The sequence below is a fragment of the Ornithodoros turicata genome, chromosome 1 (assembly GCF_037126465.1).
Source record: "Ornithodoros turicata isolate Travis chromosome 1, ASM3712646v1, whole genome shotgun sequence".
Lineage (NCBI taxonomy): Eukaryota > Metazoa > Arthropoda > Arachnida > Ixodida > Argasidae > Ornithodoros > Ornithodoros turicata.
Window position 1 is genome coordinate 88,475,673 of NC_088201.1, and position 69,786 is coordinate 88,545,458.

At 45.9% G+C, this 69,786-nt stretch overlaps 27 non-coding genes across 27 annotated transcripts; all 27 read right to left on the minus strand.

Annotated features, from left to right (window-relative positions):
* Positions 1-2,986: 2,986 nt before the first annotated feature.
* Trnat-cgu (transfer RNA threonine (anticodon CGU)) lies at positions 2,987-3,058 on the minus strand. The gene has a single exon. It is a non-coding gene; the product is annotated as a tRNA-Thr (tRNA).
* Positions 3,059-4,122: 1,064 nt separating this feature from the next.
* Trnat-cgu (transfer RNA threonine (anticodon CGU)) lies at positions 4,123-4,194 on the minus strand. Its single transcript has one exon. It is a non-coding gene; the product is annotated as a tRNA-Thr (tRNA).
* A 2,278-nt stretch (positions 4,195-6,472) lies between these two features.
* On the minus strand, positions 6,473-6,544 carry Trnat-cgu (transfer RNA threonine (anticodon CGU)). The gene has a single exon. It is a non-coding gene; the product is annotated as a tRNA-Thr (tRNA).
* Positions 6,545-6,713: 169 nt separating this feature from the next.
* On the minus strand, positions 6,714-6,785 carry Trnat-cgu (transfer RNA threonine (anticodon CGU)). The gene has a single exon. It is a non-coding gene; the product is annotated as a tRNA-Thr (tRNA).
* Positions 6,786-6,960: 175 nt separating this feature from the next.
* On the minus strand, positions 6,961-7,032 carry Trnat-cgu (transfer RNA threonine (anticodon CGU)). Its single transcript has one exon. It is a non-coding gene; the product is annotated as a tRNA-Thr (tRNA).
* Positions 7,033-21,077: 14,045 nt separating this feature from the next.
* On the minus strand, positions 21,078-21,149 carry Trnat-ugu (transfer RNA threonine (anticodon UGU)). The gene has a single exon. It is a non-coding gene; the product is annotated as a tRNA-Thr (tRNA).
* A 376-nt stretch (positions 21,150-21,525) lies between these two features.
* On the minus strand, positions 21,526-21,597 carry Trnat-ugu (transfer RNA threonine (anticodon UGU)). Its single transcript has one exon. It is a non-coding gene; the product is annotated as a tRNA-Thr (tRNA).
* Positions 21,598-23,067: 1,470 nt separating this feature from the next.
* Positions 23,068-23,139, minus strand: Trnat-ugu (transfer RNA threonine (anticodon UGU)). Its single transcript has one exon. It is a non-coding gene; the product is annotated as a tRNA-Thr (tRNA).
* Positions 23,140-29,424: 6,285 nt separating this feature from the next.
* Trnat-ugu (transfer RNA threonine (anticodon UGU)) lies at positions 29,425-29,496 on the minus strand. Its single transcript has one exon. It is a non-coding gene; the product is annotated as a tRNA-Thr (tRNA).
* A 2,913-nt stretch (positions 29,497-32,409) lies between these two features.
* Positions 32,410-32,481, minus strand: Trnat-ugu (transfer RNA threonine (anticodon UGU)). Its single transcript has one exon. It is a non-coding gene; the product is annotated as a tRNA-Thr (tRNA).
* Positions 32,482-32,633: 152 nt separating this feature from the next.
* Trnat-ugu (transfer RNA threonine (anticodon UGU)) lies at positions 32,634-32,705 on the minus strand. Its single transcript has one exon. It is a non-coding gene; the product is annotated as a tRNA-Thr (tRNA).
* A 152-nt stretch (positions 32,706-32,857) lies between these two features.
* Positions 32,858-32,929, minus strand: Trnat-ugu (transfer RNA threonine (anticodon UGU)). Its single transcript has one exon. It is a non-coding gene; the product is annotated as a tRNA-Thr (tRNA).
* A 152-nt stretch (positions 32,930-33,081) lies between these two features.
* On the minus strand, positions 33,082-33,153 carry Trnat-ugu (transfer RNA threonine (anticodon UGU)). The gene has a single exon. It is a non-coding gene; the product is annotated as a tRNA-Thr (tRNA).
* Positions 33,154-33,305: 152 nt separating this feature from the next.
* On the minus strand, positions 33,306-33,377 carry Trnat-ugu (transfer RNA threonine (anticodon UGU)). The gene has a single exon. It is a non-coding gene; the product is annotated as a tRNA-Thr (tRNA).
* A 152-nt stretch (positions 33,378-33,529) lies between these two features.
* Trnat-ugu (transfer RNA threonine (anticodon UGU)) lies at positions 33,530-33,601 on the minus strand. Its single transcript has one exon. It is a non-coding gene; the product is annotated as a tRNA-Thr (tRNA).
* A 152-nt stretch (positions 33,602-33,753) lies between these two features.
* Trnat-ugu (transfer RNA threonine (anticodon UGU)) lies at positions 33,754-33,825 on the minus strand. The gene has a single exon. It is a non-coding gene; the product is annotated as a tRNA-Thr (tRNA).
* A 152-nt stretch (positions 33,826-33,977) lies between these two features.
* On the minus strand, positions 33,978-34,049 carry Trnat-ugu (transfer RNA threonine (anticodon UGU)). The gene has a single exon. It is a non-coding gene; the product is annotated as a tRNA-Thr (tRNA).
* Positions 34,050-34,201: 152 nt separating this feature from the next.
* On the minus strand, positions 34,202-34,273 carry Trnat-ugu (transfer RNA threonine (anticodon UGU)). Its single transcript has one exon. It is a non-coding gene; the product is annotated as a tRNA-Thr (tRNA).
* Positions 34,274-34,425: 152 nt separating this feature from the next.
* Trnat-ugu (transfer RNA threonine (anticodon UGU)) lies at positions 34,426-34,497 on the minus strand. Its single transcript has one exon. It is a non-coding gene; the product is annotated as a tRNA-Thr (tRNA).
* Positions 34,498-39,541: 5,044 nt separating this feature from the next.
* Trnat-ugu (transfer RNA threonine (anticodon UGU)) lies at positions 39,542-39,613 on the minus strand. Its single transcript has one exon. It is a non-coding gene; the product is annotated as a tRNA-Thr (tRNA).
* A 152-nt stretch (positions 39,614-39,765) lies between these two features.
* Trnat-ugu (transfer RNA threonine (anticodon UGU)) lies at positions 39,766-39,837 on the minus strand. The gene has a single exon. It is a non-coding gene; the product is annotated as a tRNA-Thr (tRNA).
* A 152-nt stretch (positions 39,838-39,989) lies between these two features.
* On the minus strand, positions 39,990-40,061 carry Trnat-ugu (transfer RNA threonine (anticodon UGU)). The gene has a single exon. It is a non-coding gene; the product is annotated as a tRNA-Thr (tRNA).
* A 152-nt stretch (positions 40,062-40,213) lies between these two features.
* Trnat-ugu (transfer RNA threonine (anticodon UGU)) lies at positions 40,214-40,285 on the minus strand. Its single transcript has one exon. It is a non-coding gene; the product is annotated as a tRNA-Thr (tRNA).
* A 6,710-nt stretch (positions 40,286-46,995) lies between these two features.
* Positions 46,996-47,067, minus strand: Trnat-ugu (transfer RNA threonine (anticodon UGU)). The gene has a single exon. It is a non-coding gene; the product is annotated as a tRNA-Thr (tRNA).
* Positions 47,068-51,530: 4,463 nt separating this feature from the next.
* On the minus strand, positions 51,531-51,602 carry Trnat-ugu (transfer RNA threonine (anticodon UGU)). The gene has a single exon. It is a non-coding gene; the product is annotated as a tRNA-Thr (tRNA).
* A 152-nt stretch (positions 51,603-51,754) lies between these two features.
* Positions 51,755-51,826, minus strand: Trnat-ugu (transfer RNA threonine (anticodon UGU)). Its single transcript has one exon. It is a non-coding gene; the product is annotated as a tRNA-Thr (tRNA).
* Positions 51,827-52,732: 906 nt separating this feature from the next.
* Trnat-ugu (transfer RNA threonine (anticodon UGU)) lies at positions 52,733-52,804 on the minus strand. Its single transcript has one exon. It is a non-coding gene; the product is annotated as a tRNA-Thr (tRNA).
* Between the last annotated feature and the right edge of the window lie 16,982 nt (positions 52,805-69,786).

A 69,786-nucleotide genomic window follows, 5' to 3' on the forward strand; every position in this document is an offset into this window, starting at 1 on the left:
TACATGTAATTGTGCGTTATTACATGTCATTGCGTGTTATTAAATGTCATTAAACGTGCATCCAGGTGCCCATCAAACACTATCGACACGTGAGTTCCCATTGTTTACCTGAGTTAACCGTTACCTTATCCTGGCGGCGCATGTTATTGAAACCTGGGAACCCATTGTTCACACTATCGATACATGATTTCCATTGTTTTCTGATATATCTTATCGTGCGTGTGCGTGTCGCATGTAACCTGAGCGGCCCATTGTTATAAGATCTTATATATACCACTACTCAGGTTGTTACCTGATCTCTCGCCGAGTTATCGGTCTCGGCAAACAATGCCTTGTACTCGACGAAGACTCGACGAAGACATCCTCGATTTCTTTCGCACTGCGTTTGATCCCATCGCTGACTCGTACTTCGGTGATAGCTTTGTCCTCGTAGCGTTTCCTTTCGAGTGTGGCGAAGACTTTTGCAGGTTGTTCTTCCCGATCGATCACACGAGCCCTGCTGCGGATCATTGCTCCAGCGTATTCTCTATTCATTTGGGTAATGAGGTGGTCCTTGCAGTGACGTATGTCGTCGGTAAAGATTGGGGTCGGTAACAGAAACCCGGAGTTCTCTCATCTTGATTGATTAAACGCGTAAGAGCTCCAATAAGGCAGTTTTTCTCCTGTCTCATTCTTCTGCAATAAAGTTGTCCAGCTCTGATGGCTGCTACCTTCAGGCTACCCGTGAAAAGCTCCCACGAGCAAGTGTCGATGTTTTCTCCTATGACATAGTCGTTTAGCAGTTCGTTCACTTCACATCGGAATTCCTCGTTTTCTAGCAACGCCTCGTTGAATTTTCAGATGACACTTCTTTTAGGCAACTTCTTGCGACCCATCCCCACCGCAAACGTGAGAAGCACCAGTCCATGGTCCGAAAAGCTGGTAGGTTGCACTGCGTAACGCCCATTGGAGGTGTTAATCTCAGCGGACAGATACATGCGATCAAGCCTAGCATGCGAGCTACCTTGCCAGTGAGTAAACCGTAGAGAATTGTGCTGTATTCCTTCAGCAACATCACCTAGATTATTCTTATATAGTATGTTCCTGAGTTCTACTGTTCCCGCATCTTTACAGCCCGTGTGGGAAGACTTATCCCGGGACGACAACACACAGTTAAAGTCGCCTGCTAGTAACAGCTTCGCCGGAGTACGCAGAAATTCCCGTAAATAAATAAAGAATTATTTTCGATCCTCGGCTCCGTTTGGTGCATATATTGAAACAACACGCAGTGGCTCCCCTTCCACCAAACAGTCTGCAAAACAAATGCGACCGTGATTGTCATGGCCGATATCAGGAATAACCTTGATCTTGTTGCATCTCTTGATAAACAAAGCTGTACCGGCACTCCCTTGTATGGCACGTGAGTGAAAAACCTGATACAGATTCTTGAAAAACGAAATCAACTCCTCCTGCTGATCGGGATCCTCAATCTTCGTTTCCTGAGCAAATAAGATATCTATTCTGTTTTGTAGCAATATGTCCATCAGCCGCTTTTTCCTCTTCCTGGTGATCAGGCTCCTTACGTTCAGTGTGGCTACTGTAACTGTCATAATTATGTTGAACTAGGATCCTTGACCAGGTGACAGCCTTTGTCCCGCGCATCGTAGGGAACCTTGGGAATAGCCCATTTCTTGCGTTTGGTTCGGTGGACGACAAGCTGGAATTTTTCCGTGTCTGTCGGAGTAGCTGGCGGGCCATCGATCACCTCGGACATTTCTCGCTCCGATTTGTCGATGTTCCCCTCTAACGTGTCCTTATTTTCTGCACACTGCGAGACCATAGGGCAAGCCGCAGCCTCCACAGATCGTTGCTCAAATTCCGTTACCAGCGCAGGCACACTCGGCAAAGAAGCAGAATTCACTGGAACAACGACTTCCAAACTCTCCTTAGCAGCACTAAGGTCCGTTGGGCTTGTCATAGCGTCATCAGTTTCTTGCTGGTCCATGGTAATGTCCTCATTATCTTCGCGGGCTTGGCGAGTCATCTGAGCGTAGGACCGGATGCAATCTTGTGTGGTGTGGCCGAAGCGACGGCAAGTGTCACATCTTGGAGTTCTACACTGCTGCCTTATGTGGCCCACTTCCCGACAGCGGAGACACAATCGCGGTCTGCCGGGAATGGATATCAGAACTTGACTGCCGCTCACCTTCAAAATGTGAGGAATTCGATCTGTAGTCACATCTTCATGAAGCGTCAGCTTGATCGTTCTCGTAGTGGTTTCCACATTCCCGAAAAGGTCGTCGCGCCATTTTTCTCGATGCACTTCCGTCACCTTTCTAAAGCCGCCGAAAGCAAGTTGAACCTGTGTGTCGCTGACATGGTGCGGCAGCCAGAACACTTTTAGTGTCACCTCCTTCTGACACGTATCAATTAGAAGGCATTTCTTCCCCTTCACGATGCATGTCTTATGCTGAAGTAGCTTTTCCTTCGCTTCCTGTGTGCTTGTTGTAATCAGCCAAACGTGATTCATTTGATACGCCCAAAACTCTGCGATGTCGACCGGGTCGAGCATGTTCTTCAAAACAGCCTTAAAATCATGAATCTCGTACGGCCTACCGGTTATATCGGCGTGAAGAATTACGGCGTTACTGCCGAACGATTCCTTTGGCAGCGGAGGCAGAATAATCCTGTAATCAGGTATGTCGGTCGATACAGAAGAACTTTGAACATCCAGGCTAGGGTTAGCCTTTTGAGCCGCTCCGTCGGAGCTCATGATAAACACGACCGTTTGCTTTCGCAGCCGGAAGTAGAATTGCGTGCTCTTCCACTGAGCTATAGCGTCACGTTCTGCTGTTTCTCACCTCTCTCTACGAACGCCTAAGCCGTCCAATATTTGCATAGAGTAGTTATGCAATGAATACTGTTCAATATTGTTGTTTTTTGTTCGTTCAAGATGGCTAAATCATCACCAGGAATAATACGTTTCATAATGAAAACGCGGGACGGCTGCCGCCAGTGCGGTTTGAACTCACGACGCCTGGTTTACGAGACCCTTGCTCTACCACTGAGCTATAGCGGCTTTTTTTTTTTGAACAAAATTACTGTATTTCGCTCACTATGTAATTTACATCAGTGCTAGATGAATATTTAAATGATGAATATGCAACCGTGAGATTTACAGTGACTTGTGTCTTTTTGTAACAAGCTTCTCACATACGGATGTAAGCCAAGTTGGAGTCTCGTTTCTGTGTCGTGCCGTGGTCATCATACCTGAAAGCCCTTTTCGTAAGAAGAATATGGGAGGCATGAGAGGTTCCTCATTTCGATCCAGCATGCGTACCTTCCATAAGGAAAACATAGCAATAACACATATAACATCATATCTTGGACCATTCTTCTCAATTAAGGGGAGGAAGCGTATTGTATGAGGGTTTAGCCTGAGTCGTACATCAATAGCCCTACTTAAATCATCCCACAAGAAAGCCGCCTCCCTACACTCAATAAACACATGGTCTATAGTCTCTGGTACTTTACAATATCTGCAATTCGTACTCCATGGTACGAATATGCCTTTTTGTTCGAGCCACGTTTTTACGGGCAGCGTGCCAGTATGCAGCTTAAAAAAGAACGTTTTCAGATTGGGTCTGATTGGCATCCTTTTTACCCTGCACAGTATACCTTTTCCAGGCCACTCGTGTGGGATGCTCCTATACAGTGGCATTGGGAATTGAGCTATAGCGGCACGTTTAGACGCTTCTCACCTACCTCTACGAACGCCTAGGCCGTCCAATATTTTCATAGAGTAGTCATGGAATGAATACTGTTAAATGTTGTTTATTTTGTTCGTTCAAGATGGCTACATCATCACCAGGAATAATACGTTTCATAATGCAAGCGCGGGACAGCTGCCGCCAGTGACGTTTGAACTCATGACCCATGGTTTACGAGACCAGTGCTCTTCCACTGAGCTAATGCGGCACGCTCTGGCGTTTCTCACCTCCCTCTACGAACGCCTAAGCCGTCCAATATTTGCATACAGTAGTTATGCAATGAATACTGTTCAATATTGTTGTTTTTTGTTCGTTCAAGATGGCTACATCATCACCAGGAATGATACATTTCATAATGAAAACGCGGTACAGCTGCCGCCAGTGAGGTTTGAACTCACGACCCCTGGTTTACGAGACCAGTGCTCTACCACTGAGCTATAGCGGCTTTTTTTTTCCTTAACCTTTTTTATTTTGATACATTTTAACTTGACATCAGATTAAAAAGACACCTGCATTTAAAAGAGTGGACTCCGACTTGGAGCAACACAGCCACAGAATTGTTCAAGCCATTCCGGTACTTCTCCTCTGTATTCAGCATATTGTTTCATTTGTCTTAGTTCTTCTCTTAAATATACCATCGGTGGTCTCATGGGCTCCTCGTTTCTGCCAGCAATGATCACTTTCCATAATGAGTACAATGCGACTACACACAGGACGTCATATCGTGGCCCTTTCTTCTCTGCTAAGGGTAAGTAGCGCATCGTGTGGGGATAAAGTCACAAACTATTCCGAATTAATATACTTAGGTCTTGCCACAGGAACTGGGCCTCTGTACAATAAAGAAAAATGTGTTCAATAGTTTCAGGTTCTCTGCAGTAACGACAGTTATCTGACAATGGTACGAATATTCCTTTCGCTGCCAGCCACGATTTCACGGGCAACGTGTTTGTATGTATCTTGAAGAAAAATGTTTTTAGCGCTGGCTTAATCGGCATTTTCCTAACACGGCAAAGTACATCAGTACCTGGCCAGTCACTCGGAATTTATCTGTATATTGGAGTTTGAAAGAGGCATTCAATGAGATCCGCTCTTAGCTTGCTTCTTGACACACTGAACACATAGTCTCTTGTAAACCTAGTCAGTAGGAACCTTATACTTTCCACCACATCATTGTAGAAGCCAGACAACACAAACGTACGTTTCACAGTCCCTACCACGATCTGCGGTAGATATACCTGTCCAACACTCTGCAGCATTTCACACAAAACAGGGTGCCTGCATTTGCGAAAGAAAAGAGCCTCATAAGTAGTTTTTGGACAAACAGATGCTGTAGCCCTACTCCCCCATCACGTATTGCTTTGAACAAGTTGTTCCTTCGCATTGCCTCGAAGTTTGATTTCCATATCAGTGTTGCAAACACACGGTGAAGTTGTTGAATTTTGCTCCTCGAACACTGCATCACTTGTAACAGGTAGACAACTTCTGCAACAAGGAACACATTGCAGACACTTGCCCTTTGGAAGATGGACAGCTCTCTCCCTTTGCACATGTTTGCACGAATTTGCACATTTTTACACAGTTCTGTCCACATCCCATTAGTGTTTCTGGTTTCCTGCAGGGGGACACCTAAGTATACAGTCGGATTACACTGCCACCTTATACCCTCATACATCGCTGGTGTAGAGCCCCATTGTCCAGCCCATATACCAACTGATTTTTCCTTATTAAGCCTGGCACCCGACAACTTACAGAATTCTTCAATTTCCTTCAGCACTCCCGCAACACTCTTTTTGTCCGCAACCACAAACGTCAGGTCATCAGCGTAAGCCAATACCTTCACTATGCTGTCACCCAGGTGATAGCCTCTTATATTCATGTTGCTTAAAACACTTTGGCACAGTGGTTCTATATAGAGGTCGAAGAGTAGTGGGGATAATGGGCACCCCTGTCGTACCGATGATTTCAGGTGGATTGCACGTGTGCACTTATTATTAATTACTAGTTTCGTCGTCACCGCGTTGTAACAGAGACGAAGACGTTCCGTGAACACCTTTCCGACATTCATCTGCTGGAGAGCGGAAAATAAGAAATCATGACTCACACGATCAAAGGCGTTCGATAAGTCGGCCTCAATGACTGCCGCCTGATCACCTTCTTGCCTGCATACATCAATTACAGTACGGAGCACATGAATGTTCGTTTGGATGCTTCTACCCCTGATGGCACAGGTCTGATGATTTGCGACGAGGGTTCCCATGACTTTCTGCAGCCTAGCTGCGAGGACTTTGGCATACAGTTTATAATCTACATTGCTGAGTGTGATAGGCCTGTAGTCTGCGACACATGGTATTCTTCCTTCTGCCTTTTTCTTCAGTATTAGGACGGTGTGTGATCGTCGAAACGATCCAGGTAGCAATCCTTCTCTTTCGGCTTCCCGATATACTTCTAATAACACCGGTGATAAGAAATCGGCAAACTTTTGATAGAATTCGACCCCTAGTCCGTCAGGTCCCGGTGTCTTGTTCTTTCCCAATGATGTCATTGCCGCTCTTATCTCTTGTAGTTGTAATGGCTGGTCTAACATTTCTTGGTCTTCCATTGTTAGCTGCGTCAGCTTCCATTGGTTTTCACAGTCCGTCAGTTTCGCTTTTCTTTCTTTACCTATTAATTCTTCATAATATTCTTCGAAGCATCTGCGTTTCATAATGAAAACGCTGGACAGCTGCCGCCAGTGAGGTTTGAACTCACGACCCCTGGTTTACGAGACCAGTACTCTACCACTGAGCTATAGCGGCACGTTCTGACGTTCCTCACCGCCCCCTACGAACGCCTAAGCCGTCCATTATTTGCATAGAGTAGTCGTGAAATGAATACTGTTCAATGTTTTTTTTTTTGTTGTTGTTCGTTCAAGATCGCTACATCATCACCAGGAATAATAACGTCATAATGAAAACGCCAGACAGCTGCCGCCAGTTAGGTTTGAACTCACGACCCCTGGTTTACGAGACCCTTGCTCTACCACTGAGCTATTGCGGCACGTTCTGGTGTTTCTCACCTCCCTCTACGAACGCCTAAGCCGTCCAATATTTGCATAGCGTAGTCGTGAAATGAATACTGTTCAATGTTGTTGTTTTTTTGTTGTTGTTGTTCGTTCAAGATCGCTACATCATCACCAGGAATAATGAACGTCATAATGAAAACGCCGGACAGCTGCCGCCAGTTAGATTTGAACTCACGACCCCTGGTTTACGAGACCAGTACTCTACCACTGAGCTATAGCGGCATTTTTTTTTGTTGAACAAAATTACTTTATTTCGCTCACTATGTGATTTACATCAGTGCTAGATGAATATTTACATGATGAATATGCAACCGTGAGATTTACAGTGACTTGTGTCTTTTTGTAACAAGCTTCTCACATACGGATGTAAGCCAAGTTGGAGTCTCGTTTCTGTGTCGTGCCATGGTCATCATACCTGAAAGCCCTTTTCGTAAGAAGAATATGGGAGGCATGAGAGGTTCCTCATTTCGATCCAGCATGCGTACCTTCCATAAGGAAAACATAGCAATAACACATATAACATCACATCTTGGACCATTCTTCTCAATTAAGGGGAGGAAGCGTATTGTATGAGGGTTTAGCCTGAGTCGTACATCAATAGCCCTACTTAAATCGTCCCACAAGAAAGCCGCCTCCGTACACTCAATAAACACATGGTCTATAATCTCTGGTACTTTACAATATCTGCAATTCGTACTCCATGGTACGAATATGCCTTTTTGTTCGAGCCACGTTTTTACTGGCAGCGTGACCCTTGCTCTACCACTGAGCTATAGCGGCACATCATGACGTTCCTCACCGCCCCCCACAAACGCCTAAACCGTCCAATATTTGCATAGAGTAGTTATGCAATGAATACTGTTCAATATTGTTGTTTTTTGTTCGTTCAAGATGGCTACATCATCACCAGGAATAATACGTTTCATAATGAAAACGCGGGACAGCTGCCGCCAGTGAGGTTTGAACTCACGACCCCTGGCTTACGAGAGCCTTGCTCGACCACTGAGCTATAGCGGCACATTATGACGCTTCTCACCGCCCCCTACAAACGCCTAAGCCGTCCAATATTTGCATAGAGCAGTCATGGAATGAATACTCTTGAATGAATACTACTCGCCGGTGAAGCGAGCGGTACGCTGGCGGTAGGCTGCGCGGTATTTCGCCTCTGCGACCGGCGGCCTGTAGGACCGGGAGGCCGGTATTCCGCTCGCGCTGGCGCAGAGAAGGCATGACGTCAATACCGACCCCACCGGTAGCCTATGGCCGGTATACTAAAACTCTCTAATATCAGGAAGATAGACATGACCAATTTTCTGTAGCATGGTTCTAATCACCGGATGATTGCATTTTCGAAAAAAGTATACAACCCTGGCTACCAAGAACGTGTTGCATACTTCTGCTCTTTGGAAGATGGAAAGCTCCCGTGCTTTCCACATGTTCGCATGCGTTCTCAGTTTTCCGCAAAGCTTCGTCCATGTGCCACTGATGCTTCTGCCCTCTGTAGTGGGACACCTAAGTAGTCCCCTGGTGCGCACTGCCCCTTGATGCTTTGAAATACTTCGGGTTGTCCCCCATGGACCTACCGATATTCCCACAGATTTGTTTCTGTTGAGGCTAGCACCCGATAACTTGCAGTATTGTTCAATCTCATTTATGACACCAACAACACTTTTTTTATCGGAAACAATAAAAGTTAGATCATCTGGGTAGCCCGTCACTTTCATCTCGCAGGTGCCCAGATGAAACCCTTCTATGCTGGGGTTGTTTATAATCCTTCTACACAGTGGTTCTACATAAAGGTTGAATAAGAGAGGCGACAACGGTCATCCCTGCCTCACTGATGAACGGAGAATAATGCTCTCTGAACAGATTTTGTTGACAACAAGCTGAGTTGACGCGTCTCTATAGCACAAACGCACACGGTCTATGAAATCCTGGACCAGGTTCGTCAAGTTCAATATGGAAAATAAGAAGTCATGGCAAACCTTATCAAAAGCTTTCGAGAGGTCTGCTTGAAGCACTGCCGCCTGATCTCCTTGTTGAGCACACACGTCTACGACTGTTCGCAGCACATGAACGTTAGTATGAATGCTCCTGCCTCTGATTGCGCACGTTTGATGCTGACCTATCAGGATCGGAATCACCTTATGCAGACGAGCCGCGAGTACTTTAGCAAACAGCTTGTAATTCAGGTTGCATAGGGTGATTGGTCTAAAATCTGTCACTCGAGGGACAGTTCCCGCGGGTATCTCCTTAGGGATGAAAACTGTGTGAGAACGCCGAAAAGATGCAGGGAAAGTTCCTTGTCTTTCTGACTCCTTGTACACTTCTAACAAAACGGGAGCAATGAAGTCAGCAAACATCTGATAGAACTCCCTACTAAGTCATCAGGACCGGGCGTCTTGTTTTTCCCGAGTGATTGTATCGCATGTTTTATCTCAGCTAGCTCAAGCGGGGAACCCAGTGTTATTTTTTCCTCCTCTGTCAACTTGGCCACATCCGTCCACTGTGTTATCTCAGCAACGCTCGGTTGCGATTTCCTTCCTTTCCCAATCAAATTGTCGAAGTACGCGTAGAAACATTTTTGTATCATTTCTTCATCACTTATTATTGCCCCCTGTTGTTCAATCTCTTCTATAGTTTTCATCCGAACATGTTCCAGCTCATGTCGGACGTGTCTCTTACTGGGCAACTCGTCTGCTAAATATTGTCTGGATCTGGACCGAATTCTTGCCCCCTCATATCTCGTTTGGTTGATTAGTTCCAGCTCATATTTTGTGTCCTCCATTTCTTTATTTAATGATCCCGGGTTTTTGGACTCAGCCTTGATAATAGCGCTCAGGTTCTTTAGTTCCTCCTCTCGCCATTTTTCTTGGTATGCTAGCACACTGCTCCTCTCGATTGCAATAAAACGTACACGTTGTTTAAAGAGATCCCACGCTGAGCTCCACGTCCTGCCCGTTGTTATGAGTCCTACAATCTCATCCTTTACCAATCCAACGAAGCTCTCATCATCGGGCATCCTCACATTCATCTTCCACAACGACCATCCATCGCTTCTGGCCATCTTCTTTCTGTCCTGACCGAGGGTCGCCTTTACTAAACAGTGGTCACTAAAATATGCAGGGCGCACACCGTATCTCGTGACCTTCTTCTTGCTCAGTGTTGATATGTATACTCTATCTAACCTGGCGTGAGAATTCCCTTGAAAGTGTGTAAATACGGGAGGCGTTCCTTTCATGCACTCAAATGCATCCGTCATGCTGCAATTTGTTATTAAAGCTTGCAAGGCTTCTTCGCTTTTGTCGGCGGTGTTTTTGATTCTATTCCTATCGCTATCGCGTAACGTACAGTTGAAGTCGCCCAGCAGTACTGTGTTGTCCACTTCCTCTGCGAGGTCACCCACGGAGTGGAAATAAGCGACCCTTTCTAGCATGTCGTTGGGCGCATACACACCGATCTAGCGCCATATCTGGTTCTTTACAAGGACGTTTAATTTCGCTACTCGACCTTGATGGAGTACTGCAGCGGAAGCATGTTTTGTCTCTTTCTTAAACACAACAAAGTTCCCGCCGAACATCTAACCGCGTGGCTGACGACAACATCGAAGTCTGTTGCAAACACATAAGGTATCAATGCCGTCGTCTTTCTTCAGAGCAGATCTTAGTTTCCTGAACTGCTAGCACATCAATATCGTCGTGGTCTTGAAGATAACGTTTAAGTTGATCATGTTTCTTTCTTGAGTTGAGTCCCTTCACATTTATCGTCCCTACAGTCATTGATGTGCTTCTCATGGAACGGCAGCGTCAATTAAGAAAAGGCAAGGGCGGTTCATACTTATCTCCATTGCCGTAGCAGACGATCGGCTGAGTGTGTGGGGTTCTCGCTGGAGAATAAGGACAGACTAGAACCGTCGTTGTCGGTGGATGAAAGAAAGTTTTATTCCTGCGTGAGGCAAGAGCGCGTGGCGTGGATGATTATAGTGTCGTTGTTGTGTTCGCACTACATATGCCCCCCTTCCAAAGTTCCGGAGGAACGTGTTGGAGCGAGCGTAGTCGGAGCCCAAGTGACACGCCTTGGAGGCCTGGGAGGCGTGACTGTGTCCGGTGGTAGAGATGGGTCAGGATAGTGGGCCGGGGCTATGTTGTCGAGAAATGTGGGCTTCAACCGGTCAATCGACACACTTTCGGGCTGGCCGCGGACGTCAAGGAGGAAGGTCTTAGAAGCGCGTTGCAGTACCTTCTAAGGGCCGGAGTAAGGAGGTTCGAGGGCGCGACGAAGGCGATCGGTGCGCAAAAATACGTGTGTCGTGGAATGCAGTTCGGTGGGAATGAAAGGTGGCGCCGCGGATGAGGCACGAGCTTGAGTAAACTGGAGGGTTGCGAAGGCGTTCCGGAGTTGTGTGACGAAAGTTGAAGGGTGAATAGGCTGGGGAGGCGGTTTAAAAGCGTCTGCAGGCAACCGCAGCGGGGCTCCGTAGACGAGTTCCGCGGAAGAGCAACCCAAGTCGGACTTGAGGGCAGATAGGATACCCAAAAGGACCAACGGAAGGGTTTCGGTCCAGTGATCTCGGGAGTTTTGCGCCATGATAGCTTGTTTCATGTGGCGGTTAAAACGCTAGACTAGTCCATTGCAGGCGGGGTGATACGCAGAAGTTCGAAGCCGTTCAGTTCCGAGGGCGCGGGTAAAAGCGTGGAACAAGGCATTCTCAAACTGCGGGCCCCGATCCGTTACGACTTCCTCCGGAACGCCAAAACGGGCGACCCAAGTTGCCAAAAAGGCCGTAGGGACGGTGGCAGCAGTAACGTCTGGTATGGGCGTTGCCCCCGGCCACTGCGTAAACCGGTCGACGCAGGTGAGTATGTAACGGTTTCCTTTGGATGGTGGTAATGGACCGACCAGGTCAATGTGCACCTTGGTGAAACGGTCGGTAGGAGGCAGGAACGCTGCCAAAGGGGAAACCGTGTGCTGATGGCATTTGGAGAGCTGACACGGAACGCAAGAGCGTACCCAGCGGCGAATATCCTGGCGTGCTCCGGGCCACACGAAGTGTTGAAGTACGAGTTTGATGGAAGCACGCGTTCCTGAGTGGGCAAGCCCGTGAATACTGTCAAAGACGGATTTCCGTAAAGTCGCTGGTATGACAGGGCGGGGATCAGCGCAGGTTTTGTCGCAAAGAATGGGTGTGCTATGGCCCAGGAAAAGCACGTCCTGAAGCTTGAGGCTGGTGGAGCGCTGTGTTCGTAGGTGTGCGATTTCAGGGTCGCGTGACTGTTCAAGGGCAATGATATCTGCGGAGAGAACAGGAGGGCTGCCGATAGAGTGAACGCGACTTAGGGCGTCAGCAGCTGCGTTCTTGGCGCCTCTGATGTGCCGAACGTCCGTGGAGAATTCGGCGATGTAAGCCAAATGCCGAATTTCACGCGGAGTGTAGTTCCGACTTGCGGACGTGAAGGCGCCGACAAGAGGCTTATGGTCAGTCCAAATAGTAAAGGTCCGACCTTCCAAGAAATGCCTGAAGTGTCGGACGGCGGAGTAGGCGGCGAGTAGTTCTTTCCCGAAAGCGCTGTACTTTGACTCGGTCTCGGAAAGTTTCCATGAGAAAAAGGCGAGGGGAAAACGGATGCCGCCGATTTCCTGTTGAAAAGCCGCTCTGAATGCATTGTCGGAAGCGTCGACAAGAAGGGAAGTTGGTGCATCGTGTGTTGGATGGCTGAGCATGGTGGCGCTCGCGAGTGCTTCCTTGACAGAGTCGAAGGCTTCTGCCGCGTCTTCTGACCAGGACAAGAGCGCGGCTGGCGAGCGGGACGATTTCAGTAAATTCTCGAGTGGCCGCACAAGCGCCGCGCAGCCTGGCACGAAACGACGATAAAAATTCACAAGCCCGAGTAAACGGCGCAGTTGCTTGCTGGAGGCGGGGCGAGGGAACTCCCGGATGGCCTGGACCTTGCTGGGAAGAGGAACAATGCCGTCCGATGTGATTCTGTGGCCGAGGAACTCAAGAGACGAGTTGCCGAATTCTGATTTTTGGACGTTTATCACGATACCGTGCTCTTGCAGACGAGAGAGAACATGCCGAAGGTGGTCTAAGTGTTGCTGTTCTGTAGCGCTGGCGATAAGTATGTCGTCGATATACGCAAAAGCGAAAGGGAGCCCTCGTAGAATGGTGTCGATGAAGCGCTGAAAGGTTTGGGCCGCGTTCTTGAGGCCGAACGGCATGCGTAAAAATTCAAATAATCCGAATGGCGTCGTAATCGCTGTTATGTGCCATCGGAATCTGGTGGTACGCTTTCACCAGGTCTATTTTGCTGGAGTATCTGGTGCCGGCCAAATTGATGGTGAAGTCTTGAATGTTGGGCAGGGGGTATCTGTCTGGCTTCGTGATGGAGTTCAGTGCTCGAAAATCCCCACAAGGCCGCCAATCACCAGTTTATTTGGGACCATGTGAAGCGGAGTCGCCCAATCACTGTTTGACGGCCGCGCGATGCCGATGTCAAGCAAATGTTGAAATTCGCCTTGAGCGATCCGCAGTTTTTCAGGGGCGAGACGGCGGGGTCGAAAGTGAACTGGGGCACCCTTCGTCTCAATATGATGAACGACATCATGGCCCACCGGCTTCGTCCAGTCTGGTGGCTTCGTGAGCGATGGCAATTCATGCACCACTTCGGCGAAAGGGGACTGGAGTGAGGAGATGATGGGAGTGGGAACGGTCTCGGGTGCCTTCAAACGCAGGGCAGGCGTGCGCAATTGCGTCGTAGAGTCGACTAGTGTTCTGCGTTTCAGATCGACGAGCAAGCCGAAGTGGTGTAGGAAATCCGCTCCCAGAATGTTGTGGGTAATGGCGGCGGTGCGGAAAACCCAGTGACATGTACGGCGAAGTCCCAAGGAAAGTGTGAAGGAACGTTCGCCATAAACTGGAATCCCAGTAGCGTTGGCGGCAGCGAGGTGATAAGTGGCTTCTGGGTCGGCGCAAGTTGCAGGGATTAGACTAACTTCCGCTCCGGTGTCGACAAAATAGCGGCGGCGAGAAATGGGGTCTGTGATATACAGGAGGCGGCTGCCGTTGACAGGAGAAGGGGTGTCGCACGCCGCCGTTAGCGACCCCCTGGGCGGTTTCCCGACCACGCGCAAGGACCAGTGACACCAACAAAAGTCAGTTGGGTTCTCCGGGGAAGGGGAACGGGGTCGTCGAGCGGGGCGGGAAGAGGGTGATTGTGGTCCGCGCGGACGAGCTCTTCCGGGATCATCATCTCTGGAATTCTGTCGTCGCGGCAGCACAGCTGCGAGAAGCGAAGACATGTGTGCCGTACGTCGTCTGTAAGTTCTTCAAGACCGTCCTGGAGAGAACGGGACGGAGTGACAGGGATAGGTGAATCTGGAGGCTGAACGGTGGCAATCGTCGCTGGCGCAACCTCAGGTATCCTGTCAGCATGGTCGGCCAAGTCCGCGATCGGTAAGGTTGTTGATGTTGCCATTTTGCCATGTTGCATTTGTACGGTAGGAGGGAGACGCCGAAGAAAAAGCTCCTTCAGCAAAGACTCGTCCATCGTGGTAGCGCGGGATCCGAGAAGGGTCCGCATGTGCGTAAAAGTTGAGTCCGATCGCCAAGGTTCTCAGCGGACAACAGCTGCTGGAGTCGTTTTCGCTCGGAAAGTGTTGTCCTCGCGATGATCGCGGCCTTGAGGTCTTCGTACGGCGTTGCTGATAAAGGGGCGCAGAGATATGTCAGCCACGTCGCAGGCCACGTCCGAAGGTAAAGCCGAAGCGACATGGAAATAGCGGGTGGCTTGAGACGTAATATTAGCAACACGAAACTGACATAGACAACCAGCTCCGTCAACTAGCTCACGCTCTGACGCCAGAAGAGGTGCTCACACTCAATCGTTTTTCTTCCGATAAGCTCGCCCAAGTACAGCGTACGAAGTGTAAGAAAGTTTGTCGTGATAATATCCATGTTACCGACATTTCCAGACTTAATCTATGGTTTATTAGACCAACCACAGACCTCTGTAGGTCCACCGCTAAATGTTGTTTTTAACTTATGAGACGTTACTTTAAGCAAAGCTGAAACTAGAGTTTTATCCAATGGACTGAGCTTTGTCCCCACTCCTCATGGTGTTGATGGATTTGAAATTCTAAACGATCTCCAAAATTTAAGTAGATGGATGCATTTGCAAACATTTTTTCACGGCAGTGCACGCGCTGAAGTAACGCCATTTAAGAAACCTTCCGTCTGGACCTCTGACCCTAGCCCTATGATCAGCCAAAAACTAGCCCTATGATCGACAATTATATTAAAGCAGTATCCAATGACATTAAAGGCCTTCTTAACAATTTTGATAAGCAGGGATCATTTAATTTATCTAAGAAAGAACGGATAGCATTACAAAATCTTAAATCTCGTGATGACATCATAATCAGGCCCGCTGATAAAGGCGGAGGAATTGTCTTGATGAATATTTCAGACTACATCAGCAAAGCAAATGAGCACCTCATAATGCTAGGTTTTACAAGCCTCTTGACTCTAACCCCACTTTTTTTTTTGTCGCACAATTAACCAGGAAATCAGCGCACTAATCTCTAACGATTCAATTCCAAGTAACATTGCGGAGTTCATTAGACCCAAAAATGCTACTCCAGGTTCATTTTACCTATTGATTAAGGTACACAAGAAAAATAACCCCGGCAGGCCTGTAATATCGGGAATAAACACACCCACCGAAAACATTTCTCTCCTTTTAGATCATTGTATTAAACACGTTCCTCCGCTTCTCCCCTCTTACGTAAAAGACACCAATGACTTTCTCCTTCAAGTCAATTCGATTAATAAGCAGAACCGCGATTTGAGCAACGTCATCTTGGCTACTATGGATGTTACATCCCTTTATACAAACATATCACACGATTAGGGTCTAGATGCGGTGAAAGTTTTTCTTGAATCTTTCCTGTCTGAAGTTCTCCAGACATCAGCTGTCCTCTTGCTTCTTGAGCGTGTGCTCATCTATAACACTTTATATTTAATGAGAAACATTTTGTCCAAATTCAAGGCGCACCAATGCGATCACGCGTGTCTCCCAACTATGCGAATCGTTTCATGGGGCAATTTGAAGAAAAAACATTAGCATCCTTCCCGATCAAACCTTTAGTCTTCTTAAGGTACATTGACGACATTTTCATCGTATGGTCGGGTGATGAACCATCCTTAATTGCGTTTTTCGAGCATTTTAACTCCGTACATCAGGCCATCAAGTTCACGTGTAACCTTTCTCAAGCATCAGTGAATTTTCTAGACGTGACTGTCTCTATACAGTCTGGTAAGCTGGTCACGAGTCTATACAAGAAATCCACTGACAAACGCCAGTACCTTCATTTTGACAGCTACCACCTTATACTCAGAAAAGGAACATCCCCTTTTGTCAATTCACACGTCTAAAACGGATATGCTCTAACCCAGAAGATTTTGAGACATGCGCTGAAGAAATGTCGAACGATTTTAGAAAACGAAATTACCCTTCCAACCTTATCAACAATGCTCTTTCCACGTGCAAATCTCTAGATCCGGATAAATTACTTTCACATGAACCGCGGCAGCAACAAAATCCCTTATCCTTCGTTACCGCCTATAACAAAGCACTGAGTGGCGCAGGATCCATCTTCACCTGCCATCTCAACATACTTCACAGCGACGAAAGACTTAAAATAATCTTTCCTGCTCCCCCCAATATCACATTCCGCCGATCACGTAACATTCGTAACTTACTAGTTTCATCGTAGGCTTCATCATGCAGGCTCCGGCCTGGAGTCACACAACAACAGAATTTATTAAGCTAACCTGGCACATGTCCTCTGTACTCTGCAAAGCCCCTGATTTGTAACAGTTCGTTGGCCAAGCACTCCATTGGTGGTCTCCTTGACTCTTCATTTCTGCCAGCGACTATAACTTCCCATAGACTAAACATTGCTAGGATACACAAGGTGTCATACGCGGGACCGTTTTTTTTTCCACTAGGGGCAGATATCTCATAGTGTGGGGGTTCAATCGTATCCTTTTGTTAATCATCCGGCTCAAGTCGTCCCACATAAACTGTGCCTCAGTACAATGTATGAATACATGTTCACTAGTCTCAGGTTCATTACAATATCGGCAGTTGGTGGACCATGGTACGAATATACCTTTATCCGCTAACCATGATTTGTATGCACTTTAAAGAAAAACGTCTTAATCCGTGGCTTGATACACGTTTTCTTCACTCTGCTTAGGATGTCGGATCCTGCCCAGTTACTGGGAATCTTTCTGTAAAGAGGTATTGGGAAAAGGGAATCTATAAGATCAGTTTTCAGTCTCGCTTTTGACACACTGAAGAGGTCGTCCCGCGAAAACCTTACCAGCAAGAAACGCATGCATCACAGTACTTCAGTGTAAATACCGGACAGCTTGAATGTACGATCCACTTTTGCCACTACTAGTTCTGCCCAATACTTTGCAGCATACATTTTAACACAGGGTGCCTAGAGTTACGAAAAAAGAAAAGCCTCACAACGAGTTGCATCCCGAACAGATGTTGTAGTCCTACCCCACCACTGCACACCGGTCTGAAAAGATTGTCCCTGCGCATTGCTTCAAAGTTCAAATCCACGTGAACGTAGCGAAAACACGGTGGAATTTTTGAATCTTTGTCCTTGCACACTGCAGCACTTGCAGACAGTACACCAGCTTCGCAACGAGGAAGACGTTACACACTGACGCACGCTGAGAGATCGACAGTTCCATCCACATCGTATTGGTATTTACTTTCCTGCAACGGGAGTCCTAGGTATACACTTGGTGCACATTGCCACTCAATCCCTTGAAACTTCGCCGGCGTCGTCCCCACTGCTCCGCCCATATCCCAACAGACTTTTCTTTGTTAAGGCTCGCTCCTGAATGTTTGCAATATTCATCAATTTCTTTGAGGACGCCGGTAACACTCTTCTTGTCAGCAACGACAAATGTGATATCATCCGCATATGCCAACACCTTGACTTCACTGTTTCCAAGTCGATAATTTTCTAATGTTCTTATTGTTGATGATCTTTCGGCATAACGGTTCGATGTACATGTCAAACAAGAGAGGGAACAGCGGGCATCCTTGGCGAACAGATGAACGAATTGGAATTTCTGATGTGCACGTATTGTTGTTAAGGATTCTTGTTGTTACTTCTCTGTAGCAAAGTCGTACACGTTCCGAGAAAGCTTGACCGATGTTCATCTGATGCAGTACAGAAAATAAGAAATCATGTCGGACTCTGTCAAACGATTTCATCAAGTCGTCTTGGAGCACTGCTGCCTGGTCGCCTTCTTGTGTACATATGTCCATTATCGTGCGCAGCACGTGAATGTTCATTTGGATACTTCTGCCCTTTATAGCACACGACTGATGGTCTCCAACGAGATTGGGAATCACTTTCTGTAGTCGAGCTGCAAGTATTTTAGAGTATAGTTTATCATCCGTATTGCACAGTGATATAGGTCTGTAGTCCTTGACACCGGGCACACTCCCTTCGACAATTTTCTTAGGTATCAGTACCGTACGGGAACGTCGAAAAGTTCGCGGAAGCAACCCCCGTGTCCCAGATTCTCGGAATACCTGTAGTAACACTGGCGAGAGGAAATCCGCAAAGGTTTGGTAGAATTCTCATCCCAACCCATCTGGCCCAGGTGTTTTATTTCGTGCGAGAGACTTTATTGCATCGTGGACTTCTCCCAAATGGAGGGGCATATCTAATGCCTGCTGCTCCTCATCTGTCAAGCGGGACAGGCTCCACTGCTTCGTTTCATTTCCAGCATCAACGTCTGACTTTCTTCCTTTGCCTATGAGGTTTTCAAAGTAGTGTTCGAAGCACTTGAGTATATCCGATTCTTTATTAATTGTCACCCCCTCAATGTTGGATCCGTTTTATCGCTTTTCGTTTCCGGTATTCATTTTCTTGCAGAAAGTACCTCTTGCTGGGAACTTCGTCCGGCAAATACTTCTGAGACCTGCACCTCACTCTTGCCCCATCATACTTCGTATAATTTATAAGTTCGAGCTCATACTTCGTATTCTTCATTTCTTCTTCGAAACTTCCAGGATTTTGCGATTCTAGTTTCATGACAGAGTTCAGCCTTTTCTTCAGACCATCCTCTCTGCATTTCTTCTCGTAAGCCAGCACGTTGCTCCTTTCTATAGCGATAAACTGCACTCGCTGTTTAAATTGCTTCCATAAAGGGATCCAATCTTCGTTGCTTGATATAAGCTCAGCTATCTCATCTTTCACAGATCCAATAAATTTATGGTCCTCTAGCAACTTTATGTTCAGCTTCCACTGTGACCAGAGTCGTTTTTTCGCCATTGGAGAATTATACTGCCCAAGGGCCACTTTAACCATACAGTGGTCACTAAAATATGCTGCGTGTACACGGTAGTGTATAACCGGCTTGGAGCTTGATGTTGTTACGTAGACACGATCCAATCTTGCATGTGCATTCTTTTGGAAATGTGTAAACACAAGCGGTTTCCTTTTGACCACCTCGAAGGCATCTATCATGCTATTGTTCGTTAATATTGGATGTAGTGTTACTTTACTTGCATCTGTTGAACTTTTGAGATTGCTTCCATCGGTATCGTTCAAAGTGCAGTTGAAGTCGCCAAGCAGTATACTGTGTATGCAGTATGTGATAACACAGTATACTGTGTTATCACATTTCTTGGCGACATTGGCCAAGGGCTCGAAAAAATTCACTCTATCTTGCACGTCGTTGGGGGCGTAAACACTGACAAACCGCCACATCTCTTCATCAACAATGACATCTAACGTTGCTATCCTCCCTTGATTATCAGTCCAATATTCAAACGGTATCGTGTGTTGCCTTTTCTTCAAACAAAGCAGTGTTCCTCCTGAACGCCCAGCAGTTTGACTTACAACTACATCGAATTCATTTTCAAAAACATTTGATATTAGCGTGGCAGTATCCTATTCTGAGCTTCTTTTTGTTTCTTGTACGGCTATTACACCGATGATGTCTTGCTTAAGTATTTTCGGTGTGAACGTTGGTCCGCAGCCTGGTTGATCTCTGGCTATACATTTTCATTCTCTACACGTCTTTGGCCACTGGTACTGACTTTCTGATCATCGTCTTCCGTTTCCATCCGCTGTTGTTCCTGCCTGATGCTTTCTTTGGCCTTGAGCATTTCGTCTCCCTCCCCGTTTGTTTCATCTGCTTTTCCGTTGACCTTGTCCGTTGGCATGTCGTCCTCTGTGATTTCGACGTACATCTCTCTTGCCTGCTCCTCCGGTTGCCTTACACGTGATGCGCACGTCGACACATTCTTCTTCGTTATGTCCGAACCTCTTACACTTTTTACACCAAGAAGTGTAACATGCCTTGCGAAAGTGTCCCGCCTGCTTGCATCGCAAGCATGGGAGAGCACGACCCTGCACGTCCAGCAACACCTGTCATCCCTCAATGTACGTAAGATGAGGTAGGTCGTCAACGGTCGCATTTTCTCTCAATTGTAGGACTGCCTCTGTTGTGGTGGATTCTAAGCCTTCGAAGAAAGAAGTCTTCCACTTCTGCCGTTTGACGTCGTTTACTTTCCCGTACGTCGAGAGAAGGCGAATAACTGCCTCATCCGGAATATTCCTTGGAATCCAATGCAACTTGACGGCAATTTCCTTCACGTTGAGACCGATGATTATGCACTTCCTACCTCTCACTTGCAGTTCTTTGAGTTTCAAGAATTTTTCTTTCGTCGCGCCGTGATGGAAACTGATTGTCCACACGTGATTATACTGAAAACCGCTAAAGTTCGCCACGTCATCTTTTCCCACTTTTCTTTCTAGAGCCTCGCCGAAGTAATGCAAGTTGTACGCTCTTCCAGTGGGGTCCGCCTGCAGGAACAACGTGTTGTACGAAAGCTTCACAGAAGGCATTGAAGGCATAATAATACGGTAATCCCTCGTGTCATTTGAATCTGCACGTACTGTGTTAGCCCGGCTAGGCCTAGCCGTTTGATCCGCCCATGAGGAGCTCATGATGCCTGCGTCCGCTCGCAATCGCGGCCGGAAACAGAATCCCCACTGAGCTATAGCGGCCCTCTCTACCAACTCTTTCCTCCCTGGATGAACACCTAATCAGTCTACTATTTGCATATAACAGTACTAGAATGAATGTCATCCTTTGTTCGTTCAGGATCGCTGCATCATCACCAAAACGAATGAACTTCGTAAAACAATCGCAGGAGACAAGCCACCAGTGAGGACTGAACTCACAACCCCTGGTTTACAAGACCAGTGCTCTGCCACTGAGGTATAGCGGCCCTCTCTAACAACTCTTTGCTCCTTTGACGAACACCTAACCAGTCTACTATTTGCATATAACAGTACTGGAATAAATGTCCTTCTTTGTTCGTTCACGATCGCTGCATCATTGCCAAAAGGAATGAACTTCGTAAAAAAATCGCAGAAGACAAGCCACCAGTGAGGATTGAAGTCACGACCCGTGGTTTACAAGACCAGTGCTCTGCCACTGAGTTATAGCGGCCCTCTCTGACAACTCTTTCCTCCCTTGATGAACACCTAATCAGTCTACTATTTGCATATAACAGTACCAGAATGAATGTCATTCTTTGTTCGTTCAGGACCGCTGCATCATCACCAAAACGAATGAACTTCGTAAAAACATCGCAGGAGACAAGCCACCAGTGAGGATTGAACTCACGACCCCTGGTTTACAAGACCAGAGTTCTGCCACTGAGCTATAGCGGCCCTCTCTAACAACTCTTTCCTCCATTGACGAACACCTAACCAGTCTACTATTTGCATATAACAGTACCGGAATGAATGTCATTCTTTGTTCGTTCAGGGTCGCTGCATCATTGCCCAAAGGAATGAACTTGGTAAAAAAATCGCAGAAGACAAACCACCAGTGAGGATTGAACTCACGACCACTGGTTCACAAGACGAGTGCTTTACCACTGCGCTATAGCGGCTTTTCCCCCCCCAGGTAATAACGTTTATTTACAAACATTAAAATAAGCTATGACTGTACAGTGTTAATGAGTGATCATGATGAATGAATGATGCACACCGTAGCATCCAAATACACAGGATACAAAAAATACATGGTACACAACACACAGGTTACGCAGGTCACATGCAGAGAGTAATAATTTACATACACACAGGATACAAATAAATCCATGGTACACAACACACAGGTTAAACACGTCACACACTGAGAGTAATAATTTACATAGAGGACAGCGATTCACACAGATGCTCTAACCACGGTGGTGCTTCCAAATGCTGCATGCAGCATAGCTTCAGCTGCGTTATTTCTACTTTAAAATACTGCATGGGCGACGCCAATGGCTCTTCATTTCTGTCTGCCATACGCAGCTTCCACAAGCAATACATAGCTATCAACATGATAATATCGTAACGTATATCTTCATTCGGATGTAAAGGTAGGAATCTGATTGTATGTGGGTTCAGAGAGAGGCGTTTATTCAGTACTTTCATCTGTATGTCGTCCCAGAAAAACTGTGCTTCCGTACAATCAAGAAAGATGTGGTCAACGGTTTCAGAGACTTTGCAAAACCTGCAGTTGGCAGACCATGGAACATATATGCCTTTCTGTTCCAACCATGCTTTCACAGAGAGCGTTGATGTATGAAGCTTGAAAAAGAATGTTTTCATATTCGGCTTTATGTGCATGCGTTTGACCCTGTGTAAAACGTCCGCCCCAGGCCACTCAGACGGAATTTGCCTGTAAATTGGCACTGGAAACAAGGTATCTATCAAATGGGCTGCCAACACTTTCTTTGAAACCGAAAAGAGGTAATCTGGGGTAAACCTGACTTCTAGAAAGTTGATGCAGTCCACGACCTCCTGATAAAACCCTGTCAACTGCAAGCCTTGCTCGTGGAAGCCAACATATATATCAGGCATATAGTTGTAGGCTACTGCTCTCTTCACGGCGTCTAATAGGGGGTGCACAGACTGCCTATAAAACCAGAGACTCATAATTAGCTGCTTTACAAACAAGTGCTGTAGACCTAAACCTCCATCCTTGACTTGCGGCCCTCTCTGACAACTCTTTCCTCCCTTGACGAACACCTAACCAGTCTACTATTTACATATAACAGTACCGGAATGAATGTCATTCTTTGTTCGTTGAGGATGACTGCATCCTCACCAAAACGAAGGAACTTCGTACGAAAATCGCAGGAGTCAAGCCACCAGTGAGGATTGAACTCACGACCCCTGGTTTACAAGACCAGTGCTCTGCCACTGAGCTATAGCGGCTTTTCTTTCTTTTCCACCTTTTATTAACAAAACACACAAGTGCACACAACTACAGGTACGTCACACGGTCGCAACGCCGTGGGCCATTACAAAACGTCTAAAGAGGAAACTGAAGACCTTTTGAATTTGTACAGTGCTGGACAAAAGTTTACGGAACGCGCGAGCGGCGTATTTTCTCTGGGCAGAGACACCCTAGCGGCGAGCGGAAGCGGGCGAGCCCACTCGTTCAGAGGGATGAAAGAGTGCGCTTGTGGCGACCCACCGTGGTAGTAGTGGTAACCTTGCTTTTGAGTGTAACGAACGCCAAAATGATTTCGTTTTCGGTCTACTGCACCGAGCGCGAGTGGCTATCGCGGGAAGGAAGTCTCTCCGCTATCGGAGAGATAACAGGGCGCTAAGATGAATTGAGGCGACAACGGGCTGTAGTGCCTAGCTTTTTCTTTTTTTTATTAGACAAAAACAGAAGAAAAGCGCGTGTACCCTTGAACACACACACAAAAAAAAAGGAGGCGGGGGACGATACTGTCTTTGTCGGCCCCCCCCCCCCCTTTCGCAGCAATAACGGAGGCCATGCGCACAGGAAGGGAAGCGTATAGTCGACGGACAAGGTCCACGTCTTCACGTAGCAAGGACCACTCTGCTTCTATAAATTCCCAGAGTGCGTCCTTGCTCCTTGTAGGCGTCCGTCTCTTGATCATCCTATTCTTCAGGATGCCCCAGACGTTTTCAGTGATGTTTAAGTCCGGGCTCTGCGCAGGCCATGTCAGCTGCATTACGCTGAGGTCGTCGAGAAGGCGTTGGGCAGTTTTACTACGATGGACGGAGCTGCCATCGTGCTGGAAATGGTAGCACCCATCCGGGAACGGCCCGTCCAGAGCATAGGGGAGCAGCGTCCTCTCGATGACTTCTGCGTAGGCCATGGAATTCAAGCGCCCTTCCAGTCGTACCAAAGGCCCGAGTCCGTCGTACGACAGGGCGCCCCCAGTCATACATCTTCACGAACGAAGAAATCTTCACGCATGAAGTTGTTACCCAAAGCTTCTGTGTGGATCGTTCCCGAATTCAAATTAACTGCGGTATGACAATGTAGAGTAAAATAAAAGGAAAGAAAGCTACAGCTCCTCTTATCAGTCAAGATGAGCAGAAGATTGAACATCGAGCGAAGACGAGACGTCGTCACGTTGTCACTGACTGGACTGTCCCAAAGAGCGATTGCCAGCCGTCTTAAGTGTTCCCTTTCGTCGGTTAATCGCATTGTCCGCGTTTATCGCGAAGAGGGCCGCCTGGAAGATGCCCCGAGAAGTGGAAGACCGCCGGCCACCACCACGGAGGAGGACCAGCAAATAGTTGCCGTAAGTGCCGTCGAGCCATTCTTCACGTCGCCGGACATCAAGCGGGAACTGGGCTTAGGGGCGTCGGCCAAAACTGTTCAGCGCCGCCTCAAGGCCCTTGGCCTTCAATCTGGTGTTGCTGTACAGAAGCCCCTCCTCAAGGCTGACCACGAAGAAGCCAGGCTCCAGTTTGCCCTCGACCACATGGACTGGGACGACAACCTCTGGCACATCGTAATTTTCAGCGACGAGGCCACATTTAGTGCGCGTTGGTGCCAGACCAGGCGGGTCTGGCGGCCTCCGAACTGCAGGTATACCTATTCAGTATCCCTAATCATTTTCATTTTATTATGGACGACCTCATACTTCCACCTTTGCTAGATACCTGCCCCAGTATGTCCATAGAGTGCTGTCCAGTGGCCGGCACACGGTGAGCGCCTGGGGCGCCCTGTCGTACGACGGACTCGGGCCTTTGGTACGACTGGAAGGGCGCTTCAATTCCATGGCCTACGAAGAGGTCATCGAGAGGACGCTGATCCCCTATGCTCTGGACGGGCCGTTCCCGGATGGGTGCTACCATTTCCAGCACGATGGCAGCTCAGTCCATCGTAGTAAAACTGTCCAACGCCTTCTCGACGACTTCAGCGTAATGCAGCCGACATGGCCTGCGCAGAGCCCGGACTTAAACATCATTGAAAACGTCTGGGGCATCCTGAAGAATAGGATGAGCAAGAGACGGACGCCTACAAGGAGCAAGGACGCACTCTGGGTCTGGGAATTTACAGAAGCAGAGTGGTCCTTGCTACGTGAAGACGTGGACCTTGTACGTCGACTATACGCTTCCCTTCCTGTGCGCATGGCCTCCTTTATTGCTGCGAAATGGGGGCCGACAAAGTATTCAGACAGTATCGTCTCCCCCGCCTCCTTTTTTTTGTGTGTGTGTTCAAGGGTACACGCTCTTTTCTTCTGTTTTGTGTAATAAAAAAAAGAAAAAGCTAGGCACTACAGCCCGCTGTCGCCTCAATTCATCCTAGCGCCCTGTTATCTCACCGATAGCGGAGAGACTTCCTTCACGCGATAGCCACTCGTGCTCGGTGCAGTAGACTGAAAACAAAATCATTTTGGCGTTCGTTACACTCAAAAGCAAGGTTACCACTACTACCACGGTGGGTCGCCAGAAGCGCACTCTTTCATCCCTCTGAACGAGTGGGCTCGCCCGCTTCCGCTCGCCGCTAGGGTGTCTCTGCCCAGAGAAAATACGCCGCTCGCGCGTTCCGTAAACTTTTGTCCAGCACTGTACATACGATTTTACAAGTACGTAAGGGCATCAGACAATGTTTCTAACCAATCTGGCGGCTCTAGACATCGCATAAGGCACAGCTTAAGTTGAGATATTTCTACCTTAAAGTATTGCATAGGAGGCATTAACGGTTCTTCGTTCCTGTCAGCCATACGAAGTTTCCACAGACAGTACAAGGCTAAAAGCATGACAATATCGTACCTGACTGTTTCCCTCGGGTGTAATGGGAGAAACCGTATGGTGTGTGGGTTAAGCCGAAGCGAGTTTTGAAAACTTTATACTGGAGATCGTCCCAGAAGAACTGGGCTTCTGTGCAGTCTAAGAAAAGGTGATCATGCGTTTCAGGAACTTTGCAGAACCTGCAGTCTGCCGACCAGGGCACGTATATGCCCTTCTGCGCGAGCCATGCCTTGACAGGTAGTGTTGACGTATGAAGTTTGTAAAAGAATGTCTTCATGTTTGGTTTGATTGGCATCCTTTGGACTCGAACCAAAACATCCCTACCTGGCCAAGTGGGTGGAATATCTCGATAGACAGGCACAGGGAACAATGTATCGATCAAGTGGGCCGCCAGCGTTTTCTTGTTGACAGACAAGAGGTATTCAAGGCTAAACCTGGCTTTCAAAAACAGCATGCACTCAACGACCTCCTTGAAAAAGCCTGTTAACCGCATCGTTCCCTCTGTGAACGTGACGTGTAACTCCGGGATGTAATTATATGTAAGGATGCGTTTTACTCCCTCGAGAACTGGATGCAGCTCCTCACGAATGAACCAGAGTCTCATGACCAGTTGTTTGACAAAGAGGTGCTGTATGCCGAGGCCTCCATCACGAAGTTTTCGAAAAAGATAGTCGCGACGCATCCTCTCAAATGTAGAGCACCAGATTGTGGTGGCAAAAATCCTGTGACAGGCGTGCACTACTTTGCGCGGGCATTGCAAGACTTGCAAAAGGTAAATCAGTTTAGCAGCTAGAAACACGTTGCATACTGTCGCTCGCTGAAAAATTGAAAGGTCTTTCTTCCTCCAGATGAAAGCGTGTTTCCTTATGTTGTCGAGCCTCTGGGACCACATTCTACTCGGGTTCCTGGTTTCTTGCAACGGGACACCAAGATAACGAGGGTTTTGTTCCTGTCACGGAATTCCGCAAAAAGCTCCAGGTGTTGTCGCCCAGTGGCCGTACCAAACGCCTAAGGACTTCTCTTTGTTTACACGCGCTCCAGACGCTTGGCCAAACAAATCAACTTGTTCCATGACATTCACTACGCTAGGTTTGTCCTTGACAAGGAATGCAAGATCATCAGCATATGCGGCCACCTTGATCACAGTACCGGCCAGTTCGAACCCGTGGATATCATTCAGACGAATGACTCGCCGACACAGCGGCTCCAGGTACAAGTCAAAGAGCAGTGGTGACAGGGGACAGCCTTGTCGAACTGAGGATCGCAGCATTATCGGTGCGGCAAGAGTGTTGTTAATGATGAGGCTCGTGGCAACTTGCTCGTAACAAAGCTTGATGCGGCCGACAAAGCGAGCTCCCACGTTGACGTATTCCGGCAACGGAAACAAATATGTGTGACATACGCGGTCAAAAGCCTTAGAAAGGTCCAGCTGCAACATGGCCACATGGTCCCCTTCGTACCGACACCTATCAATTGAGGTAACACAAGTTGTAGTCGAGCAGCCATAACTTTGGCGTATATTTTGTAATCGACATTGCATAGGGTAATTGGCCTGTAATCAGTAACCTTTGCCGTCGAACCTTCTGCAACTTTTTTAGGAACCAGCACGGTGTGCGATCGCCGGAAATTGCCGGAAAAAATCCCGTTTTCTTCAGCCTCGGCGTATACATCCAGCAAAATAGGCACGAGATAAGCGGAAAACTTCTTGTAGAACTCGGCACATAGACCGTCCGGTCCAGGGGAACGATTTAAGTTCAGTGATGCAATTGCGTCGCTGATTTCTTGTTCTGCGAGCGGCGACGCTAACACTTCTTTATCCGGTTCCCCGAGCTTAGGCATTTCAGAGAGGCTCAACAACGAAAACTCCAACAACGCTTTCCTCCCTTGACTTTTTTTCTTTTCCACCTTTATTTTTCAGAGCTTACTACTCTGAGTCACGTACGACTCAATAACTCACAATACCATACACAATACGACACAATCACAGAAAGATAATACGGTGTTTCTCCTCTATACCGGACACATTAATAACACAACTTCTACAAAACATTCAGCCTTTCGCAGACTGTATCTAACCACTCAGGCACTTCTAAGAGCTGAGTACAAGCTAACTTTACCTGCAGTAGTTCGGCTTTGAAATATTTCATAGGAGGACACAAGGGCTCTTCGTTCCTATCAGCCATACGAAGCTTCCACGAACAGTACATGGCAACAAGAAGAACGATATTGTATCTCACATTTTCACCGGGGCGTAATGGGAGGAAGCGGATAGTGTGAGGATTAAGCGATAGACGGCGCTGAAGGACTTTGAACTGTAAGTCATCCCAAAAGAATAAAGCTTCTGTGCAGTCCAGAAAAAGGTGATCGACAGTCTCGGGCATATTGCAAAATCTGCAATTCAGGGACCACGGAACATAGAATCCCTTCTGTTGAAGCCAAGCTTTCACGGGCAGTGTGGACGTGTGTAATTTAAAGAAAAATGACTTCATGTTGGGCTTGACCGGCATCTTCCTGACTCTGCACAATACATCCGTGCCATGCCATCCGAAGGGGATTTGACGGTAGATGGGCACGGGAAAGAGTACATCGAGAAGATGAGCTACCAACGTTTTCTTGGCGACAGAAAAGAGGTACTCTAAGCTGAATCTAGCCTTCAAGAAGTTTAGGCTCTCGACAACCTCTTTGTAGAAACCGCTTAAGCGTAGACTTTCTTCGTGAAACCCAACATATATATCGGGAACGTAGTTGTACGCAAGGGCCCGCTTGATGGTTTCCAGAATCGGGTGTGAACTCTGCCTATAAAAAAACAGTCTCATGACGAGTTGCTTGATGTAGAGATGCTGTAAGCCTAGTCCGCCGTCCTTGACTTTCTTGAACAGGTTTTGTCTTCGCATCCTTTCGAACGTTGAACACCATATTGTGGTGGCAAATATGCGATGACAACGATGTATAATTTTGCGGGGGCATTGCAGGACTTGCAAGAGGTAAATCAGCTTAGCGGCCAGAAAAACATTGCACACAGAAGCTCGTTGAAAGATTGAGAGATCTTGTTTTTTCCAGGTTGAAGCATGTGTCCTAATGTTTTGTAATCGCTCCGACCACAAGGAGGTCGTGTTACATCCTTGACGAACACCTAACCAATCTACTATTTGCATATAACAGTACCGAAATGAATATCATTCTTTGTTCGTTCAGGATCGCTGCATCATCACCAAAACGGATGAACTTCGTACAAAAATCGCAGCAGACAAGCCACCAGTGAGGATTAAACTTACGACCCCTTGTTTACAAGACCAGTGCTCTGCCACTGAGCTATAGCAGCCCTCTCTAAAAGCTCTTTCCTCCCTTGACGAACACCTAACCAGTCTATTATTTGCATATAACAGTACCGAAATGAATATCATTCTTTGTTCGTTCACGATCGCTGCATCATCACCAAAACGGATGACCTTCGTACAAAAATCGCAGCAGACAAGCCACCAGTGAGGATTGAACTCACGACCCCTGGTTTACAAGACCAGTGCTCTGCCACTGAGCTATAGCGGCTTTTTTTTTCTTTTCCACCTTTATTTTTCAGAGCTTATTACTCTGAGTCACGTACGACTCAATAACTCCATACCATACACAATACGACAAAATCACAGAGAGAGAATACGGTGTTTGTCCTCTATACCGGACACATTAATATGCGATGACAACGATGTATAATTTTGCGGGAGCATTGCAGGACTTGCAAGAGGTAAATCAGCTTAGCGGCCAGAAAAACATTGCACACAGAAGCTCGTTGAAACATTGAGAGATCTTGTTTTTTCCAGGTCGAAGCATGTGTCCTAATGTTTTGTAATCGCTCCGACCACAAGGAGGTCGTGTTACAACTTTTGTCTAACGGGACCCCAAGGTAGCAAGGACCACGGGTTTGCCACTGAACGCCACAAAAGAATTCCGGGGCTGTTCCCCATTGACCGCACCATATCCCCAGAGATTTGTCCTTGTTTAGACGTGCCCCAGAGACTTGACCAAACACATGAAGCTCGTGAATAACTTTGACGACACTTGGCTTGTCTGTCACGAGAAACGCAAGGTCATCCGCGTACGCCACGACCTTCACCACAGCGTCGCGAAGCTCGAAACCACGTATGTCATCACGAGAGATGATACGCTGGCATAACGGCTCAAGGTATAGATCAAATAGTAGGGACGACATGGGACAGCCTTGTCGTACTGAAGCTCGAAGGGGCACTGGCGCGGTAAGAGTGCCGTTAATTACCAGGCTCGTTGCAACCTGTTCATAGCACAACTTGATTCGGCTTACGAACTTGTCTCCCATGTTGACGTAATGCAAGAGCGAAAACAAATAATCGTGACACACCCGATCAAAAGCCTTAGAGAGGTCCACTTGCAGCAGGGCTACATGACTTCCTTCAAGTCGACACCAGTCTAGAACTGAGCGGACAACATGGATGTTTGTTTGTATGGTCCTGTCCCTGATTGCGCATGTCTGATGATCGCCAACAAGTTGTGTCACCACAAGCTGGAGCCTGGCAGCAAGTACTTTGGCATACACCTTATAGTCCACATTACAGAGTGTGATAGGCCGATAATCGGCCACCTTGGGTAACCGTGTCTCCGCCACTTTTTTGGGTATGAGCACAGTATAGGACCTTCGAAAACTGTGCGAGAAGATCCCGTTAGTCTCAGCTTCCGCGTAGACGCATTGTAGAATGGGCACCAGCAGGTCCACGTACCGCTTGTAGAACTCAGCTCCCAAGCCATCAGGTCCAGGAGAACGATTAAAATTCAAACTCTGTATTGCAGAATGGATTTCCGCCTCTGTAATTTCAGCGTCCAGGACATCTTTCTCTTGCTCGTTTAACTTGGGCATATGAGAGAGAAACGACTGGATCAAATCGTCGTCCACCGTGGCAGTTGGCCTCCCAAACAGGTTCTCATAGTAGTCAACAAATATTTGTTTCATGCGTTCAAGGTCTGTGACAACATGTCCTTGGTCCACCAACCGCGTGATGAGTCGAGAGCCGGTGTGCTTACGCTCTCCTGCAGCATGACTTTTAGACGCGGTCATATCCGGCAAAAACCTCTTCGTTCTCGATCGTACCCTCGCGCCTTCATACCGATTGTTGTTGAAAAGTTCAAGACGGAGACGAATCTCATTTAAATCTTCCAAGAACGTCCCAGGGTTATCTGCTTCAAGTCTTGTGAGTTCTTGTTGTGCTTCCTTTAACATGTTCTCTTCATACATTTCTAGGTAGGCTAGCACGTTACTTCTCTCTATTGCAAAGGCTCTCACGTCTTGTTTGAATGTTTCCCATTTAGCAGCCCAATTTCGCGGGTCATGTTGAAGCCGTGAAAGATTGGCCACCAGGCGCTCATCAAAAACTGGATCTTGGAGCAACCTAACGTTCATCTTCCACAACTTCCATGACCTGGGGCTGCCCAGCCTAGGAGGGCGACACCCAATAGCGACCTTCACGAGGCAGTGGTCAGTAAAATAAACAGGGTGCACTTCGTACTCACACACCGTATTACACTGAGCGACAGAAAGATAAATACGATCCAATCGTGCGTGCGATGTACCTTGAAAGTGAGTGTATCTTATCACTGGCTGTGTGCTGTATTCGCAGGCATCTCTTAAACCATAATCACGTGCTATTCGCTGCAGACACTCGGCACTGCGGTCCTTCGCTTGAGAGGCAACGCTCCGGTCACTAGTTGACAGAACGCAGTTAAAGTCCCCTAAAACGACCAGGTTGCCACGGGCTTGCAAATATTGCGTTAAGGATTCGAAGTACGCACACCTTAAGGTTGCATCATTGGGAGCATAGATAACTAGAATCCTCCAAGGCGTTCTGTCAATAAGGATATCAAGCATCACAGCCCTGCCGTCGTTGTCCACCGCGTGATAAACATGAGTGTAGCCTAGGCGTTTTCGCACGAGAAGGAGAATACCTGCTGAGTAGCCCACAGCCTCACTAACAACAACGTCGAACTCATCGAGAAAATACTGGGATAACATCTGCTCAGTGTTTTCCGGAGAACCTAGTTTTGTTTCTTGGAGTGCGAAAAAGTCGACATGTGGGAAGCTGTCAAGGAGTCTTTTCAGTTGATACTGTCGCTTTTTGGTATTCAAACCCCTGACGTTAAGCGTGGCAAATGTAAGTTGTGGAGGCGTCATTAGGAGAGTGGGGAAGCGTACATGCAGGATGGGCAAACAAGAGGAGTGAGTTCGTAGCAGCAGACTTACCGCGCTTGAAGAAGTCAAACTGCACAGTCACAACTGAGCTATAGCGGCCCTCTCTAACAGCTCTTTCCTCTCTTGACGAACACCTAACCAGTCTACTATTTGCATAGAACAGTACCGAAATGAATATCATTCTTTCTTCGTTCACGATCGCTGCATCATCACCAAAACGGATGAACTTCGTACAAAAATCGCAGCAGGCAAGCCACCAGTGAGGATTGAACTCACAACCCCTGGTTTACAAGACCAGTGCTCTGCCACTGAGCTATAGCGGCCCTCTCTAACAGCTCTTTCCTCTCTTGACGAACACCTAACCAGTCTACTATTTGCATAGAACAGTACCGAAATGAATATCATTCTTTGTTCGTTCACGATCGCTGCATCATCACCAAAACGGATGACCTTCGTACAAAAATCGCAGCAGACAAGCCACCAGTGAGGATTGAACTCACGACCCCTGGTTTACAAGACCAGTGCTCTGCCACTGAGCTATAGCGGCCCTCTCTAACAGCTCTTTCCTCTCTTGACGAACACCTAACCAGTCTACTATTTGCATAGAACAGTACCGAAATGAATATCATTCTTTGTTCGTTCACGATCGCTGCATCATCACCAAAACGGATGAACTTCGTACAAAAATCGCAGCAGGCAAGCCACCAGTGAGGATTGAACTCACGACCCCTGGTTTACAAGACCAGTGCTCTGCCACTGAGCTATAGCGGCCCTCTCTAACAGCTCTTTCCTCCCTTGACGAACACCTAACCAGTCTACTATTTGCATATAACAGTACCGAAATGAATATCATTCTTTGTTCGTTCAGGATAGCTGCATCATCACCAAAACGGATGACCTTCGTACAAAAATCGCAGCAGACAAGCCACCAGTGAGGATTGAACTCACGACCCCTGGTTTACAAGACCAGTGCTCTGCCACTGAGCTATAGCGGCCCTCTCTAACAGCTCTTTCCTCTCTTGACGAACACCTAACCAGTCTACTATTTGCATAGAACAGTACCGAAATGAATATCATTCTTTGTTCGTTCACGATCGCTGCATCATCACCAAAACGGATGAACTTCGTACAAAAATCGCAGCAGGCAAGCCACCAGTGAGGATTGAACTCACGACCCCTGGTTTACAAGACCAGTGCTCTGCCACTGAGCTATAGCGGCCCTCTCTAACAGCTCTTTCCTCCCTTGACGAACACCTAACCAGTCTACTATTTGCATATAACAGTACCGAAATGAATATCATTCTTTGTTCGTTCAGGATAGCTGCATCATCACCAAAACGGATGACCTTCGTACAAAAATCGCAGCAGACAAGCCACCAGTGAGGATTGAACTCACGACCCCTGGTTTACAAGACCAGTGCTCTGCCACTGAGCTATAGCAGCCCTCTCTAACAGCTCTTTCCTCTCTTGACGAACACCTAACCAGTCTACTATTTGCATAGAACAGTACCGAAATGAATATCATTCTTTGTTCGTTCACGATCGCTGCATCATCACCAAAACGGATGAACTTCGTACAAAAATCGCAGCAGACAAGCCACCAGTGAGGATTGAACTCACGACCCCTGGTTTACAAGACCAGTGCTCTGCCACTGAGCTATAGCGGCCCTCTCTACCAGCTCTTTCCTCTCTTGACGAACACCTAACCAGTCTACTATTTGCGTAGAACAGTACCGAAATGAATATCATTCTTTGTTCGTTCACGATCGCTGCATCATCACCAAAACGGATGAACTTCGTACAAAAATCGCAGCAGGCAAGCCACCAGTGAGGATTGAACTCACGACCCCTGGTTTACAAGACCAGTGCTCTGCCACTGAGCTATAGCGGCCCTCTCTAACAGCTCTTTCCTCCCTTGACGAACACCTAACCAGTCTACTATTTGCATATAACAGTACCGAAATGAATATCATTCTTTGTTCGTTCAGGATAGCTGCATCATCACCAAAACGGATGACCTTCGTACAAAAATCGCAGCAGACAAGCCACCAGTGAGGATTGAACTCACGACCCCTGGTTTACAAGACCAGTGCTCTGCCACTGAGCTATAGCAGCCCTCTCTAACAGCTCTTTCCTCTCTTGACGAACACCTAACCAGTCTACTATTTGCATAGAACAGTACCGAAATGAATATCATTCTTTGTTCGTTCACGATCGCTGCATCATCACCAAAACGGATGAACTTCGTACAAAAATCGCAGCAGGCAAGCCACCAGTGAGGATTGAACTCACGACCCCTGGTTTACAAGACCAGTGCTCTGCCACTGAGCTATAGCGGCCCTCTCTAACAGCTCTTTCCTCCCTTGACGAACACCTAACCAGTCTACTATTTGCATATAACAGTACCGAAATGAATATCATTCTTTGTTCGTTCAGGATAGCTGCATCATCACCAAAACGGATGAACTTCGTACAAAAATCGCAGCAGACAAGCCACCAGTGAGGATTGAACTCACGACCCCTGGTTTACAAGACCAGTGCTCTGCCACTGACGAACACCTAACCAGTCTACTATTTTTTTTCCTTTTATTATACAGCAAACATCCACGTAAGACATGTCATAAAAGCATTGTTAAGTAAAAAGTGAGCTCTGTCTTGGAGCCACACTAACACAAAATTTCTCCATCCAGTCCGGTACGTGCCCTCTGCTTTCCGCAAAACGCTTCATTTGGATGAGCTCATCCGCTATATAGGTCATGGGTGTTCTCATGGGCTCCTCATTTCTCCCAGCAATTACCAACTTCCACAACGAAAACATAGCAATCACACAGAGTGTATCGTACCGTGGTCCCGACTTTTCTATCAATGGGAGATACCGCATCGTGTGTGGGTTGAGTCGAATTCTTTTCCGTATGGCTGTACTCAAATCATCCCACATAAACTGTGCTTCCGTACAGTACAAAAAGACATGTTCAATTGTTTCTGGCTCTTTACAGTACCTGCAGTTAACAGACCAGGGTACAAAGATGCCCTTCTGTGCTAGCCAGGCTTTCACAGGTAATGTATTGGTGTGTATCTTAAAGAAAAACGTTTTCATTACAGGTTTGATTGGCATTTTCCTCACTCTGCATAATACATCCAATCCCGACCATTCATCCGGAATTTGCTGATAGACTGGCACAGGGAAAAGAGAGTCTACTAGGTCTACTCTGAGTTTCGACCTGGACACACTGAATAAATATTCTGGTGAAAACCTCGTCAAAAGAAAACGGATGCTTTCCACCACTTCTTTGTAGAAACCGGACACCGAGAAGGTACGTTTAACTGTTGCTACAACAATCTCTGGGAGGTACACATAGCCGACACTCTGTAACATGCTACGCAACACAGGGTGCCTGCACCGACGAAAGAAAAACAGTCTCATTATCAATTGCTTAACGAAAAGATGATGCAATCCCACGCCTCCGTCACACACAGGTTTGAAAAGGTTGCTTCTTCGCATCGATTTAAAGTTGGATTTCCAGATAAAACTTGCAAAAACCTTATGAAATTGTTGCAACTTCACCCGTGAGCGCTGCATCACCTGCAACCAGTAGACAAGTTTTGCCACTAAAAATACATTACACACAGCTGCCCTTTGAAAAATTGACATTTCCTGTAATTTGCACATGTTCGCACGGGTCCGCACTTTCTTGCACAGTTCCGTCCACATCTTGTTTGGGTTTCGAGATTCCTGCAGCGGCACTCCTAAATATACACTGGGTTCGCATTGCCATTTGATACCCTCAAACGTTATCGGTGTCGACCCCCACTGTCCAGCCCATATTCCTATAGACTTGTCTTTGTTAAGGCACGCACCGGAATCTTTGCAGTATGACTCAATTTCCTTCATCACAGCTTTAACACTCTTCTTGTCTGCCACTATGAAGGTTAAGTCATCAGCATAATCAAGCACCTTCACTTCACTCTCTCCCAAATGGCATCCTCTGATCTCCGTGTTGCACAACACATTTCGGCACAGGGGCTCAATATAAATGTCAAAAAGTAGAGGGGAGAGCGGGCACCCTTGCCGAACCGACGAGATCAAAGGAATTTCTTTTGTGCACCTATTATTGATGATGAGTCTTGTTTTCACTTGCTTGTAGCACAACTGTACACGTCTTGTAAAACTCGTTCCAAAGTTCATCTGGTGAAGCGTGGAAAATAGAAATTCGTGGTTGACTCTGTCAAACGCTTTCGACATATCAGCCTCCATCACAGCCGCCTGGTCGCCCTCCTGCCTACACACGTCTAGTATGGTTCGCAATACATGGATATTATTTTGAATGTTTCTACCCTTAATGGCACATGACTGGTGTTCGCCGACGATGTTTGGGATTACTCTTTGAAGCCTAGCTGCGAGAACCTTTGCATATATTTTATAGTCTACGTTGCACAAGCTAATTGGTCTGTAATCCGCCACACAAGGCACCCTTTCATTTGATTTCTTCTTCGGTATTAGGATGGTGTGAGACTGGCGAAAAGATCCAGGGAGCATCCCTTCTATTTCTGCTTCTTGATAAATATCTAACAATATGGGTGATATCTCGTCCACAAACATTTGATAGAACTCCGCCCCCAATGCCATCCGGCCCAGGCGTCTTGTTCCTCGCTAAGGTTGTTATCGCTACTTTGACCTCTTCCAGTTGAATCGGCCGGTCCAACCATTCTTGGTCTTCCACAGTCAGTCTTGCTAAGTTGCACTTTTTTTCATTTGCTGCTGTCAGTTGTGGTTTCCACACCTTACCAATTAAATCGGTGTAGTATTCTTCAAAACATTTACGAATATCTTCCTCGTCGTTTAGTGTTTTTCCTTGATGTTCGATTTCACAGATGGCCTTTGTCTTAGCGTGCTCTATCTCTTGTCGGAAGTATCTTTTGCTTGGCACCTCGTCTGGAAGGTATTGTTTCGTTCTTGCTCTCACTCTTGCTCCTTCATATCTGGATTGACTGATAAGTTCAAGTTCGTATTTAACGTCGTTCATTTCTTTTTGAAAAGTGCCTGGACTCCAGTTTGATAATACTGTTCAGTTGTTTCTTAAGTTCTACTTCGCGCCACCTTTGTTCGTGTGCAAGGACGCTACTTCTCTCTATTCCAAGAAATCGTAGTCTTTGTTTGAATTCTTCCCACGATAATGTCCCCCGTCCGGTGTTTGTTATGAGACTGGTCATTTCCTTCTTGATATCCACCACATATTTCTGATCTTCTAAGAGTTTCACGTTCAACTTCCATAATATCCATCTTTCCTTTCTATGTTTCAATTTGTCATCTTCTCCGAGAGTAACCTGCACCATGCAGTGATCGCTGAAATGAGCAGCGTGCACGCTATATTTCTGAGTTTTCTTCACACATGACGATGTCACATATATTTGATCTAGCCTGGCGTGCGAATTCTTCTGAAAATGCGTGAATATTCGCTTGTTGCCTTTCCCATATTCCACTGCATCGACCATACCACTGGTGGTTATCAATGTACGTAATGCTTCTGTGCTCTTATCAGTTAAGTGTTTGGTACTGCTTCTATCACTGTCTTCCAAGGTGCAGTTGAAATCACCAAAGAGCACTGTGTTATCGATTTCTGTTGTAAGGTTCGTCAATGATTCCAAAAATAGCGCCCTTTCTTGCACTTCATTGGGAGCGTAAACGTTGATGAACCGCCACGTGTCGTTTTCTATCAGGACATCAAGCTTAGCTGCCCTGCCTTGGTTACCAGTAGCATACTGCACTGGTATCATATCCTCCCTTCTCTTTAGACACAATAGTGTTCCTGCCGAGCACGCAACTGCATGACTAACAACAACATCATACTTCTCTCCAAACAGGTTCTTCATTAAAACTGCTGTACCTTCGTCCGAGCTGATTTTGGTTTCCTGTATCGCTATTATATCAATGTTGGGGTAATCATCCAAAAAGCGTTTCAACTGATACTGCTTCTTACGGCAATTCAGGCCTCTGACATTTAACGTGGCTACAGTAACAGTTGTAACACGCTTGTTTTGTGCTTGTTTCTGTTGAGGAGAATAATGCATACTTGACTGTTCTGCGTTGCGGAGTCACACGTCAAGTCTATGATGCGTCTCAATTAAATAGTTCCAAAAACACTGTCATCAATAGTGGTTGCTCCTGCTTCCTGCATCTTTAGTGGAGAAAGTACAGTGAAACTGGTCTGCTTCAGTCTCTTTGCTGCATGAGTAGTGTCACGTTTTCCCTCCCCTTGGGAATCAGGCTGCTTAAGCTCTGTTTCCCGCTGTTCTTTTAGTTGTCAGTTCGCTTTCATTCATCTCTACGTCGTCCTCCTCATTCTGTCGAGCCTCGTCTACCTTGTCCTGTCTCTCGACATTTACAAATGCTTCATTGCTTTCTTCTTTGTCATTCAACTTCGTTTCCATGGCCGTGTCTCCGTCCGTCTCTTCGGTGTACATTTCCCTGTCAGGTTCGTCCTGTTGCTTAGTTAGCGATGCATACGTAGTGACACATTCATTTTCCTCATGTCCAAATCTCCGGCATTTTTTACACCAGGGAGTGTTACATGCCTTCCTTATGTGCCCAGCCTGTTTGCATCTCAAACATAGCGGTGCACGTCCACGCACATCTAGTAGGACCTGGCAACCCGCAATAAATGTCAGATGGGGAATGTCATCCACCGAAACACTTTCCCTCATTTGCAAGATTACCTCACGCGTTGTCGTTTCCACCCCCTCGAAGAACGATGTTTTCCATGTTTGCCGAGTGACCTCTTTCACTTTCCCAAAGGCAGCGAACGTACGAATGACTGCTTCATCAGGTACGCACCTCGGAATCCAATGAACTTTCACCACAACTTCTTTCAAGTTGGGATCGACAATTTTACACGTCCTTCCTTTCACCTCTATCTCTTTCAGTGCAAGCAGTTTGTCCTTAGCCTCGCCATTATGGAAGCTAATAGTCCATACATGGTTGTATTGGTACACTCCGAAGTTGGCGACATCTTCCTTCCTCACTTTTCCATCAAGTGCTTCACCAAAATGCTGCACGTTATAAGGTCTTCTGGTAGGGTCCGCATGGAGAAAAACGGTGTTGCAGGCAAGTTTCCCGGAGGGCATTGGTGGCATAATGAAACGGTATTCAGTAGCATCCTTCGTCACTGTCATTGTCTTGTTTACCCGGCTAGGCCTAGCCGTTACAGCCGCCCCAACGGAGCTCATGATGCACACGACCGGTTAGCACAAGCGCCGGAAGTGCAATCCCTAACCAGTCTACTATTTGCATATAACAGTACCGAAATGAATATCATTCTTTGTTCGTTCAGGATCGCTGCATCATCACCAAAACGGATGAACTTCGTACAAAAATCGCAGCAGACAAGCCATCAGTGAGGATTGAACTCACGACCCCTGGTTTACAAGACCAGTGCTCTGCCACTGAGCTATAGCGGCCCTCTTTAACGGCTCTTTCCTCCCTTGACGAACACCCAACCAGTCTACTATTTGCATATAACAGTACCGAAACGAATATCATTCTTTGTTCGTTCAGGATCGCTGCATCATCACCAAAACGGATGAACTTCGTACAAAAATCGCAGGAGACAAGCCACCAGTGAGGATTGAACTCACGACCCCTGGTTTACAAGACCAGTGCTCTGCCACTGAGCTATAGCGGCCCTCTTTAACGGCTCTTTCCTCCCTTGACAAACACCCAACCAGTCTACTATTTGCATATAACAGTACCGAAACGAATATCATTCTTTGTTCGTTCAGGATAGCTGCATCATCACCAAAACGGATGAACTTCGTACAAAAATCGGAGGAGACAAGCCACCAGTGAGGATTGAACTCACGACCCCTGGTTTACAAGACCAGTGCTCTGCCACTGAGCTATAGCGGCCCTCTTTAACGGCTCTTTCCTCCCTTGACGAACACCCAACCAGTCTACTATTTGCATATAACAGTACCGAAACGAATATCATTCTTTGTTCGTTCAGGATCGCTGCATCATCACCAAAACGGATGAACTTCGTACAAAAATCGCAGCAGACAAGCCACCAGTGAGGATTGAACTCACGACCCGTGGTTTACAAGACCAGTGCTCTGCCACTGAGCTATAGCGGCCTTTTTTTTTTTTCTTTTCCACCTTTATTTGCGGCCCTTTTTTCTTTTCTACCTTTACTTTTCAGAGCTTACTACTCTGAGTCACGTACGACTCAATAACTCACAATACCATACACAATACGACACAATCACAGAAAGAGAATACGGTGTTTCTCCTCTATACCGGACACGTTAATAACACAACTTCTACAAAACATTCAGCCTTTCGCAGACTGTATCTAACCACTCAGGCACTTCTAAGAGCTGAGTACAAGCTAACTTTACCTGCAGTAGTTCGGCTTTGAAATATTTCATAGGAGGACACAAGGGCTCTTCGTTCCTATCGGCCATACGAAGCTTCCACAAACAGCACATGGCAACAAGAAGAACGATATCGTATCTCACATTTTCACCGGGGCGTAATGGGAGGAAGCGGATAGTGTGAGGATTAAGCGAAAGACGGCGCTTAAGGACTTTGAACTGTAAGTCATCCCAAAAGAATAAAGCTTCTGTGCAGTCCAGAAAAAGGTGATCGACAGTCTCGGGCATATTGCAAAATCTGCAATTCAGGGACCACGGAACATAGAATCCCTTCTGTTGAAGCCAAGCTTTCACGGGCAGTGTGGACGTGTGTAATTTAAAGAAAAATGACTTCATGTTGGGCTTGACCGGCATCTTTCTGACTCTGCACAATACATCCGTGCCATGCCATCCGGAGGGGATTTGACGGTAGATGGGCACGGGAAAGAGTACATCGAGAAGATGAGCTACCAACGTTTTCTTGGCGACAGAAAAGAGGTACTCTAAGCTGAATCTAGCCTTCAAGAAGTTTAGGCTCTCGACAACCTCTTTGTAGAAACCGCTTAAGCGTAGACTTTCTTCGTGAAACCCAACATATATATCGGGAACGTAGTTGTACGCAAGGGCCCGCTAGATGGTTTCCAGAATCGGGTGTGAACTCTGCCTATAAAAAAAACAGTCTCATGACGAGTTGCTTGATGTAGAGATGCTGTAAGCCTAGTCCGCCGTCCTTGACTTTCTTGAACAGGTTTTGTCTTCGCATCCTTTCGAACGTTGAACACCATATTGTGGTGGCAAATATGCGATGACAACGATGTATAATTTTGCGGGAGCATTGCAGGACTTGCAAGAGGTAAATCAGCTTAGCGGCGAGAAAAACATTGCACACAGAAGCTCGTTGAAAGATTGAGAGATCTTGTTTTTTTCAGGTCGAAGCATGTGTCCTAATGTTTTGTAATCGCTCCGACCACAAGGAGGTCGTGTTACAACTTTTGTCTAAAGGGACCCCAAGGTAGCAAGGACCACGGGTTTGCCTCTGCACGCTACAAAAGAATTCCGGGGTTGTTCCCCATTGACCGCACCATATACCCAGAGATGTGTCCTTGTTTAGACGTGCCCCAGAGACTTGACCAAACACATGAAGTTCGTGAATAACTTTGACGACACTTGGCTTGTCTGTCACGAGAAACGCAAGGTCATCCGCGTACGCCACGACCTTCACCACAGCATCGCGAAGCTCGAAACCACGTATGTCATCACGAGAGATGATACGCTGGCATAACGGCTCAAGGTATAGATCAAATAGTAGGGACGACATGGGACAGCCTTGTCGTACTGAAGCTCGAAGGGGCACTGGCGCGGCCCTCTGTAAGAACTCTTTCCTCTTTTTTCTTTTCCTTTATTTAATGATACATGAAAACACTATACAGGCTACACAGAGACCGATACATAGGTTAATGACAGGCGGTGACACTATGATATATACAAAGCATTGCGATTGGAGTCTGACTTTTACTCCGTTTCGCTGAGCCCCCGACTTGTGGCCCTGAGGACAAAGGGGGTTTGGCTTCGGGCCCTGCGGCCAAAAGTGGCTGCCGTTACAGAATTTGCGATAACTTTGATTCGCATCCATTCAGTGCCGTTAACGAGTGCCTGGGTGCCAGTGAAGCTGCATACCCAAAGGAGCTCCACTCTTAAATAGTGCCATGTAGGTTTTGGATTGGGGAGATTTTCTGTCTTCGATGTCCGAGCCTGCCACAATGCCTTCATCCCCAGGACCATTACAATTTGTGAAACCTGACCGTTTCTGCTGTTGCCAGTGAGCAAAAACTTAAGCACATGCCATGACACATCGAAATTAATCTCCAGTGTTGTGCGCAGGTCGTGCCAAAACAAAACAGCACTCCTGCAGTTTATAAACACATGATCCAGTGTCTCGACTTCCCCGCATACAGAACAGGTCATGTAGGGAACCACAAGCCCCTTATTCGCACAACATGTTTGTACAGGGAGGACCTCAGTGTGGAACTTTATGAAAATGTCCTTGCACTCGGGAGCAATGGGAAGCTTGCGTAGGCGGATCAGAACATCGTTGTTTGTTTGTGTCGGAAAAGAGGCACGATAGAGCGGCGGAGGAAACGTTATTGCAACTGTGTCCCAATACAATGTTTTTTCTGGACACTGTGCTCAGCTAGCCCCATGAGAAATGCGTTTGGAAAAAGATGAGTGCACTTCTGATCTCCTTAAAGAACCCCAGTTCCCCTGGATCACATATTTGTGCACTGGTTGTAACTACCCATCCATCGAGGACTTGTGCTGCAAGTGTCTGTATTGCGCTCCGCAACACTGGATCTAGCTGGTTTCGAAAATACATGAAGCGCAATACGAGAAGCTTGATCTCGAGATTGATGACGCCCAAACCACCAGCTTTAACAGGTAGGAAAATGTTTGAGCGCCTCATTCGTTCAAAGCGGGAGTTCCATACAAACACCGCGACGATTCGGTGGTACTTCCTTATGACTTCCGCAGGGCACGCTATCGCTTGCGCTTGGTACAAGATGGCGAGATAAAAAACTGTGTTTGCTACGTAAGCCCTTGTTAGCAGCGTGGTCCTTCGACCTCTGTACCTCGAAGCTCTACCGTGTAGCTTATCCACGGCGGCTCCTAATTTACTGCCAACTTGCCCTTGCTTCAAAAAGGGTACCCCCAAATAGGACTCAACTTCACTTCCCATATGTATGCCCTGCACGACGTCAGGAGCATTTACCCATTTACCAAGCCAAGCACCTCGTGACTTTGTGGGGTTTACCTGAGCACCTGAGTAGTCGCAGAATTTAAGTGTTTCTTGCAGACATACGTCGATTTCTTCACACTTCCCACAGAAAAAAGTTAGATCGTCTGCGTATGCAAGCAGCTTCACGCGCTCCTCTCCTATCCGTATCCCTTCTATTTTGGGGTTGTGTAGGATGTTCTGGCAAAGTGGCTTCAAATATAAGGCGAAAAGAACTGCAGACATCGGACAGCCCTGCCTAACACCCCTTTCAACCTTTATATGGGAACTTGCGGCTCCGTTAATTATTAGCCGAGTGCCTATATCTTTGTAGCAGATTTTTACCCACTCACAAAGTTCCGTTGCTCTGACTTTCTTCAGAAGGCATTCAAGAAAAGAATGTGAAACTCTATCGAATGCTTGTTGGAAGTCAACTTGGGGGACGCCAGTCGGGCTACCCGCTGCCTGTGCCACCTCACATACGGACCGCATCAGGTGCAGATTCCTCTGAATACTACGTTTCTTTATTCCGTAACCTTGATGTGATCCTATTATTTTCCATAGAACGCTATCTAGCCGCCTGGCCAGTATCTTTGCGAGTATTTTGTAGTCCGTGCATGTCAAACTTATTGGTCTGAAATCGCTGATATTAGGAACTTCTTTTTTCTCCTTCCTCTTTTTTGGGATTAACACAGTCGTAATATTCCTCATAGTTGGCGTTAACAAGCGTCTTTGCCAGATATCATCATACACTTCAACTAGCACTTTACTGAGGTCGTCCTTGAACATTTTATTAAATCCGGACCCTAAACCGTCACATCCAGGAGATGTGTTGCACCTCAATTTTTTAATAGCATTCCTTATCTCTACTACGGTCACTGGTCCCATAGCAGACTCTAGTTCTTCCGCTGCTAGCGTCTTTAGAGGGTTTAAGCAATATGATTCAATTGGTGGTATGTTTTCCTCTTGCGCGAAAAGTTCCTTGTAATAATTCTCAAAACTTGTTACAATTTCTTGTTCGAGATGGGTTACGGAACTATCCAACTGAATCGAGTCTATGTGGTTTTGGTTTACTCGTTCGCGTTCGAGTCCGAGAAAAAGCCTTGTTGGCACTTCGTCCCTTTGAACCATGTCAGAACGACTTCGTATTCTTGCACCTTTAAGTTTGCATTCAAGACCGCGCAGTATCTGCATATTAACGTCCTTTATCTCACTTTGAAATGAGCCTGGATTTCTCTCCTCCTCTTTTATTAGAGTTTGGATTGTCACCATCAAGGCATTTTTCTTTTGACGTTTCTCCCATGCCATCACCTGGCATCTTTCTATTGCCAGCATCTTTATTTCAGCTTTGAAAAGTTCCCATTCCTTAGCAGTTACCCTTTTCGCACTTAACTGCTCAATTAAACCTTTAACTTTCTGCGCCAACACATCATCTCTTAGTATTGTCTCGTTTAGTTTCCACGTGCCCGCGCGTTCGCGTTTGTTCCGCTCACCTGCTTTTTGCTTGAGACGGAAGAACACCATGCAATGATCCGGAAACCAGACAGGTGTTATCTCATAACCATCGACTTGCTCAGCTCGTTCCGCTGAAATATACACCCTATCTAATCTAGCATGGGAAGGGCCCTGCCAGTGAGTAAACTGGAAAGATTCCCCCGTGCTCGGTGCTACAACATCTTGCAGGTCGAATTCCCGGACCATTTGTTTTAACATATCAACACTACCGTCTTTCTTGTATTCTCGGTATGTACATTCCTCTCGCTTCATCACACAATTAAAATCCCCGCCTACAATGAGCGTGCATGGAACAGCTAAGAACGCCCTGAGGTTTGCAAAGAAGGTTTTTCTTGCAGTACATTCATTTGGGGCGTAGATTGATACGACTCTAATTAACTCTTTCCTAAACATAATATCCACGACAACAAAGCGCCCACACTGGTCAATCTCACAGTTAATTACCTGAAGCGCAGCCTTCTTGCGTACCATGATCGCTGTCCCGGAACTATAAGGCGGACCCGTTGCATGTCTGACCCAAAAACAATCCTCAAAGTTCCTTACAAAATCCTTTTCTTCTTGATAGCTGGATATTTTAGTCTCTTGCACACAAATTATGTCTATGTGGTTCATAAACACCAACTGTTTAAGCCACTGTTTCCCCTTAAAGGACAGTAAGCTGTTTACATTGAGTGTTGCAACCCTTATGTTTCGCTGGAAGGGCATGTTTAAAAATGGGAAGAAGTTCCTTGGGCTGGTCTGTTGCTGTCGTTGGTCGGTAAGCGTGGCGCAGGAGTGTACCTTTTTCTTCGATGTCGGACTTCCTTCCATTTGTTCTTCCACTGATCTCTTGACAATTTCCTGTGACCTCGAAGGTCCCCGTCGCTGTGCGCGCATTCACTGCCAACGTCCGATTCACTGTTTACTTCAGAATCGTGTTCAGGAACATCCGTCTTCCCTTGCCCGTCGCAGTGTATCCCAGCCTCTTTTCCCAGTAGGTGCAATCCTTGATCCACATGAATCATAGCCCCAGCAGTTGCCTTTGCGGGTTCCTTCCCTGATGTTGCCGCTGGTTCATCTGTTCTCGCCGCGGCCGAATTCTTACCAGTATGCTGCGCGTCCGATACTCCTTCCTCTTGCATCCTCTCAGTTGATTGTACCTCTGGCTGTTCTCTTTCTGAAGAATTTACCGCCTCTTTTCCTTCCGTTTCATTCCCTGTCAGAGCGTGATCAGAGTTGCCTATGGTCGTTTTTGACGCATACGTTTCCATGCAGTGTACTGCTTCGTGTCCGAAAGAGCGCCATTCCCTACACCACGGGGTAGTGCAGTTTTTCTTGACGTGTCCGACTCTTCGGCATCGCAAGCAGAGTGGTGGCCTTCCTTCCACTGCGGCTAGCACCTGACATCCCATAATTTGTAACATATGCGGCAGATTGTCAACGGTCATGCCTTGATTTAATGACAGTATCACCTTCCTTGTCGTCGTGTCAACACCAGCAAAAAAACTCCCCTTCCATTTTTCTCTCAATATCTGTTTTGTCGTTCCAAACGCATGGAGAGCTTTTTTTACAGCATCGTCTGGAACGTGTGTCGGGAGCCAATGTAGCAGCATTTCCACTTCAGTCTTATTCGGATCAATTGTTATGCATTTTTTCCCTTTTACGCTCAGTGTTCCTTTTTCCAATATTTTCGCTTTCGCGAGCCCTGAATGAAGCGACAATGCCCACACGTGATTCAGCTGATACGCCCCGAAGGCCGACACGTCTTCCTTTTTAACAATAGCCTTAATCGCCTCTTCGAAATCAGCAACACGATATGGCCTACCTCTTGGGTCAGCGTGTAGAAACACAGTGTTGTAAGAGATACTTCCTCTTGGCAGCGTCGGCAACACAAGCTTGTATTCCGTCACATTCTCGCATTTCTGGTCAATAGTATCCCGGCTAGGCCTAGCCGTGCTCGCTGCTCCACCAGAGCTCATTTCGCCGCATCCGTACTTCACGAAAGCCGGAAGCGAAGTGGAAACAACTCTTTCGTCCCTTGACGAACAGCTAACCAGTCTACTATTTGCATATAACAGTACCGAAATGAATATCATTCTTCGTTCGTTCAGGATCGCTGCATCACCACCAAAACGAATGAACATCGTAAAAAAAATCGCAGGAGACAAGCCACCAGTGAGGATTGAACTCACGACCCCTGGTTTACAAGACCAGTGCTCTGCCACTGAGCTATAGCGGCTTTTTTTTTGTCTGTTTATTGCACAATATAAAACAAGTAAACTACATACAGCACACCATCGTGTGCCTTCGTATTAAAACACGGGCTTACCATAGACCCTTCTCAAGACATTCCTCTAACTTCCTTTGAGGATGCGGCCGAATGTCGCACAATCTAACCAGTTTATTATCGGAGATAGTTTTTCCCATTGTTTTTCTTCACAGAGCTTCTTGCTTCCGATTAACGATAATGTCCACAAAAGCTTCGCCTTCAGGTAGCTGACGACAGACCTTACTCTGACGTCTCGTTCAACACGGGCCGTTCGTGCGTTCCACAAGCATGAAATCCCGCCATCGTTATAACACTGAGCACGTCACGATGCTTGGAAGCTGCGAAATTCAGAAACTTCAGGGTTTCATACGTTAGCTCCTCGCTTACATGCAGTGTAGCACGTAAGTCACTCCAGAAAAACACCGCATTCCTGCATTGATAGAACACATGGCGAATGTTCTCAGCTTGACCACACACTTCACACTTGTCATCCAGGGGAACAAAGATACCTTTGCCCTTCAGCCATTGCTTCGTCGGGAGTACCTCTAAGTGGAAGCGTACAAAGAAGTCCTTTGTTCCTGTTGGCACTGGCAGTTTGCGGATCCTTTGGAGTACGTCCTTCCGTTGGATCCCGAGGTACATCTGACGGTAGAGTGGCGGTGGTAAGGTGCTGGTGACGGTGTCCCAATAGAGAGTCTTGCTCTTTACGGTTGCCAGATATTCCCAGGAAAATCTGTCAAGGAAGAACCTAATGCTCTGTGCAATTTCCTGGTAGAATTTCAGAGCAGAGGAATTCTTTACGCCAGGTTGAGTCGTTACGATCCACTGCAAGAGATGACAGGTTCCCAACGTTTGCAATGCTGCCCTTAGTTCTGGCGCCCGTTCCTCCTGAAAATAAATGAAACGCTGCACCTTGATCTTGATTTCGAGATTCACTACGTTCAGACCACCAGCGTGCAGGGGCCAAAAAGGTTAGATCTGCGCATACGCTCAAATAGAGACTGCCACAAAAACGTAGCGCAAAGTCTGTGGTAGCGTTGCACAGTGGTGGCATCAATGGGAATCGCTTGGGCGGTGTACAACAATGCTGGGTACAGCACCGCATTGCAAACGACACTTCGGTGCAAAATCGATAGCACCCTGCCCTTGTAAGGCTTAAGTTTTCCATTAAACATATTCAGCTTCCGTTGCCACACATCTGCGTTTAATGCTTCCGGGTCCAACTTGGCTCCCAAATATTTACCGAGTTCTACCGAACATTCAATACCCTTGAAGTTACAAGGCTTGTTTTGCCATTCACCCAACCAGCATCCTTTCGACTTCTTCGTGTTTATCTCTGCTCCCGACGCCGCGCAGAAAGTTTGGAAGGACGCGATAGCTGTCCCCACCTGTTTTTCATTACTGCAGATAACAGCCAGATCGTCTGCAAAAGCCAAAATCTTAATCTCTTCATGACCGATCTTTAGCCCGCTGATGATGTCATCCATATCAATTAGTCGACACAGCGGCTCCACGAAAATAGAGAACAATGTGGGGGACATAGGGCAACCCTGCCGGACAGATCTTGTAATGTCGTACCTCGGACCCAAAGACCCATTCACGACCAGCTGCGACGAGATGCCCCTGCAGCAGGTCTGAATCCAGTTTTCTAAGTCTTTTCCGATGTTAATCCACCTTAACAGTTCTAGCAAAAACTTATGACATACCCTGTCGAACGCCTGTCGCGAGTCCACTTGGAAGACAGCCAGTTGGCGGCCCGCTGCTCTGGCCATTTCACATGCAGTACGCATAACATGAAGATTGGTCGAGTTAGATCTTCCTTTAATGCCGTATCGTTGATGCTTCCCGATCACCTTCCACAACAAGCTGTCCAGACGTCTCGTGATCACTTTCGCTAATATTTTATAGTCCGAACACAGCAAGCTGACGGGGCGAAGATCTAACACAGCTGGAGCTTCTTCTTGCACCAATTTTTTTGGAATTAATACCGTATGGTTTCTCCTCATGGATGGCGGCATCAGCCCTTTTTTCTTGATGTCGTCGAAGACACGCTCCAGGACGGGGCACAGCTGATCTTGAAAAGTCTTGTAGAAGGCGGAGCCTAGTCCGTCTGGTCCCGGAGCCTTGTCTCGTGGGAGCTTTCTAACCACCCGCATGATCTCACTTGCTGCTCTTTTTCCTTCTGTCTTCTCCCTCCCCGCATCTGTCACTTTTGGTACATGCTTGAAGATGCTGGCGTCAAAGAAGGTTGGATTATGCGAACACTTGAACAGATTCTTGTAGTAGTTGTGGAGCGTGCTCTCAACTTCATCAGTTCCTTCTACAATACCGTTATCAGTTTTCAATTTATTTATTTCGTTGCTTTTGACTCTGTTTCTTTCCAAAACACGAAATACTTTCGTTGGTGCTTCGTCCCTTTGTATGGCTTGCACGCGGCTCCGAACTTGAGCTCCCGCATATCTTTCTCGCATTCGCTGCAGTATCTGCTTCTTGATTTCTCTTATGTCTTCAATAAAACGGCCAGGAGTTGCTTCCTCTTCTTTTACTATTCTCAATAGGCTTTTGGTCAAGGCTTTCATTTCTTCTTTTCTTTCTAATGCCTTTGATTCGGAGTATTCAACTGCCTTCAGATGGACATCATGCTTGAATATCTCCCAGGACACTGCATTTGCTTCTCCTTCCCTTAGATCGGCTATCATGCTTTTAATCTCGTCCTTGAACTTTTCATCCTCTAGGAGACTATATCCCAAGCAGCAAAATGTACTGAAAGTCGAGTGCAATAGGGGTGCACGGTATGTGTCTTATCAATGTTCTTGAGTATCACGAGTCTGTTCAAGGTCTTCCACCTACTCGTCCACCCCTATTGCACTCGACTTTCAGTACATTAATGTACTGAAAGTCGAGTGCAATAGGGGTGGAGGGGTAAGTGGAAGGCCTTGAACGGACTCCTGAAACTAAAGAACATTGATAAGACACATACCGCCCACCCCTATTGCACTCGACTTTCAGTACATTGTGCTGCTTGGGATTGTTCATTTTCCATGGCAAGCTGCGAATCCGATTGATCTTATGATCGCCTTTTTGCAAATCCGCCATGACTAAACCGTGATCTGTGAAGGCCAGTGGAACGACTTTGTCAGTGATAGAGGGCAAATTGATATCGCCAGAAATATAAATACGGTCCAGCCTAGCGTGCGAAGTTCCCTGCCAGTGCGTGTATTTTATTGTTTTGTTGTCATTCCCGATAGCTATATCTTGAAGGTCATGGTCGTGCAGCCGTCCCTTTAACACTTTCACGCTGCTATCTGTTCGCGCCTTCTTGTAAGTGCAGTCCTCCTTCCGACACACACAGTTGAAATCGCCGCCGATTATCACTTTGCTACCTGTATCCGTAAAATGGACTACAGTGGTCTCGAAACACTGTTTACGCTCTGCATCTTCATTCGGCGCGTAGACGCTAAGCACTCGTATTATTTCCCCGTTCCACATGCAATCCGCACTCACCAGACGACCGTTTTGTTCAAGTTCAAAATCGATTATGGTAATCTTGCTGGCCTTCCTAATCATGATGGCGGTTCCCGCGCTCCCGGACGTGCCAGAAGCATGAAGCATCGTAAACTCGTGTTAAAAAAATCTGACCAATTCGGTCTCTGGTTCCGTCGATGACACTTTTGTTTCTTGTAGGCAGACTATGTCAGCGTTTTCTCCATAAAGAGCATTCCTTAGCCACACTTTTCTCTCAGGTCGTACTTAGCTATTAGCATTTAGCGTAGCTATTTTTAACTTTACTTTCATAATGGCAGAAATCGAAACTTTGACGCTCACTTTTTGTCCTTAAGTAGCCGTTGTCTTCTTTCTTCCGGTGTTATGAGCGGTGGCGGTGAAAATCTGGACTTCTTTAGGTTAGATCCGCTGTCCTTCCACTTTAAATCGTTTTTTCCACCCTCCGTGACTTTCACGCTTTATTCATTGCTTGCTAAGGAATGTGGCCCCTGTGGTACCTGTGCATCTTCTATTCCGTCTTTGATCAAAGTTCCTGTTCAGAGTCCTCCACGACCTCCGTGTCATCGTTTGTAGAGCCCTCCTCGGCGTCGCCCGTTCCAGATCCTGATGCTTCGCACGACGCCGTCATTTCTTGCCGCTGCTCTCCTTGCATGTCTTCTAATCCCCTACTTTCCTCTATGTCTAAGACTTCATATGATGATGCCTGCTGCTCGAAAGCTGATTGGTTACTCCTCACGACGGGTGCTGCTGCTGGCACATATTGTGAGCTATAGCGGCCCTCTCTAACAACTCTTTCCTCCCTTGACGAACACCTAACCAGTCTACTATTTGCATATAACAGTACCGGAATGAATGTCACTCTTTGTTCGTTCAGGATCGCTCCATCATCACCAAAACGAATGAACTTCGTAAGAAAATCGCAGGAGACAAGCCACCAGTGAGGACTGAACTCACGACCCCTGGTTTACAAGACCAGTGCTCTGCCATTGAGCTATAGCGGCCCTCTCTAACAACTCTTTCCTCCCTTGACGAACACCTAACCAGTCCACTATTTGCATATAACAGTACCGGAATGAATGTCCTTCTTTCTTCGTTCAGGATCGCTGCATCATTACCCAAAGGAATGAACTTCGTAAAAAACTCGCAGAAGACAAGCCACCAGTGAGGATTGAACTCACGACCCCTGGTTTACAAGACCAGTGCTCTGCCACTGAGCTACAGGGGCCTTTTTTTTTCTTTTCCACCTTTATTTTTCAGAGCTTACTACTCTGAGTCACGTACGACTCAATAACTCACAATGCCATACACAATACGACACAATCACAGAGAGAGAATACGGTGTTTCTCCTCTATACTGGACACGTCAATAACACAACTTCCACAAAACATACAGCCTTTCGCAGACTGTATCTAACCACTCAGGCACTTCTAAGAGCTGAGTACAAGCTAACTTTACCTGCAGTAGTTCGGCTTTGAAATATTTCATAGGAGGACACAAGGGCTCTTCGTTCCTATCGGCCATACGAAGCTTCCACAAACAGTACAGTGGCAACAAGGAGAACGATATCGTATCTCACATTTTCGCCGGGGCGTAATGGGAGGAAACGGATAGTATGAGGATTAAGCGAAAGACGGCGCTTTTAAGGACTTTGAACTGTAAGTCATCCCAAAAGAATAAAGCTTCTGTGCAGTCCAGAAAAAGGATTTGACGGTAGATGGGCACAGGAAAGAGTACATCGAGACCAACCAACGTTTTCTTGGCGACAGAAAAGAGGTACTCTAAGCTGAATCTAGCCTTCAAGAAGTTTAGGCTCTCGACAACCTTTTTGTAGAAACCGCTTAAGCGTAGACTTTGTTCGTGAAACCCAACATATATATCGGGAATGTAGTTGTACGCAAGGGCCCGCTTGATGGTTTCCAGAATCGGGTGTGAACTCTGCCTATAAAAATGCCATGACGGGTTGAGAGCTATAGAGGCCCTCTCTAACAGCTCTTTCCTCCCTTGACGAACACCTAACCAGTCTACTATTTGCATATAACAGTACTGGAATGAATGTCATTCTTTGTTCGTTCAGAATCGCTGCATCATTGCCAAAAGGAATAAACTTTGTAAAAAAAATCGCAGAAGACAAGCCACCAGTGAGGATTGAACTCACGACCCCTGGTTTACAAGACCAGTGCTCTGGTGCTGAGCTATAGCGGCTTTTCTTTTTCCACCACGTAATAACGTTTATTTACAAACATTAAAATAAGCTATGACTGTACAGTGTTAATGAGTGATGTATGATGAGTGAATGATGCACACCGTAGCATCCAAATACACAGGATACAAAAAAATACATGGTACACAACACACAGGTTACACAGGTCACACACAGGGAGTAATAATAGGGAGTGCTCTGCCACTGAGCTATAACGGCCCTCTCTAACAACACTTTCCTTTTTTTTTCCCCTTTTTAAAAACTTTTATTCCGCAAACCGCGTCCGCTTGTACACGTCACAACACAATATTAATGTTAAACTATCTTGTGCACTCGTCATGCTACATCCAAGGAAGACATTGTTCGTCACACACATTTCTAATTATATCCGGAAACCATTCAGGCGCATCGTCCCTGTATTGGGCTATTTTGAAAGTTTTCACTAGTTCCTGGCTAAAATATACACAAACGGAGGCTGTAGGGGTTCCTCATTCCTGTCCCGAACTTTCCACAACGCATGAAGTCCAATTAGAATGACCATATCGTAACGTGCACTTGTTTTTCCAGCCAAGGGTAAAAACCGGGTTGTGTGAAGATTTAAGCACAAGTTTTTCTTCAGCTTTCTTTGTACATCATCCCAGAAAAAGATTGCTTCTGTGCAATCCAGGAAGACGTGGTCAATGGTTTCCGGTACCTTACAGAAACGGCAATTAAGAGTCCATGGCACGAATATACCTTTTGAAGCCAGCCACGTTTTCACTGGAAGCGTACCCGTATGGAGTCGAAAGAAAAAGCGGCTTTTTATGTCTTTTTAGGCAAAAGGTCTTTTTAGTCCGTCCAACTCCAACTCCAAAAAAGGTCTTGATTTTCGACCTGATTGGCATTTTCTTAACGCGACATAATATATGAGTGCCGTGCGTTATCTGTGGAGCACTACGATAGATGGGTGTTGGGAACAGCGAATCTATGAGATCATTTGTCAGTCTCTCCCTTCCGACCTCAAGAACATATTCAACAGAAAATTTACAGAGCAGAAAATTCACACATTCAACAATCTCCTTATAAAAGCCGCGAAGTTTAGGCCTTAGTTTTATCAGCGACATAGCTACACCTGGCAGATATTGACCAGCTATGCATTGTATCATAGTTCTTAGAACAGGATGGCTCGCATTACGAAAAAAGAATAGTCGTAGTACGATTTGCTTAACAAATAAATGATGCAGTCCGAGGCCGCCATCTTTGACACTTTTGAAGATATTTTCCCGACGCATTGGCTCAAACTTAGAGGACCAAATGAATGTTGCAAAAACCCTGTGAAGCGCGTGGATGCTCTTCCGCGTACACGGCAATGCATGCAACAAATACACAATCCTTGCGAGCAGGAAAACATTGCACACATTTGCTCTTTGAAAAATGGAGAGTTCACTTTGCCTCCACGTGAACGTTTGTTTGAGCACCTTGTCCCTCACAGTCTTCCACACGGGGCTGATGTTCACACTTTGCTCCATTGGCGCTCCTAAACATTTGGGCAACCCAGTCTGCCACGTGATGCCTTCGTACAATCCTGGTGTGGATCCCCATGAACCAGCCCAAACACCTACCGATTTTTCTTTGTTCAGTTGAGCTCCCGAAACATCACAAAATTTTTCAACTATCTGCATAACTCTCGTGATGCTTTTCTTGTCACTGACGAAGATGGCCAGGTCGTCTGCATATGCCAGTGTCTTTATCTCAGCGTTGTAAAGAGAGTACCCATGTACACTAGCACAATTACTAATACTTCGACATAGAGGTTCCAGATATAAGTTGAAGAGCAGGGGAGACATTGGGCATCCTTGACGGACTGATGATTTTAGAATTATTGGTTTGGTGATCACGTTATTGATAATCAGCTGGGTTTGGGCCATTGTGTAGCACATGCGCACTCTGTTTATAAAACGAGGTCCCATGTTGACAGCTTGAAGCAAGAAGAACAGGAAGTTATGTTTGACCCTATCGAAGGCTTTCGACAAATCAAGCTGCAGCATGCCCATTTGGTCACCTTCAAATTTGCAAAAGTCCAGTATTGTTCGTGCAAAATGTATATTAGTTTGTATACTACGTCCCTTCACTGCAGACGTTTGATGCTCCCCCACCAGCTGAGGTATCACCTTTTGCAACCGTCCAGCCATAACCTTTGCGAATATTTTGTAGTCAACGTTGCTCAGTGCGATAGGTCTATAATCTGTCACTCTTGGTGTGGACCCTTCGGGTATTTCCTTGGGAATCAGGACAGTTTTCGAGCACTTCATCGATTTGGGTAACATCGTCTTTTCTTCTGCTTCGTTAAAGACCCGCAACAGGACAGCGGTTAGCAAATGGACGTGTTTCTTATAAAACTCCGCACTTAATCCGTCCGGTCCAGGTGACCGATTATATCGAAGAGAATTGATGGCATTCCGCACTTCTTCCGCAGTGATCGGTAACTCTAGCTCTTCCTTCTTCTTATTGTGCAGTTGGGCATCGTATCCTTCATTTGCTCGTAGATCATGTTGTCACCATCCGAAGACTCAGTTCCAAGTAACGAGTTATAATAGTTCCAAATACGTTCTTCAATCTCTTTCTTGTTATCAGTGCTTCGATTACCGACTTTTATTTCCGTAATCTTGTTTCGAGCCACATGTTTCCTTTCCTCCTGATGGAATCTTTTCCGTGGCTGCTCATTCGCAAGGAAGTTTTGTGTCCTTGACCTTATCAGTGCGCCCTGGCTTTTGTTTTCGTCTATCAGGCTCAGCTTGTATGCTGGATCCCAAGCAGCATAATGTACTGAAAGTCGAGTGCAACAGGGGTGGACGGTATGTGCCTTATCAATGAACTTTAGTTTCAGGAGTCTTTTCAAGGCCTTCCACCTACCCGTCCACCCCTATTGCACCCGACTTTCAGTACATTGTGCTGCTTGGGATGTCATCACAAAATTCCCCACCCAAGCAGCACAACCCAAGCAGCACAATGTACTGAAAGTCGAGTGCAATAGGGGTGGGCGGTATGTGTCTTATCAATGTTCTTTAGTTTCAGGAGTCCGTTCAAGGCCTTCCACCTACCCCTCCATCCCTATTGCACTCGACTTTCAGTACATTAATGTACTGAAAGTCGAGTGCAATAGGGGTGGACGAGTAGGTGGAAGACCTTGAACAGACTCGTGATACTCAAGAACATTGATAAGACACATACCGTGCACCCCTATTGCACTCGACTTTCAGTACATTTTGCTGCTTGGGCAGGCATCTTGCACTCTAGTGTAATCAGCGGGCATAGGCTTTTCCTCAAGTTATTTTCTTCGTATTTTCTTTTATGCGCCATCACACTGCATTTTAGCCACCTCCCAAACTTTCAACTTCACACGTTCTCATTTGATACCCCATTCTTCATCCGACTTTCTCATTTGTTCAGTCTGTTCCCTTACAAGATCCCTTCCAATAGTTTGTTGTTAAGCTTCCAGTGTTCCCATCCAAACTTTTTACTTTTGGCCGGAATCTTCCCAATGGAAGCGATAACCATGCAATGGTCGGTGAAGTGAACTGATATGACGTTGTATTTGCTGATTTCGCCCGTGATATTTCCTGAAATGTATATGCGGTCGAGAACTATAGCAAGACTTAAAAGCTAAAAAACAAAATTCTCAAGAACGCTGTATAGAGCTGCTGATGTTATCGTGCAATACTTAATTTGCACAATTGGACAGTGGCAGTTCTCAGAGCAGCAGAAGCAGAGCAGCAGGAGAAGCAGAGGTCACACGGGCCTCTCATGTGATTTTACTGTCAAAGTTGAGCTATCTGTGTCAGATTGAAGTGGTAAATGCAACTGCATCACCATAGAAATTCTTTCTGAACAAAATGTCTAAATGAAAAGCCTCAGCTGGCATATTATAGCATGGCATCAGCTGTGGGGAGTTTTTAGGCATTGGTGGTGGTGATTGTTTGGCATGTAATGGTGCAATGATAATGGAAGTGAGATTGTTTACAATGCCAGTATGAAGTCAAGAGAGGAGCTTATAAAGAATGAGCGCAGAAAAAGACCCTGACCAGGTATGTAAGTGTTTCCTCAATAATACAGGACTCAGAACAAGCAAGCACAATGCAAAGAACAGCACGGATTTGCTTGTAGCTGATGTTGCAGCTGTTGTTGTATGTGTTTGCCTGTGTCCATTGTATGTTTGCTCCACCCTTGAAACACCATTATTGAGACAAATAAGACCTTCTGTATGAGATATTTAATCCATTTTAACAGCAAACAGAAGATTGTTTGTATTTTGTGTATGTTTTTTCAATAAACAACAAACTCTGAATGGCTCGGATTTATTGTAACGACACTAAAGTGTGCCCTTTTATTTTTGCAGATATGGCGTCTGTGATGTCAAGTGCGCTCAATATATGACTGTAGGACAAGTGTGTACATTCCCATTCTATTACGTTCCAGCAACTGACAGTCTTTGTTAGCTGAACAGAATAAATCAATTCAGTGCTTGATGATTTGTACAAGAATGTTATATGCAGAGATACGGAGATAAAGGAGGTCACAATGAACCATAGCACCGCACCGATAGAACGACAGGAGGTCACGACACTGGCAACTTCCACACAACTCACAGGCAGGGGCACCCTGGGTAACATAACGAAAACAGCGCTGACACGCACACACACAGGACGCGGATGTAAACAGGACTGCACAGTTCGTTTTCAGTCGTGCGCCCGAACAAACGCAGCCAGCAAAGCGATGCTTTAACGCGTTGCGGATTTGTGACACCTTGTAAAGTACCACGTCAATTTCTTGAAACCATAACACTATAAAAGTTATGCATGTTGGAGTCCGATGCAGGATATGGCCACCCTTGCATCAATGTTATTGCTGTTTACTTACAGGCAGCCTACCGTGATGATGCGCCTGCACACACGCTGCGCACATGACACCAGACTTGAAAGCGTAAAAACACGCTGCTGACATGCCCCAGCGATCGAAAGGCTATCTTGATCGTTGCAATTCACCACAGAGGCCGCACAACAAACGATAAACAAGCGATGGTCCATGGAGGTGCAGTTATTATACGCAACCACAATCGACGACCGAACACTGACAAAAGTACAACGATCGCCTCCACGAGAATACGTACTCCTGCCTCTTCAGTAACATGGCAAACGCGCTCTTTGTACATTGTTTTACCTATCATATTAACAAACACAAAGGCAGGCTTAACCGCCGGCCACCCACACACCATCCCGCAACCACCTGTAGCAGCGCCAGCCAGCGCCGCCTGAACTTTTCTTTATCAACCTCATAAAAAAAAAATATATATATGAAAAAAACGGGAGTCTTCCTCTTCGCGGCTCTTCCGTCGTCTGCTAATTTCTCCCTCCCCTCAACCATCTCGTGACAATATGAATAATGCGCATGCGTTGTGGTCAAACGGCTTCAGAGCCGGAGAGATCACGTGATCAACTTAAACCAGACGTCACTAAACCAGTGGCTAAGTGGGACTGCTGAATACGGGCACAGATGTTTAACACTTGACATTTTGCACTGTGTATAGCCGTGTGTTGTATGTGTTGTATGTAGTGTACTCACCTCATCTGCCATGGTCATCCAGAGATGGCCGGCAGTATCTTTCAAATAAATAAATAAATAATAACTGGGGGTTTACGTCGCGAGACAATTGAGATGCAAATGCCTTTTGTGATTACACATCCTTTGACATGCTCACCATATTGATATGATTGTCATGAATGAGATTGGGTGTCGACCATGAAATCACTTTTTCCGTCCGCTATATTGTTGTTGCTTTCAGACATCCAGATTACATATTGTTGCATGTTTTCGCACACAAAAAAGTGAGAATGTTCTAATGTCAACACTAGATTACTAGGATGAAAAATGTCTTAACGACAATGTCTACATGTGACAATAGTTTCGTGTAGGAACTCTATTCCCTCTGAATGCTGATTCTCTAAAAGTAAAAGAAAAAAGAAAACTGATTCAATTGCAGTATTTAGGGTATTTATGTGTATCTGCATACTATTTTGAATTTGAAAGACCGTTATAGATGATAATCATCTATTTTCACGAGTTCTAAATTAAGCCATTCTGGGTGTTTATCTAAAATTACTACATTGTCTCCTTCTAAGGAAATCAAATTCATTTGGATGATGGGCAAAGTTGGAGCAGTTTACAAGAAATATATGTGAGAACACTATTTCGTCTGCGCGCTGATTCCAACAGAGGCCTCGACTGTGGCATTTGGGGAGCATCTCTATGAATCTCCGTACGATTTGGAAAAGATGATTAATAATTATGGTTTCTCCTTCTAATGTAATCAAATTCGTTTGGTTGATTGGCAAAGAAGTGGAGTAGTTTACAAGATTCCAGTAGAACATTCATTGACTTGCTATGTATAGAGAAAATAATCTATACTCGTTTTTTTTTTTGTCAGCTGTGGAATTGTTTATTTTCACAGTTGCTTTAGAAGCTTCACAAAGCTTTCACTCGTCCTGCTTGTCTTGTTGAGTCCATATGCTGATGTAAACAGTTCGTCCTCATATAGCATTGGTTGGTCTGTTTTGACACTCAAAAATATTTGTGATTGAGTTATTTTGTTAAGTTTGAAACATGATAGTAATGTGTAAAGAAGAAAAGCGTTGGTTTGAGGTGTGTGTGGAGAGAATTTTATCGTCATCCTGTGTACTGATTCTCCCCCAACATCAATTACTTCCATCCTTGGGGCGTTTGAAGTCGTAAAAAGACCTTACATCTCCACGTTCTATTGTTGACGGGATGGGGAGCTTATGGTCAATTGTGTTGTAGCAAGCTAGAAAGGTTTTGTTTGTGCCTTCTCACAACTGAGAAAAGATTGCTTGCATGCAGCGAGGAATACCTGAGAGAACACGTGGGCTTGTAGGAATATTTCCAGTCCAGCTCGTTCTTGTAGGTCAATGAAAAATACATGTTTGTTGCTTAGATATGCATATGGTTTATCATTTCACGGCCAGAAAATCAGTTCCTGACATAGGCTGTTTATGACTGTCTAAGTATACAAAAAAGAGCTTCCCATCACTAAATGGTCATGTTCGTTGTTCTCATTTTGCGTGCTTTTGTTGCATTTGTATCGTGTGATGTAGGGACAGTGATCCTTACATTATATGTTGATAAATGAGGTCATGCTCATTCTCTAAATTATGCATTGGACTATTTTGGCAGTTGTCTTGAAATAGTCTTCGAAGCCATGAAGCTTCTCAAAAAAATAAAAAATAAAAGTAAGCTTATAGATGTATTATCATATGTTCTTTCATTTTCAAATTTATGCTCCTGATTAAGGGAGAGAATAATGATTCGATACATGTGAAGCTGTCGTTTATCCATGATGTTAAAAAAAACGGTATGAGTATATTTAAAATTTGTAGTAATAATTAATGCTACAGAGAGAAAAAGCAAAGAAAAGCGATGATGTTTACTTTGTGTTACCTTGGGGCTTCTACGTTCAATTAAAGCATGCCGTTTGCTTTTACCCATTGTATTGTTGAAAAATCTATGACGTTACTTGTGCGTTGATATCATCCTTCAGTCCACTGATATTGCCATGCAACAGGAATTTCAGCCATGGGGAAACCGTAGGTTGCGGTGGGAGACCTCTCCCGTAAGTTTCCAGAAAAGAATGGAGAGAGACAAATGAAAAGACGGGGAAAACCGGTTCTGTAGGGACTGGGGGACAGTGAACTTGTCTCTGTGTGTATGCTATTTTGTCCTTCTCATGGAAATATTCAACAAAATCCGAGAATGTGAGTCAAAATTGCCTTTAATCTGTGCACATGTAGTGATCTCGAATGCAAAAGAATGTAGGCTTTGTAGCCTCTTTCAGATTGATGAAAACTGTCCTGCTATAGAAATTCGTGTTGCTTCGTGTTTGCCCTAGGTCAGGTCGCAATGACAGCATGCATAAAAGTTAACTCTTCTTTAATTAAAAGTTGTGTTAATAATGTCCCTCTGACAGTTTTTAGCATTGACTATTGATTGCTTTAATTACCTCTATGACTGCTCGCCGTGATTCTATCCCTTTAATGATTATTCGATGTTCCCCTGTTAGCATGTTATTTCTAACACTGACTATTGATAATTGTTGCTACGATTATATGTGTTTGATTCTACTCCTCCAGACTTTCTCCATATATCTACATGTTCCTGTGTTTTGCTCTTCACTTGACAGATTCGTATTTGGTAGCTTTCGATTAATATAAGTTGAGAATTATTATTCCTCCAAGCAATGACAAACGATAATGGTTGCTACGATTCTGCGTGTTTGATATAAATCCTCCATCTGTCTATATGTTCCTGTTTTTTTCTCTTCACTTGATAGATTCGTATTTGGTAGTCTTCGTTTAATATAAGCAGTTAATTATTACTTCCTTACACCTATTTGTGATGGTGATCTGATAAACAAACAAACAAAAAGTTTTTTTTCTCTTGACTTGATAGATTCGTATTTGGTAGCCTTCGATTAATATAAGTAGAGAATTATTATTAATTCTTTAAGCATTGACTATTGCTAATTGTTGCTACGATTCTGTGTGTCTGATTTAACTCCTCCATACTTTCTCCATCTATATAGTACATGTTCTTAACTTGTGCTTGTTCCTCTGTGAGCATAATATTTGTAGTGTTGACTAATGATAATTGTTGCTGTGATCATGTGTCTGATTCTACTTCTCCAACTATCCACATGTTCCTGCGTTTTGCTCTTCACTTGGTAGATTCGTATTTGGTAGCTTTCGATTAATATAAGCACTTAATTATTATTTCCTTACACCTATTTGTGATGGTGATCTGATAAACAAACAAACAAACAAACAAAAAGGGAGTTTGAGTTACAACAAAATTCGAATTGGCCACCCTGAAGATGCTTACATATAGAGTATTTGTGATCATTGTATATTGTTCAATTAGGATAATAAAAAAATATCGCCTTCATAGTACAGCAAGTTCAGTCGTTGCATTTATGTTGTTACTTGTGGTTTGATATCATCCTTCACTCTAATGATGATGGCACTCAATATGTATTTTGACTTTGGGAGGGAATCGTCGATTGGGGTTGAGGGAGATCTCCCGCACGTTTCGAGGAAAGAGTGAAAGAGGGATGTGTGAAAGGAGAGGTGAAACCGATTCTAGCGGACTGGGGTCAGGAAATAAGTTTATCTGAGCTTTTGTGTGTGTGCGTGTGTGTGTCACTGTGTTCTTCTCATGGAAATGTTCAGCAAAATGCGTAATTGTGAGTCGGAATTGTATATAATGTGTGTACATGTAATGATTCTGAATGCACAAGAAAGTGAGGGCTGTATCATCTTTCATATCAATGAAAATTGTCCTCCATATATAGTTCGCGTTCCTCGGCATTCGTCCTAGCTCAGGTCGTGTTGATAGCAAGCTTCGAAGTTAAATATTCTTTAATTAAAAGTTGTGCTAATGATGTCCCTCTGAGAGTGTTAACTATTGTTTGTTTAATTAGTGCTTTCCTGGATGGTGTGGTGTGTCCCCCCTGTTGTGCTCTTCAATCGAAAAGACTCGTATTTAATAGCATTGAAATGATTTGAGCATGGAATAATTAATTATTTACATGTATGATTTTTTATGTTGATTTACAACATGAAGATGGAGGTCACATAGAAGAAGCTCAGACTTGTTATGGTAGAAATTTTAATTTTAATTATTATTGTATGAACTAAGAATCCCTTCCTTAATTAAAAGTTGTGTTCCTGAAGGTTCTTTAATAAATATTATCTGCTCTGGGGAAGCGATTGTCTGCCCGCTCGAGTTATCGAATCCATCCATTTGATATTAAATTGGGTTAACTGCAGATATTACAATATCATAAAATTTATAGTGTGTGTGTGTGTAGGATGTGAATGTTGCCTGCAGAAATTGTTCATTTCAACTTTACACCTCTCTATGCTGATTGGTAGAACTTTAGATTAATAAAATATTTTCACTTGTACAAATGTGTATGTCTGTTGCTTGCATGTCTGGACGCGAGAAGAAAAGTACGCTATCTTAAGGAGAAGCATGGGGAGATGAAACACTCTTCCATGGAGTGGACTTCCTCACTCAGGATGTATTGTATGTGGAACTGGGCCGGAGAGGGAATAAGATGGGCGGGCAATAACATTTTGGTTGGTGGTTATGTACCTTGCATATTCATGCATGCTCGAATGTGAGAAGGAAAGCCCTCTGTACGCGGCGCGTGGCTGCGAAACGCGCGGGGCGGTCTTGGCGCGCGCTCCTCCTTGGCGCAAATTATCTTGCTCCAAATATCTCCCTATCTGGAACGGAGGGTACCGATGGTCACCAGTATCTTTGGTTCTGCGTATCTTCCCCCTTCTACTACTGGCAGTATCTTGACGCTCCTGGAGAACGCTTTTCTCCTCTTCTTGTTGAGGGTCACCCATTGCTGGAGCAATCGGCGTGCCTGCTTGGGAAGCTACTGTCGCCGCAGCAAGTGCAGCAGACGAAGGAACAGGAGCGGCAACAGTACAGCTCCATCAGCATCGTCGTCGCATTCTATGTTGTGCTGACTGTCCTGGCTTCCATGTTGTTGACGAACCCTTGACGCGTATGTCACAACACACTCATCTTCCTCGTGTCCAAAACGGCGACACGTTTTGCACCAAGGGGTATGACATTGCTTCCTAATGTGCCCCACGCCTTTACACCGTAGGCACAATGGCGAGCGCCCTGGTATTGCCACAAGAACTTGACAACCGCACACATACATCTGGTGCGGCAAGCTGTCCGCAGTTACACCATTTTTCAGTGTAATTACCACTTGCCGAGTCGTCGACTCAGCTCCTTCAAAGAATGAGTCCTTCCACTTTTCTCTGACAATGTTTGCCACAATGCCGTATCTTTCAAGCGCTGCTTCGATTGCCTCGTCAGGTACATGTTGAGGAAGCCAATGCATATTGATATGAAGCTCTTTCTTATGCGGATCAATGAGCACACATCGTTTCTCTTTCACCACTACTTCGCTGAGGCTAAGAAACTTATCCTTTGCACTCACGCTATTAAAGGTCAGGGCCCAAAGGTGGTTGAACAGAAACGGACCGACCGATGTGACCTCGCTCCGAAGAACTTTGTCCTTCAAAGCGTCACTAAAATGGCCAATGTTGTACGGCCTCCCATTTGGGTCAGCATGTAGAAAAACGGTATTTAACGCTACAGTACCTGATGGAATCGTTGGCAGAATCATTTTGTAACCTTCATCCCGGCTAGGCTTAGCCGTAGTAGCCGCTCTCACGAAGCTCATAATTCCTGCGTTCGATCTGTACAAACAGAAGAAGCAGCCACAACTCAGCCATTTTATTGTCGTAACATCACTGTGCACAGCTCAGGTGATTCCTTATATACTTCTTCAAAAAGGCTTTTCTCCAGTATGACATAAACCGATTACGCAGCACGAAATCTCTGCCAGGGTTTTAATCCAGTGTCCCCCGATCCGCATTTAGAAGCGCTCTCCCATATGCCACAGGCTTCAACAGCAGACGTGAGTGCGGGACGTAGATGTCGTTTAAACTACATTTGTCATAAAGACTAAAATGAAAAAATCACACGAGCCTGCCAGGATTCGAACGTGGAATCTTCTGTTCTTTTTTTTAATTCTTTATTTCATACTAAAGCAAGCTAACCTTGAAGTTCACGTCACAAAATAACCCCCAATGCCTATTTAGGCAATTCATGGACACAAAATTGCATAGTAGGCACACATTCACGTGAGGTGCAAGCTTACAACCATATTCTATCCTAGCCATCTCCCAGCCACAATCACCAACCTAGTCATGAAATAGCACTAGATAACAGAGTAGGTAAAGTTACTGCGCAGGCTCACTTCTGACAGTTAGTACACTCATTTCACTGCGTTGTCTCATACACCTGTACAGTTCAGCACTTCATAAGCCACAAAGCCACTTCATAGTCCACTAATAGCCTTCCACTTTATTAGCCTTTATAAAGCCACTTCATAACCCACAGCACTCATAGTGAAAATGCACCACAACCAACTCGATTTTTCGGCGTTCCTAACGTGGACCTATTTAAAGGAGCATGGAAATCATTTGGAACATATATTTTTCACCGCTTGATATGAACATACTACCTTCATAAACTGTCACGCAAAATATTTCCTTCGAAAAGCGCGAATTTCCTGAGAAAATTAGTTTGCAAGAATGCGCTCCGCGGCGACAGTCTCCCCCAAGCCGAGTTTGGCGTGTGGTGACGTCAGGCGGCCGAGCACTTCATTGGCTGCCGGAAGCCTCCGCTCCCCGCCAGAATCGTCTGCTAGCTCCGGAATCGTGGCGACTTACCGACTGAGACGGGCTGTTGTTATTTATTTGCGTTTGACATTCGCTTGCGTTCTTACATGATTTGCCTCGTACTTTTTGCATAAAACAAGACTGCGGGCAGCGTAAAAGGTGTGGCTAGGCCTCTGTGTTGCCGTGACGACCAGGGTTGAGGTGGATCATACGCGGTTGTGGTTTCTGTTCCGATTGTGCTGAGGTGTCGTTAAATAGTGAACAGTATTATGCCTGTGTGTGCAGCATATATATAATACGACTAAATACATTCCTGTCAGTTGGAGATTTATTCCATGTGCCATTGTTGTATGCTGCGTATGACGATTCAAAAAAGAAAACGCTTATTTGGCCATGTTTTGGGGTTTCCCACAGATCGCTAGCAGATGAACTCTACTGACTTTATTTTGGTATCCATGTTGTTGTGCTTGTGGAGACGTTGCGCGCCTGGTATCAGTAAGATATGGTAAGCGCAATGTTACACAGCTATGCATTCATCGGTCCGCTCTTTCGCCTCGGAGATGCCAGTGTCCACGCGGTTCAGATCCCATAGTGTTGACCACAACACGGAGAAGTCATGATGGTCGACGACCTCTTCAAATGAATACACTGGTCACTATGCAGCGTCTTCATAACTATGCATTTGTAACCAAGAAGGAGCACTATATTTCAATCGGAATGTTCGTTCACACTTAGCAGCATCACTTACCAGCTTCCGGTACATTCGTGTGGCGAAATCGAAGCTGGCGGAGCTTAGGCTGCAATTCCATAAAACGTTTCGTCAAGAAGAGCAGACGTGTCGCCTGTACAGCGTTCAGTTCGTCACTTGTCCTTTCGACGGCGTCCGATGAACAACAACGCTTCCTGCTCGGTCGGCTTGCTGGCGCCGCGACGCCCGAGAAATCGCAAAAAGAAATAAAAAGAGGGCGCAGCCACATGACGTCAGCGGCTGGCAGCCGAGTGAGGGGGCATTTCTGTCACGAGATTCAAAGCTCCCTCACGCGCCAGGATTGCGCGCTACGCTCAAACTTTTTGTGCGAATATGTATCACAGGGCTCAGAATCGTAATTTCTACTTCTCCCGTCATATTTTATTCCGATCATTTCCATGCTCCTTTAATGCAATTGCTCTCTTGAGGTCTGGAACGACGTCCTCGTGGCACCCCGAGGACTCGAGAAAGTCCACCGTCCAGATGGTGGTGGCTACAAAGCCAAACCAGGGTGTACACATGTTCTCTTTGCAGTTAAAGTCTTGCCGATAGCTCCAGAGAGAGTAGATCCCCACTGCTGTGATGATTTCCAGAGCTCCTTTGCGCTGCTCTTCTTTCTCTTCTTTAAAGTCCAGGAACTTGATCTGTTCCCATTCGAAGTGGTTTTCTGCGCAGATGTTGCTTCTCACTGCACCCCAAAATTGTACGGCATTCTACAGTTTAGGGACACGTGAACCAGGGTTTCTTCCTCCATGAAGCAACTGTCGCATTTCAAAGACCACGGGATACAGAAACCCTTTCCGCTTTTCCACGTCTTGACGGGCAGCGTCTCGGTATGAAATCTCACAAAACAGTCTTTTACCCAGGTGGCAATAGGAAGACGTGAAATTTTCCTTAAAAACGTCCGATTTTTCTTTAAACTTCCGAAACTTCTGTTAAGAGGGAGTGGAAACAAAAGGTCGATGATGTCCCAGTATGATTTGCGTCTTTTGACCGTGCTCAGATATTCCCACGAGAACCTCTGGGTTAGGAAACGCACAGCTTCAGCCACGCCTTTTTAAAATCGAAGCGCCTTGTGCTTCTTCGGTAGGACTGCCGTCGAGACGATCCAGTGTGTCAAGTACGGTGAACGAATAGATTGCACTGCTTCTCGAAAGTGGCCGTTTTTTTCATCCCTAAATAGGATGAAGCGGTGTATCACTAGTTTCACAGCCACGTTTACAAGCTGGAAACCCCTCGTTCCTTCCATATAAAAAGGTTGCTGCGCCGCATCTTCTCCATTTAGGAGCGCCACACGAATGTTGCGAAAATGCGATGGATCCTATGTACGGTCGTTCTATCGCAGACTGTGGCTTATGGGTGGTACAAGACTGCTGGGTACAACGAGGTGTTGAATATGAGAGTTCGGTTAAGAGTGGATATGCACCCCCCATTCCATACTGTTAGTGCTCCCTTTAAACGGTTCATCTTGGTTTCTCATTCTTCTGACAGACACTCTGCGAGTTTGACTGACACCCCATGGTATCGATCAATCTGCGATGTCCAATTTGTCCCCTTGTACCTTGCTGGGGCTTCACTCCACGGCCCAATCCATGCTCCAGCTGTTTTCTTCCAGTTCAACTCCGCTCCTGATGCGTCTCAAAATCTTCGTTCTTCTTCCACTGCTGCTTCTATGCTTTCCTTGGTGGAGCACACGAGAGTTACATCGTTGACATAAGCGAGTAGCGTCACCGTCCCTGCCTCACTTTGCATTCCGTGTATTCTACCGTTCGCCTGGGTGATGCGGCCGAGTGGTTCGATGTACAGAGCGAACAGGATCGACGACAGGGGGCATCCCTGCCGCACGGACCGACTGACAGATATCTCTTTACTTCTGCTTCCGTTTATTACCAGGAAAGTCGTTAACTCGCGGTAGCAGGTTTGTAACCATTTGATAGTAAATTTCTCTAATTTAGACCAGTCTATTAAACGGAAAAGGAATATGTGTGAAACCCTGTCAAACGTTCGGCTTAAATCAAGTTGCAGTACTGCAATGGGGATGCCATACGCTTCCACTTTTTCCCATATCAGCCGCATTAGGTGCAGGTGTGTGCTGATGCGTCGCCGTTTCAGTCCATAACATTGGTGAGGTCTGATAACATGCTGCAGAGCTACTTCCAGTCGTCTTGCCAAGATTTTCCCCAAAACCTTGCAATCACCCAGTACACCATTGGCGTCCTGCGGACGTCCACACGATATCCGTTCGTGGATATTTGGACGTCGCAGGGACATTGCCAAAAATCCCGTTGACGTACTTCGGACGTCCCTGCGACAGGATTTCTTCCGCTTTCTCACATCGTATGGACGTCGCATAGGCGTCACTTAAGGACATTTAACCGTGGCTTCAGCGCTAGCAAATGCAGCATTTTAATAGGTATTCTGCATGGTTGCAATGGAGCATTTATAGCTGGCCCCGTAGCATATTAACTGAACAGAACCTTTGACTTGGCCTATCCCATTGACTATGCTCAATTAACATTTCCGAAACGGCAACACACGGTGGCAGTGCTCATGCTCGTGCTCAGTGCGGTGCGTTTAAAGGTGTGTTTAAAGGTGCGGTCTCCCACTGTGCGCCCCCTTCCACCTCACCGCGTACGCGGAGGCATACCAGAGCATCCACAATAGAGTGTGTTGCCGAAATGGCTGGAGCATATACTGAAATAAAAGAAGTGGCACGTTCATTATAAGAGTATTGCGGCGTAAGACATATGTAACGGTGAGGGGGTGCATCTTTGCAGTTAATTCGTGTATGTGCAGATTCAAGGTATAGCCAATAACGTTTCTGACATTCGTTCCTATCGAGTATTGTGTTTTTAATTCAGGCTATTGTCTATAACATGATTACCTGTCGAGTGGAGCTGTAAAAGTGGTCGAATACTGTTGCTCGCCCAGTGTCACGCACTGATAAATACGTTGCATGGCCAGCTGCACGCGAACGATAGAGATATATAATGGTTTTACTTGTTCCCCCATATCTAGTTAAGGTTTACAGGAGTTTTTGCTTGCTCTCAGCGCATGAAAAGAGTTGTTGTCCAAATAAGATGTGAAACATCACATATTTATCCGTATATCTCCAGGCCACGTCCAAGCGACATCCCACTGACGTTCAATGGTTCAAATCAGTTCAGTGCCCAAAATCTGGTATATACTAGATCTTGCATGGATACCTCGGGGATACAGGCTGCTTCTTTTCAAACATCCAAAGCGCGATATCCCACAGACGTCCCTGGGACATCAGTTATTTACTAAGTAAAACAAACGCAAATGTTGTTCCGGGATATCCCACAGATATCGCTTGGATGTCCAGGTATTCAGGACGTTCACAACCTTGTAGGGATATCCTAGGAATATTAGTGGTTTACTGGGAGCAGTTCACAACAGACTGATAGGCCCAAAACTGGTTTACCTGTGTGGGTTCCGATGTGTTCGTCTTCGGAATCAAGACTAGCTTGTCGCATTGATGGTGGCAGCAACTCTTTTCTGTAGATGTCCGCGTACACATTCGCGACGATGTCAACTAAACTTTTTATAGAACGCTGTGCCGATGCCATCTGGCCCAGGAGCTTTGTTTCCCGTGGGCTCTGCAATGGCAGTGTCACGTCATTTGCTGTAATGGGTTGATCCAGATGCTCTCTTGCTGCGTCCGAAATTTGGGGCATTTCCCTGGAGAGCATTTCGTAGTTTGTCGCTTGAGTAGTGTCTTCATTAAAAAGCTTCTCATATTCCGTAAAAAAGTGATACTCGATATCCTTGGGGTCTGTTAGTAGTAATGTTACAATCCAAGATTTACACAGAAAATCCACGGCAAGTATTGCACTTTTTACTTTAAATTATTTTAAAAATACTTAAAATTTTTTTTCAAAATTTAAATTTTTAA